Genomic DNA, 72,089 nt, shown 5'->3' with positions numbered 1-72,089 from the left:
CTAAGTGTGTTCCCTACGCCTACTTAGTTCCTGGCCGTCACGTGGGACAAAAGTCCTCTTAATTCAGGCTCAGGTTAGGCACTTGAGATATTAGACCGTCTCGTCATGTCGATCAACCGGCCTCCACCTTCCGCACCCTTAATTATTAAAACATTTTTATACTCACCCGGGTTTTTCAAAGGACGTCCAGCGACTCCGGGAAATCCTGTTCATCGCACCACAGTTAGCGCAAATGTTTTCGTAGAAGAATCACTCGACACTCGGGGTCGGTTCCAACGTCAAAACGGCCTTTATTACGCCGGCGGGGAGAGAGCCTCTAGTCCAACTCCAGGCACTCTACTCCGCCGAACAAAGAAATTCATTGATATTTATATGTTTTACAATAGTTCATTACAGTTACTCAGCTCAATTCGGCTGGACACAATCCAATCATCATGATTATAGATTACATATAGGTTTAAATGGGCAAATAGAATTAACCCCGGTACATCAGGGGGCTGCATGATCAGTTCATGACAGTTGGGGGCTGATTCATATCCGTGTGATGTTTTCCAGACCCCCTTATCTTCGTTAATCATGGGTTCCGCCGGGACCTAGCTCTTTATCTCCGTGGTTGCTAGGCACCCCATCTGGGGGGTCACTGACTTGACGACATTCCGTAGTAGGTACCGCAGTGTTCTGTATACTATCTTGCCTCAAGTTGTTGATTCAAGACATTCCTGGTACCAGGCTCTGCAGGGTCAGCGCTCAGTCAGCAGTTTTAGCTAACTTGGCTTACCGAGTCCCCATCATGCTTTGCGAAGCCCCCTGGCAGCCATTTTATATTTGGCTAACATTTTAAACATACATACATTTATATATTGAGCAGGTGCCTTTGCCTTCCTACAACTGTGTATTTCAATTTGTTTATTAACCCTTTTTGCCTGCTTGTTTCCTCTCTCTTTCAAACTCACTTTCTTTATTTTTGCTTTCTAATTCCAGCATTACTTCCTTCCCTAATGAATCTATTCTCAGGTTCCCATCCCCCTGACAAACTAGTTTAAACCCTCCCCAACAGCACGAGCAAACCAGCGCGCGAGTATATTGGTCCCGGCTCTGTTTAGGTGCAAACTGTCCGGCTTGTAAGGTCCCACCTCCCCCAGAAGTGGTCCCGATGCCTCAGGAAACTAAAGCCCTCCTGCCTGCACCATCTCTCCAGCCACGTATTCACCTGCTCCATCCTCCTATTTCTGTACTCACTCACTCGTGGCACCGAGTGTAATCCGGAGATTACTAACTTTGAGGTCCTGCTTTTTAATCTCTCTCCTAGCTCCCTAAACTCTGCCTGCAGGACCTCATCTCTCTTGCTACCCATGTCATTGGTCCTGATATGGACCACGACCTCTGGCTGTTCACCCTCTTCCCCCAGAATGGAGGTGATGGTGTTCCCATGCGCCTGCTGCACTTGTCCTTCTAGGCGGTAGAGGTCGCGGATTTGGGAGTAGCTACCGAAGAAGCCTTGGTGAGTTGCTGCAGTGCATCTTGTAGATGGTACACACTGCAGCCACGGTGCGCCGGTGGTGGAGGGAGTGAATGTTGGAGGTGGTGGATGGGGTGCCCATTAAGCGGGCTGCTTTGTCCTGGATGGTGTCGAGCTTCTCGAGTGTTGGAAACGCACTTATCCAGGCAAGTGGAGAGTATTCCATCAGACTCCTGACTTGTGCCTTGTAGATGGTGGAAAGGCTTTGGGGAGTCAGGAGATGAGACACTCACCGCAGAATACCCAACCTCTGACCTGCTCTTGTTGCCACATTATTAATGTGGCTGGTCCGGTTAAGTTTCTGGTCAATGGTGACCCCCAGGATGTTGATGGTGGGGGATTCGGCGATGATAATGCCGTTGATAGCTGGGCCTGCTTAAGTTGAATGTTCCTGTCGCTGATTGCTGCCAGGCGACTGTTGGCTCCGCCCCGTGGGTTTACCTCGAACTTCAAACCACAAAAAGCGGTTCTCCTGAATTCCAAGGTGTGTACGGAAATCAACCATCAAATGCCCTGTCATTAACCACAGGGGTTCCAGCAATTTTCTGATCACAAAGCACTTTCAGTCCTTGTCCTTGTCCAGAAAATTGCAGACGTGGAAATTCGGGAGTTTAATGAATTTGAAAGGAGAACATTGTTGTTTAATGCAGTTCCGCTCAGAAAAATGTTTGTGAAAGGAACTTTTTGCAGAGAGAGGAATTGAGCATTTCAGCTTGTTGCTGAACACTTCTCTCTGGGCACTGAGCTAAGCAGCAGCTTGTGAAGTTCAGTGGTGATCACGTTCACCTCACATGCGAAAAGTCCGCAGTTTGATCACGGACAGAAGCATTGTTGTTGAAACAAAAACATGTCTGCAATAAAATTGAACAAAAGCATTCCATGGTATATAGACTCATGAGGCAAACTACCTCAGGCCTGGGCCAAAGCTCCCTGTACACCGAGCACAGGCTGAGGAAAACCGCAGGGAAGAGGATATCCCGGTCACTGGGACTTCCAGCAACACTGAACAAGTGCCCGGTCTAAAACTATCCAGAGTAAAAACTAGTAACAAAAACATCAAACAGTCAGGATGGCCGAGCGATCTAAGGCGCTGTGTTCAGGTCACAGTCTTCTATGGCGGCATGGGTTTGAATCCCACTCCTAACGTTTATTGTGTTTAATTACACTCATTTGTTTTGACACCACTCTGAAGTGCTTTGGGACATCCATCTAACTTAATAAAATTACTCCATTTTAATTGCAAACGGTGATATCAAATTTACTTCACAAACCAGGAATCGATCCCAGTTGAAAGGAATAGTTTTGTGAAGCATTGAAAGGTGCCCTCTAAATATCTCGCACTGCTAATTTAAAAACACGGTTATAATTTGTTTTGTTGCAAAAGAAGGCAGGCTCGAAGGGCCAAATGGCAGACTCCTGCTCCTGGTTCTTGTGTTGTTATGCAGATCACAGAACAAATGATTAAATTATCAACTCTCCCTCAGTTCGCATTCCTTTTATTGTGCAAAGAAGATCATGGGTTCATCAAAGATGTTTTCCCGTGAAAGCAACATAAAGTTTAAGGAAAATAATTGGCCCAACTGGAACCCATGACCCTGAGATCATGAATCTCATGCTCTACCAACTGAGCTAGCAGGGCTTCTGAATAGCTACCCTATCAATCCCCTTCAGAATATTGTCCGTTTCAATGAGATCACCTCTCATTCTTCTAAACTCCAGACAGTATCGGCATATTCTACACAATCTCTCACATAGGACAGTCCTCTCATCCCAGGAATCAATCTGGTGAAACTCCGTTGTACCACCTCCAAGGCAAGTGTATCCTTCCTCAGATAAGGAGACCAAACTGTGCGCAGTACTCCAGGTGTGGTCTCACCAAGGCCTTGTACAATTGTAGCAAGATTTCCTTACTCTTGTACTGTGGACTATATATTAGGTACTATGGGCCGAATATCCTGTTTTTCTGCTGATTCTACGGCTGTACAAAAAGTTATTAAAATTCGGCCATCGCTCAGCAAATATATTTGTATTTCCTTCAGTGTGCAACACATGTGGGTGGATCAATGATGATTGAAACAATTATTCAGTATCACACAGACTTGAATTATTTTTGTCAACTTGCTCTCTAAAAATGCTTTCCCTGACAGGGAATCAAACCCAGGTCACAGCAGTGAGAGCACCGAATCCTAACCACTAGACTACCAGGGAACACTGCTTGCAGCCTCTGCGATAGCATTAAATATAGTCAGCTTACAATCACAGCTGAGAATTGTGCGGTGACACGGGGTGTAACTGGATTTGCTGGGAGCAGTGTGGAGGCCCGACCTGCGTGAGAACTCCAGCGGCAGGTCAGGGCCATAAAAGGAGCGGTGAGCGGTGGCCTGGGAGTAGCGTGGTGGTGTACCACGGCAAGGTACAGCGCGAGCTGGTGCAGGAGGGCGACGGCAGCGAAGAGTGATGTCATCAAAGTCCAGGTCGGTGATTGGAGCGTGGGCAGGTACATCAGGAGCAGCGAGAGACTGTGGAGGGATGTGATCGGGGCCCAGGGTCGGCGTGAATTCAGGGCCAGGGGCCCAGGGGCAGCACGGGCCAGCCCACACTGCGATATGTGTGGGCACTGGGTCCGTGCAGCAGAGCTGGTCTCCAGTCGTCTTGGATAACCCTTGCCACTGGACCAAGACCTCGCTCTGTCAAGCCCGTGTGATGGCTGGGGTGCAACGGCCACCACACGTTAAAAAAATCCACGCACAGGCATCTTCCACCCTTCAACATGCAATTCGGGACCTGGAATATTAGGCCCATCATTGAAACACCTGTGAACTCATCCTTTTTTGGCGTGGAAGCAAGTCATCCTCGCTTCGAGGGACTGCCTATGATGATGATGAACTGGATTTGCTGCAGTCCGCGGGGAGCAGGTGATGAAAGCGGGCGTGAGAGGGTGAGTGACAGGTGGGCACTGCTCCTGATGCTGTCTGACACACGGTGGGAGTGGCCGGGGATTTTAAAGCCCTTTCATTGCACCAATGCAGGGTAAATGAAACTGTGTTTCAGGAACCTTCATGTATACAAACATGGGCACTCTGCACTGTAGACCTCATGGTGCAACGGTAGTGTGTCTGACTCCAGATCAGAAGGCTGCGTGTTTATATCACATCGGGGTCACTGTACTTTTCCATATTGTTCTTCTGCAATTAAGATTTACTTTGCTGTGTCACAATTTGCTTTCCCACCCATCATCAGCAAACTTGGCTCCATTACACTCGGTCCCTATATTCCTGGGATAGGGGAGGGAAGACACACCGGAGAAGTGTGAGCTTGTGGACCGGAGAAGTTGCAGCTGCTGGAGCTGTGCGTTTTATCGGGGAGGGACGGGGGGAGAGCCCGCCGAGCGACCGGAGAAGCTGAGAAGCTGCTGTGCTTTTCATCGGGTTTGACACTGTTTAAAAATGGCCGAGTGCCAAGTTTTCTCTCCCTACTGCCCATGCGCGAAGGTGCCGGCAGTGTTTTCGGCGCAGGCATTTGGCTCCGCCCCCCACTTCACCATCGACACCACGCCAGGACTCCGGTGACTGTACACAGCGACCAGGATGGGGCGAGTTTTTACCGAGCCGTTTCCAGCGCGCAAAGTCGGTGCGCTTGAGGTCAGTGCGCCGACAAAACTGCTTGGGGAAAATCTAGCCTTTGAAGAGTAAGGAGTAAACTGAAGGAAATACAAATATGTTTGCCGAGCAACTGTCAATTTTAATAACTTTTTATACAACCGTCAAATCAGCAAAAAAACAGGGCACTCTCCCCATAGTACCTAATATATAGCCCATAGTACAAGTGTAAGGAAGTCTTGCTACAATTGTACAGGGCCCTGGTGAGACCACACCTGGAGTACTGCGCACAGTTTTGGTCTCCTTATCAGAGGAAGGCTATACTTGCCTGGGAGGTGGTGCAACAGAGGTTCACCAGATTGATTCCTGGGATGAGAGGAGTGTCTTAAGTTGAGAGATTGTGTAGAATGGGCTGATACTCTCCGGAGTTTAGAAGAATGAGAGGTGATCTCATTGAAACACACAATATTCTGAAGGGGATTGACAGGGTAGATGCTGAGAGGTTGTTTGCTCTGGGCTGGAGTGTCTAGAAACAGGGGGCACAGTCTCAGGTTAAGGGGTCGGCCATTTAAGACAGAGATGAGGTGGAATTTCTTCACTCAGAGAGTTATGAATCTTTGGAATTCTCTGCCCCACAGGCCTGTGGATGCTGAGTCTCTGAATATATTCAAGGCTGCGTTAGATAGATTTTTAGAGTCTCGGGGAATCAAGGGATCGAGAGATCACTGGAGTTTAGAAGAATGAGAGGGGATCTCAAAGAAACAGATAAAAATCTGACAAGACTGGACAGGTCCCGATGTTGGGGAAGTCCAGAACCAGGGGTCAGAGTTTAAGGGATAAGGGATAAGCCATTTAGGTCTGAGATGAGGAGAAATTCTTCACTCAGAGAGTTGTTAACCTGTGGAATTCTCTGCTGCAGAGAGTTGTTGATGCCAGTTCGTTAGATATATTCAAGAGCGAGTTAGATGTGGCCCTTCTGGCTAAATGGATCAAGGGGGATGGAGAGAAAGCAGGAAAGGGGTACTGAGCTGAATGATCAGCCATGATCTTATTGAATGGTGGTGCGGCTCGAAGGGCCGAATGGCCTATTCCTGCACCTATTTTCTATGTTTCGATGTTTCTATGTCCTGCGACTGCTTCTTTAACAATGGATTCCAACATTTTTCCAACCACAGATGTTAGGCAAACTGGTCTATAGTTTCCTGCTTTTTGTCTGTCTCCTTTTTTAAATAGGTGCATTACATTTGCAGTTTTCCAATCTGCTGGGTCCTCCCCAGAATCCAGCGAGTGCATGCCCACAGATCCCTGAAAGTAGCACGCCAGGTAGATAAGGTGGTTAAGAAGGAATATGGAATGCTTGCCTTTATTAGCCGAGGCATAGAATACAAGAGATGGGGTCGGTGGGGCAGGTTAGGTCACAGCTGGAGTACTGTGTGCAGTTCTGGTCGCCATATTACAGGAAGGACATGATTGCACTGAAGATGGTGCAGAGGAGATTTATGAGGATGTTGCCGGGAGTGCAGAATCTTATCCATGAGGACAGATTAGATAGGCTGGATTTGGTTTCCATGGAACAGAGGCTGAGGGGAAACCTCATTCAGGTGTATAAAATTATGAGGGGCCCAGATATAGTGGCAAGAAATGACCTATTTCCCTTAGCAGCGGGATCAACAACAAGGTGGCATAAATTTAAAATAATTGGTCGAAAGTTTAGAGGGGAAATTTCTTCACGCAGAGGGTTGTTGGGGTCTGGAACTCACTGCATGAATGGGTGGTAGAGGCAGAAACAGAAACTCTCACCACATTTAAAAAGTGCTTGGATGTGCACCTGAAGTGCCGCAACCTGCAGGTTTATGGATCGTGAGCTGGAAAGTGGGATTAGGCTGGATAGCCTCTTGTTGGCCGGGGCAGACACGATGTGCCGAAATGGCCTCCTTCTGCGCTGTAAACTTCGATGATTCAATGAACTCATTTGCAAAGAGTTGAGGTGATTTGGGCACATTTTTCCTCACATGACAACATTTCAAAGGTAACTCAACGGCTGTGTGGCACTTTGGGGCATCAGGAGTTTCTGACAGACGCTGCAGAAATGCAAGTCCTTCTTTGCTAAATTTCAATGCAAACTCAACTCAGATTTGAACCCAGCATTTCGCTGCAAATTTCAAGTAACAATCCCAAAGCAAGAATCATACCCCTAGACCAACAAACCGCCTGCTTTGCAAATGTGGAGATAAGGTGTAACCATTATTCAAGCATTTTTAGTGTGTGTTGCAATTCTTGATCGGAGGAGCACATGAAACGGAATCAGTGACTTTGCCTTTTCGACATGCCTTCTGAAGCGCCGCACGGTCCCACTCCTGCAGTCAATGAGCTGTTGGGACGTTAATGTATCCATCATCGTCATCATCATAGGCGGTCCCTCGAAACGAGGATGACTTGCTTCCACGCCGAAAAATGATGAGTTCACAGGTGTTTTAATGAAGGACCCGAACTACATCCCGAAGGGTGGAAGATATCTGTGCGTCGATTTTTTTAACATGTGGTGGCCGTTGCACACCAGCCACCACACGGGCTTGACAGAGCGAGGTCTTGGTCCAGTGGCAAGGGTTAACCAAGACGACAGGAGACCAGCTCTGCTGCATGGACCTAGTGCGCACACATATCGCAGTGTGGGCTGGTCCGTGCTGCCCCTGGGCCCCTGGCCCTGAACTCATGACTCATGTAGAATTTACCAATATCTCGCAAAGATTCCAGGTACCTTTCCCCTACATAGGAGAAGAATCCCTTTCTGGGCTTTTTAAATGAGTTTAAAGGGGCAGACGAAGCCTGCGGGGGATAAAAGGGGATGCATTCATGGAGACCCCCCCCCCCCGCCCAGTGTTTGGACTCATAGGAAAGGGAATTCAAAATGGACCTAAATTACAGAAGCTTGAGATCCCCTAAACATCTATGGGAAGGAGCAGATCAATTTTAAGATTCTACAACATTTTGGCTGCAAAAAAAAAAGTTACCAAATACAGGAGGTGGGGCCAAATTCATGTATTGAAGATCCCAGACGGTCTGGGGGAACTATTCACCCTCTAAGAGATAATCGAATTACCCAATCAAGCACAATGGAAATCATGGTCAAGAAACTGGACAATTCTAAAACAATGCAAAACCAGTGATAGCACATTCTCACACCCTAATCGAGTTACTGCTGACAAAGGAGACATTTGAAAATCAGTGGACAGAACAGTTCAAACTGAGCCCAAGAGATTTGATGGGAGATAACGGAGCCTTTTTTTTGGAATATATCTATCCGCCAGTTTTACAAGGCAAGACCAGCAAGGAGCAGCACGCAGACTAGCAGAACACAGAAACTAGCAGAAGACAGGAGAGAAGCAGAGCATAGACTGGATCACAGACACAGACACAAGCAGCCGGAGCTGGGGAGTGAAAAAATGGAGCAGTGAAGGAAACTACTAGAACTCATCAAGAACTGACCGAGCACGAGGCCCACGAAACGGAAGTTGTCAACAACCAAATTGAGAACCCGGGCCACCACAACCAGAGAAACGACCAACCGAAACCAACTCAGCAAAAACCGAAGAATCGACATTTATTTCCACTCTACAATCGACTTCGGAACGAACAACGGGTGAGAAATTACCAAAAGGGACTAACTAAACTATTCCTAACGAAAGAAAGTGGGTACTTAGCCCATACATCCAAAACGCAACTTACCGCATCAACGGACGCACCCCAACTGAAGACTACGCAGTCCGAAGTCCTCTCCTCCGACCGGGGTACGGCTCGCCTAGAAGGCCAAGTGCAGCGAACCCCGAAACCGCGATTCACCGGCAACTGTCAAAAGGGATTGGTGAGCATCGCCCCCGAAACCCCCAGAGCTATAACTTCGTTAGTTAGGGGAATTGGGAGGAGGGAGGCTCGGATAACTTGTCTAAATGTATCTGCATTCGCCTCTTTACCCCATTTAGAGTTTAAGCTGTATTCTTTTCCCCACAGACTGTAATTGGACAATTTAATCAATGTGTTGTACCCCTCAGTGTGTATTGGTCTGTGTGTGTTATTAAAGGTGTGCCTTTTACTTCTTTTTAAACACAATAAAGCCATACCTGCTTCCTACCTTGAAACCGATTGTCTGTCCAAGTCTGTCACAGTCCCTTCATAATTCCAGGGTCTAGAACCAAGGGTGTGGGAGCGATTCGGAACCGCTCATATAAGGTCAGAAGGGAAAGCTGACCCCCTGCAAACCACCCCTTACACTACCCTGGGCCCTGATCACATCCCTCTACAATCTCTCGCCGCTCCTTCGCCCCGATCTCGCCACTCCTGCTGTATCTGCCCCCGCGCCAATCACCGACCTGGACCTTGATGACGTCACTCTTTGCTGCCGCCGTCCTCCTGCACCGGCTCGCGCTGCTCCCTGGAGTAGTCTCCCGGGACCTCCAAGCTGCTCCCAGGGCCGCTCGCCGTTCCTTTTATGGCCCCAACCTGCCGCTGGTGTTCTCCCGTTAGTGTATCCAGGCTGTGGGTGGCCACCCCGAGCGCAGCAGAGGGGTTTCTGCATTAGTTCTGGGTTGGGACAGTATCTTTCCCCTTCTCTCTTCCTCTTGTCTATATCCCTGTGCTTTTATTTCTCTATTTATTCCCCCTGTGTCAGTTTCCAGTGTTTAAAAGGGAACAAAAGATGAAATGGGTGTCACTGTCGAACAATTTCTCTCACTCAAAGTTAGATGCACTGCTATTCGCCATGAGGTCTAGGTAGCTAGCCGTTGATATTCAGGTTCATTTATAAATATATATAAATATATCTACATGTATCATAACCGTTCCCTGCTGGTCGAGGGGTTAAGATCCAGCGCACTAACCTGGTTTCAATTGTCGATCAACTCATCGCATTAAAATAATTGAGGTCTGTGAGATGATTAATAATTGCTGTAATCACCATGAATACCAATACTTTCTGTGACAGACCGAGCTTACAGACTATCTGGCTTCTCCTGCTGTTTGCCGGGCACGTGTTTAATTTTGTAAACTGGGCGACTTCGCTGATCGCGGGGAGACGGTAGGACCCTCTGTGGCCCCACTGTGAGGATGTGGAAGTGAACACGGTGGCTGGGTGATCCGTGACATTTCTGTAAAGGGCAGCGGAGGAGAAGGATTGAGAACTTTCAGTGTGGGACAGAAGTTCTTTAAGGTGAGCCAACACATTCCCGATCAGCACAGAGGGAGCTCACTGGTCATCTCCCCTCTGTTATCCCGGCTGGAGCAGAGGTTTCTGTAGTGTCGGGTTATCACATTTGCTTTACACATGAAAGGTCCCTGGTTCGATCCCAGGCCAAAACATTATGTTTAAACTTGCTGTGGATGAAAAATCGGAGGCGAATTTGGTCTCCTGGCAAATGCTGCCTGACCTGCTGAGATTTCCAGCATTTGCTGTTTTTATTTGCTATTTATTCTCCTGGCAAAAGTGCTTCCTTATTACTTAATTGCTCTTTATTTCTCTTCAAAAAATAGATAACTTTCAGTGAGAGAAAATGGATCCGCCGGGGACCTTTCGTGTGTGAGGCCAACGTGATATCCGCTACACTGCAGCCCATCAAAGGGGAGAAACCACTGAATATAAAGGATGAGCTCACAAATATCAGGGGCAGTGCAGTCTGGTCAATGTCAAACCCTCCTTTCTTGTTCAGCAGAGGCATGAATGGGAGTCAGACGTCACAAAGTTTAATTAAAAACACAAATACAAGTAAAACTTCCAAAACTTTTCAATGTAAAATTCTTTCACTTTATTTGAAATCCTACTGTGTTGAATCTGAAAATGAGCACCATGGGATTTTATGTTCACAACTGATTCTATTTTCTGTGCACGGTAGGAATAACTGGTGCTGTTAAATTTGACAAAAGTTGCCCCAGATTCCTGGTGTCATCGACAATGAAGATTTTGAACCAGACTCCTAAAATACAGTGTGTAAAATGGGTTAATATGCAGAAGAACATAAGAACATAAGAAATAGGAGCAGGAGTCGGCCATACGCCCCTCGAGCCTGCTCCGACATTTAATACGATCATGGTCAATCTGATCATGGACTCAGGTCCACTTCCCTGCCCACTCCCCAAAGCACAGGACAAATAATTGAAGGATCGACTGTCCCTCAGTTAGCATTTCTTTCATTGTGCAAAAGAAAGTGAGGGGTTAATTAATGATGCTTTCCCATGAAAGCACCACAAAAGTTTGAGAAAAAAACATACGGTGACTGGCAGGTGAGCGTTGCTTCTGATAACTGGTGGGAATGGACAGGGATTTTAAAGCCCCTTGTATTGTGAAACCTTCATATAGACGAACATCTGAGACTTATTGTGTAGACCTTGTGACACAATGGTAGCGCGCCTGACTCCAAATCGAAAAGTTGTGTGTTCAAATCATGTTAGCGATTGCAATTATTTTCAACATTGTTCTTCCAGAAAATATTTTCTTTGCTGTTTGGCAATAACCAGACCCTTGCTCCAAGATCTGTCTCACTGTTTCCCCGGTGTCAGGCAGAGATACGCCTGCTGCCCTCATTTATTTCATGTGACAGGACGCAGAGCACTGAATACTCCGGGTGGCGGAGTGGTTTAAAGTGCTGTGTTCAGATCGCAGTCTCCTCTGGAGGTGCATGTTCGACTTTGACATTTCTTATTTTGAATCATTTAGTGAAACTCTTCGTTTGACACCACGACCAACTCCTTAAAAGTGGGATTCTGCAGTCCACCTGCTCGCTTCACATTTCTGTCTGACCTGCTGCTGAAAGTGGAGATGTTTCTGCAGTGTCGCGTTTAACACGTTCGCATCACAAGTGAAAGCTCCCTGGCCGAGAATATTTTCTGGAGCTTTTTCCTCATACATGCTCAGGGGCGCGTTCTGTCCTGAACACTCGAGCTAAAGTGCTGAGTTCATTGCCCATGTTGTTAGCAGCCTGCCAGTGAATCTGTTTAAGATGTTCAAACAGATTCCTGACAAAGCTGTCCCGGCTCGCTTCCCGGAGACACCGTGGTCACCAGCACCCCAGTTTCAGTTGGTGAGCCCCGGGAGGTTGGCCATCCGTTTGAGAATACCCAAGATCAGGGATCAGTCTACGGACAGGGATCCCCAGCCGGCAGCCTTCGGCGGTGAGGGACTTACGGGAGAGGTCGTGGTGGACCAGCCACTAACTGAGAGTCCCCAGCCTACAGCCCCCGGCTGTGCAGAACCCTCAGTTAATGAAATGAACTCAGAAGCCACACCAAAAGGGGAAGTGTGTTGTTGCCCCAGAGGGGCCATTCCCCCGATAATGTGGGACTCAGGCACACCTCCAGTCAGAACACTCTGGGTCCTGCGGTACAGACCGCCTTACCGCCGGCCACACAGGCAAACCAGAGGCTGAATAAGGGAAGGAGAAGAACAGGGATTAACTTGGCCAGTCGGAGACAGATGGCAGATGTATATAATAGCATGATATGAGTTTAAGAATGTTTAAGAGTTCTAGTTTTAAATTAAGATTTTAGAAATTTCAGGTCACCACAACCTCACGAGGATCCATGGGTCAAGAAGTAGTGAGAGGAATAAGATCGGTTATGAAGGAGTTGTGGCCGGCAGTGTAAGGGGTGGTTTGCAGGGGGTCAGCTTTCCCTTCTGACCTTATATGAGCGGTTCCGAATCGCTCCCACACCCTTGGTTCTCGACACTGGAATTATGAAGGGACTGTGACAGACTTGGACAGACAATCGGTTTCAAGGTAGGAAGCAGGCATGGCTTTATTATGTTAAAAAAGAAGTAAAAGGCACACCTTTAATAACACACACAGACCAATACACACTGAGGGGTACAACACATTGAATAAATTGTCAAATTACAGCCTGTGGGGAAAAGAATACAGCTTAAACTCTAAATGGGGTAAAGAGGAGAATTACACAATTCCCCCAACTAACTAAGTTATAGCTCTGGGGTTTCAGGGGCTATGCTCACCAATCCCTTTAGACAGTTGTCGGTGATTCGTGGTTTCGGGGTTCGCTGCACTTGGCCTTCTCGGTGAGCCGTACCCCGGACAGAGCAGAGGATTCGGACTGCGTAGTCTTCGGTTAGGGTGCGTCCGTTGATATGCTAAGTTGCGTTTTGGATGTATGGGGTAAGTACCCACTTTCTTTGGTTAGGAATAGTTTTAGTTAGTCCCTTTTGGTAATTTCTCCCCCGTTGGGTCGTTCAGAAGTAGATTGTAGAGTGATTGTCAATTTGGTTGCTGACAACCTTCCGTTTTGTGGGCCTCGTGCTCGGTCAGTTCTTGATGAATTCTGGTCGTCTCCTTCACTGTTCCATTTCTTCACTGTAGAGGAAGCAGGCTGCTTGCGTCTGTGTCTGTCTTCCAGTCTGTGTCCTTGTTCGAGTCTGTGGGAGTTCCAGTCTGTGTTCTGTTAGTTTTTCCTTGTAAAACTGGGGGATAGATATATCCCCAAAAAAAGGCTTTGTTATCTCCCATCAAATCTCTTGGGCTCTGTTTAAACTGTTCTGTCCATTGATTTTCAAATGTCTCCTTTGTCAGCAGTAACTCGATTAGAGTGTGAGAATGTGCTATCACTGGTTTTGCATTGTTTTAGGATTGTCCAGTTTCCTGACCATGATTTCCATTGTGCTTCATTGGGTAATTCGATTGTCTCTTAGGGGGTGAATAGTTCCCCCCAGACAGTCTGGGATCCTTAATACGTGAATTTGCTTCACAGAGGTTAGCCCCACCTCCTGTATTCGGTAACATCTTTTTCGCAGCCAAAATGTTGTAGAACCTTAAAATTGATCTGCTCCTTCCCATAGATGTTTAGGGGATCTATAAATTAGGTCCATTTTGAATTCCCTTTCCTATGAGTCCAAACACTGCGGGGGCGGGGGTCTCTATGAATGCACCCCCTTTTAACCCCTGCAGGTGTCGTCTGCCCCTTTAAACTCATTTTAAAAGTCCAGAAAGGGATTCTTCTCCTCTGCAGGGGAAAGGTACCAGGAATCTTTGCGAGATATTGGTAAATTCTACATTCCCCCCTGTGATACCATATCATTTATGGTATCATCTTACAGGTGAGCAAAGTTCCTGACTCCCAAGAGAGACCTTCCCCATAAATTAACTAAACTAAAACCCAAAATAGGTATTACACTTATGCAACGTCACCACAGTGACACACTTTTCCCTTTACAGGTACAAACTTTTTACGTTTACATCCTCCCAGCTTGGAGGGGGTTCAATCACTACAATTGCATTTCAGCACAGTTACATTTCATTTCAATTACATTATATTCACCAGCATGTAGGCAACGTACAACCACATTACAGAAGGAAGAACATAGATTAAAATTATAAAACATCAATTGGTCTCCTGAGGTTTGTCCATCACCCGGTAATGTCTGGATCCTGCACTTGAGAACTGTTCTCAGGCTGGCTGACACACAAGGCAAACGCAAACCAATCACCTCAACATTACTGCAACATTACACTCAATTCTAAACTGAACCTTAAAATGTAAGGTGCAGTCAGCTGCCTTAGACTAAAAATTAGAGCTATGTACAACCGCCACCCGTCTCCGGGTGGCCTGGTTAGTCCCTGTCAGGCCCATGCCTTGTGCGGCCTGATAGCCGCCTGGATGCTAGGGTTTCCCCGCAGCCGGTGAGCTGGAGACCCTTGTCTCTGGGACAGCTCGTGGCTACTGCTCCTGTGAGACCCTCACCGCTGGAGGCGGCTGGCTGGTGGTCCCGACTCTGAGCGGCCTCAGTACTTCTGACCTTCGGCCTTTCCTGTCGGGCTGCCCTTCTCCTAGGGTAGAATTGCTGAGGTTCAGCTGCCGGTGACCACGGTATCTTTGGCCGTGGTTTACGGAGGGTCCTTCTCAGGGCTTGGGTTACTGGGGATGCATCCGAATCCCAACGATGGGTGAGATTGCCCCTCCAGTACTGCAATTCACCGTCCCGAAAGGCACGGTTTCTGAGCCTGCCACATTCCCTGTGGGCCCTCCACCGTCGGGGGCGGCCAACGGAGGGTCCCTGTCCTGAGGACGGTTCACCCCTCCCAGCTGCCCTCTGTGGTTGGCTGACCCTGGGTTGTACAGCTCGCACTGGTTGATGTGGAACCACTTAGTACGGCGGGGCAGCTTTATGGCATAGACCATCGGTCTAGCCTTGTCCACAATGCTGTATGGCCCCATATATAATGCTTCAAAAACCCCGACCCGAGCATGGTTCCTCACCATGACCTGGCCTCCTATCTCCCATTCGTGGTGTTTGCTGGGTTCTAGCAGCAATCGGTTACTCTGATGCTGTCTGCCCATGTTACTAGCAGCCTGCCAGTGAATCTGTTTGAGGTGTTCAAACAGGTTCCTGACAAACCGGTCCCGGTTCGCCTCTCTGAGCTGACCTTCTGTGAGCACCGGGGCTAGGACAATGGTAGGGGTCCGCATGATCAGGCCAGTCATGAGCTCATATGGGGAATACCCCGTGCTCTTTGACTGGCTGGCTCGGATCCCCATTAGGACCAATGGTAAGACCTCTACCCACTTTTGGGTTGAGTCTCCCGTTTCCTTCCGCAGCCTTTCTTTAATGGTGCGGTTTAAACACTCCACAATACCCGATGACTGGGGATTGTGGGCAACGTGCCATTTACCCTCAATGCCGAGCACCTTAAGGGTTGCCTGCATTACCTGCCCGGTGAAATGGCTCCTCTGGTCCGAATCCACATACTGTGGGTGTCCCCACCGGGAGAACACTTCCCTCACTAGAATCTTAGCTGTCCCTAGTGCGGTGGCTGTTCGGCAGGGGAAGGCTTCAACCAATTTTGAGAACACGTCCACCAGGACTAGGCAGTATTTGTAGCCTCCCTGGGTGGTGGGTAGGGGCCTGATGTAGTCAATTTGGATTGACTGCCATGGTCCCTCTACCCTCCTGACGTGTCCTAGGGACACCTTCCTTTTCTGGGGGTCAGGGTTGTTCGCATCACACACCAGGCAGTGCACACAGAACTCGCGGACATCCTCCCTGAGTCCCGGCCACCATCCTGCCTGTTCCACCCGTTGCCAGGTGGTCTCAGGCCCGGGGTGTCCCGCTCCTGGACCGTCATGGGCCAGTTTTAGGAATTCACTCTGGTGCTGCTGTGGCACGACCCATTGTCCCTCTTTAAACAGCAGCCTTCCTTAAAGGTAATGGCTGCTGTGCCGTACGGATCTTCTACTCTCTCTCCTCTAGCTAGCGCGTTCAGGACAGCTTTCAGGACCGGGTCCTGTGCCTGAATTGTTTTGAAGTCTGGGGCCAAAGCTATCCCTGTACTCTCTGTTGCCCTGTTCTTATTCTTGACCGCTGCTATGCGGCCGGTATCATAGGGGTCCCAGAACTTTACCGTGCGGGCACCTTCTTTGGCCAGTTTGTCAGCCTGTTGGTTTCCCTCTGCACGGGGTTCGGTTTTTGAATGGTCCTTCACCTTATGTATGTAGACCTTTCCTTCTTCCCCCACCGCTGTCATGATTTTCTCCAGCAGGGGCTTGATTGCCAGGGGTCTCCCGTCAGCGGACGTGTATCCGCGACGTGACCAGATAGCCAGGTGCTCCGTACACGAATTGCACGTGAACATACTGTCTGAGCAAATCGTGTACGGGGTAGGGAATTCCTCGAGGTGGGTCACCACGTAAATTACGGCGGACAGTTCAGCATGCTGGGTGCTCATGGTGCTGGGGAGATTGATTGCCAGGGCAATACCTGCCCTTGGGTCATAGACTCCGCACCCAGTGAGTCGTTCGCCAGCAGATACCGTGCTGGACCCATCCATGTAGATGTCCCGGCCTGTCGGGTGTAACCCAGCCCGAAGGCCAATGTTCACCTCCCATACCCCTTCTATGGAGCACCTGTGGGCTTTCCCTTGGTAGATTAGGTTGGTTGCGAGCCTTGGCTCGCGGGGCCTTCTACTCTGAGGTCCATCTGGGAGAGGAGCAGGGTCCAACGTGCAATGAGGGCACTGCTCACCATCCCGTCCTTAATCCTTCCATCTAGGAGCATCTGAGTCGGTGTGTGGTGAGTTAGGAGTGTTAATGGAGATCCTCCCGTGAAGATCAATGATCTTTTCACTGCCCAATGATGGCTAGGAGGTGTCTCTCACAGTTGGTGTACACCTTCTCCACATCTGTGAGGATCCTGCAGGAGTAAAGCACATGCCTCAACTGGCCGTGCCACTCTTGAAACAGCACTGAGCTCAAACTGTCCCCGATGGCTACCACCTCCAGGAAAATCTCCTTTACTACAGCGGTCTGCAAGTCCTCCTTGAGCTGATTAAATGCTGCCTCGCAACCCTCATCCCAGTCCCACTCTACCCCCTTGTGTAGGAGCCTGAGCAGAGTGGCTGCGGTGGCTGCATAATCCTCAATGAAGTCTCTGCAGTACCCAGTGAGCCCTAGAAAGGATCTTACCCCTGTCACTGTGTTGGTGGCTGGTAACTCCTGTACTGCCTCCCTTCTAGCCTTGTCTATGGCCCTTTCCCCAGCGCGCACAGTCGGCCCCAGGAATTTGACTTCCTTCTGGCCGATCTGTGCCTTATTCGGGTTTACTTTAAACCCTTCTTCTTTTAGCAGCTCCAGCAGCTCGGTCAGCAGTGGCCCATGCTCCTCCCCCTGATCGGTGAACAGGAGCAGGTCATCCACATACTGCACCAACTGCTGGGGTCTGCTAAAGCCCTTTAAACAGTTCGCTATGCATTGGTGAAAAATGCTGGGACTGTTGTGGAAGCCTTGGGGAAGACAGTTCCACGTGTATTGTTGGCCCGTAAAGGTAAAGGCGAACTTCTACTGGTCCTCCCGTTTGAAAGGAATGGACCAGAACCCATTTGAAATGTCCAGCACCGTGAAAGTGGTCGCGGATGCTGGAATACTCCCTATGAGGTCCGCTACGGCTGCTACAGTGGGTGCACAGGCAGGGATATTCTTATTTAGTACTCGATAGTCCATGGTGGCCCTCCATGAGTTGTCCCGTTTCTTAACTGGCCACAGTGAAGAGTTCACATGGGTAGCTATCGGTCTTAACACCCCTTGCTCTACCAGTGATCCCAGCGACATTGTCAGGACTGCCTCTGCCACCCTGGGGAAGTTATATTGCTTTTATTGGTGGGTCATGGGGTCCCCTTCTATACTAACTTCCACCCCCGTTACCCTGCCACAGTCATGTTTGTCGGTGGCGAATGCTGCAAGGTGTGCCCGTACATATGCCTGGTACTCCACTGGGGTGTTACTGACCAGTAATTCCAAGTCGTAATCCTCCTTTGGCTTCATGGCACACAACGTTCCCTTGGCCCCTTTTTCTGCGATCACCGCCACCTCACCTTCCCTGTCTGTCCCTATGGCTCCCCATAGGCAGTGGTTCCTCAGATCCACTCGGATCCAGTGGCTAATGATAAAATCAGCCCCCAGGATACCTTTTCCCATTGCTCCCATTTCATCAGGACACACTTCCATTTGGTTTTAAGTGTCCCTAACTGAATGTTGAACGGGATGGGAAACGAACCAGTTTGCTCATTGCCTGTGAACCCCACTAGACTGTACGGGACCCCGTTCGATAGAGGTGAGGTAGCCGGGTTATTTGCATATACAAGCGTGCAGGAAGCACCAGTATCTAACAGGTAGGTCCCGTTCACTTTCTCCACCTCCATTGTAACACACGGTCTCTTCCAGGCATCGTAATCTAGGGAACACAGGTACACAGGCTGCGCTGGCTCTAGTCATACACATGGGTGGGTTGGAGCAGAGGGTTTTACCGTACCGGCTACTGTACCGTTTATAAGTGTCTGTAGGGTGGCGACGAGTGTCTCATATGAGTCGGGTGTTCCTGGCCCGGCCTTACGGGCTGGGGTTGGAGCGGGCTTTCCCTTAGTTTCTTTCCAAGGGTTCCTTTTGTCCTTCCTCCAGTGCCCACTTTTCCCACACCCAAAACATTCACCCCCTTTGTGGGGAGGGTTCCCACCTTTCTGATGCCACTCTCTCTTGCCTTGGCTGGGTTTAATCTCATGGACCTTCCCGTTCCGGTCAGCCAGGGTCAGCTGTCTGGCCACTGCCTCCTCGATGGTTCTGGGCTCTCTTGGATCGAACCAGACCTGGGCTTTTGCCTTCACTCCAGGTAAGCTGTTTGCCACCAGGCTGCGGAGCCAGTGAGCCAGCTCGTTAGGGGCCAGGTGGGCCCGGTCAAGAACCCCACTACAGGCTCTTTCGTAGACCGGCCACAACCTGTCGGCGAAAGCCTGTGGAGTCTCCCCATAGAGCTGTACTGTCTTCTCCACTCGGGAGAAAGGACTCCCGTCGTTCATGCTCATGGCTTCTAGAACCTCCTCCTTAACCATAGCGTACGTGTTTCGCCCCATTCTGCTGTCTGCAGAGAGGGAATGGCACAGCTTGGTGTCTAGCGAGAAGAGCAACAGCTTAGCCTGCTCCGAATTATCGCACCCGTTAATATCCCCTGTGTGTTCCACTTCCAGGAAGTGTACCGAGGGATCTCCCTGTTGGGTGAGCTTACTTAGGTGGCCGATCATAGCCCTCAGTTTTGGGGTGTCATGCGGGCTATGAAATTGCTTACTCGGAGTCCTGCTGCCCCATTTGCACCAGGTGGGCCCAAACGTCTGTTGCCGGACCGAGTGCATTGGCCCTGGTTCTAGCCCTCCTTGTATTGGCTTGCCTGCTTCCCCCTGCTACCAAACCGATTTAAAACTCGGGGCCGCCGGTGTTGGTAGTTCGCAATCGTTACCTGCCCCGCACTCTGGTTGACACCCCCGCTGCTCTGGGCTGTTCCCGGGAGCTGCAGGTGGTAACTGCGGGGTTTCTCCTTGCTCCACCAGGTGTTCCTGGGTTAAACCCGGGTTTATCAGGCACACCATGCCTTTAGCCCGGGATAGAGCAAGGTTCAAGCCTTGGATCAGCTGCTGGCAGGGGCCATGGTCACCAGCCTCAAATTCCCTGGCACTGGCTATCTTATAGGTTACCTGAATGTCTCTCACCCTCTCCCCATAATCTTTAACTTGCTTGGCGAGGCAGGAATTCTCTTCCAGGTCTTGCCTCACCAATCTCCTTTATAACTGCAACAAGACTTCTCTGCTTTTATACTCCATCCCCTTTGCAATAAAGGCCAAGATTCCATTGGCCTTCTGATCAATTGCTGTACCTGCATATTAACCTTTTGTGTTTCATGCACAAGTACCCACAGGTCCCGCTGTTGGTGCAGCACTGTGCAATTTTTCTCCATTTAAATAATAACTTGTCTTTGATTTTTTCTGCCAAAGTGCATAACCTTGCACTTTCCAACATTATACTCCATCTGCCAAATTTTTGCCCACTCACTTAGCCTGGCTATGTTGTTTTGCAGATTTGTTGTGTCCTCCTCACACATTGCTTTTCCTCCAATCTTTGGCTACGTTACACTCGGTCCCTTCTTCCAAGTCGTTAATATAGATTATAAATAGTTGGGGTCCCAGCACTGATCCCTGCAGCACCCCACTAGTTACTGTTTACCAACCAGAGAATGAACCATTTATCCCGACTCTCTGTTTTCTGTTAGTTAGCCAATCCTCTCTCCATGCTAATATATTACCCCCAACCCCGGGAACTTTTATCTTGTTCAGTAATCTTTTATGTGGCACCTTGTCAAAATGCCTTCTGGAAGTTCAAATACATCACATCCCCTGGTTCCCCTTTATCCACCTAGTTCATTACATCCTCAAAGAATTCCAGCAAATTTGTCAAACATGACTTCCCTTTCATAAGTCCATGCAGACTCTGCCTGACTGAATTATTTTTTTCCAAAAGTCGGAGGAGCAGTGACCGGAGGAGGTGTGAGCAGCGGCCTATAAAGGCCCAGCTGGAGTCCGGGGATCGGCGGCAGTCCGAGGAGCAGAGGCTGGAGGAGCAGCGAGCAGCGAGCTACAGCTGGTGCAGGGTCAAAAGTAAGAAAGAAGTCAAAAGTAATCAAAGGGTGACGTCACAGCCAAGAGGGTAAGTGATTGGCTGGTTGAGTGGTGAGTAGTTTTATGTTTCTTTGTCTTTCTTCTTGTTCTTAGCAGCAAGAAACCTTTGGCATGTTGCCAAATTAAGTATTTAATGGTTATGTCATGGCAGGAGAGCTCGGACACGTGTCATGCTCCTCCTGTGCTATGTGGGAAGTCAGGGACGCTTCCAGTGTTCCAGATGACTACATGTGCAGGAAGTGTATCCAGCTGCAGCTCCTGACAGGCCACATTGCGGCACTGGAGCTGCGCATGGATTCACTCTTGAGCATCCGCGATGCTGCGGATGTCATGAATAGCACGTTTAGTGAGTTGATCACTCCGCGGGTAAAGGTTACTCAGGCAGATAGGGAATGGGTGACCATCTGGAAGAGCAGTGGAAGGAAGCTAGTGCAGGAGTACCCTGGTGTCATCCCCCTGCAAAACAGATACACCACCTTGGGTACTGTTGGAGGAGATGACTCATCAGGGGAAGGCAGCAGCAGCCAAGTCCATGGCACCAGGGGTGGCTCTGCTGCACAGGAGGGCAGTAAAAAGAGTGGGAGAACTATAGTGATAAGGGATTCTCTTGTAAGGGGAATAGATAGATGTTTCTGCGGCTGCAATCGAGACTCCAGAATGGTATGTTGCCTTCCTGGTGCAAAAGTCAAGGATGTCTCAGAGTGGCTGCAGCGCATTCTGGAGGGGGAGGGCGAACAGCCAGCTGTCGTGGTGCATATAGGTACCAACAATATAGAAAAAAACGGGATGAGGTCCTACAAGCTGAGTTTCGGAGCTAGGAGTTAAATTAAAAGTAGGATCTCAAAGGTAGAAATCTCAGGATTGCTACCAATGCCACATGCTAGTCGGAGTAGGAATTGCAGGATAGCTGAGATAACGATGTGGCTTGATGAGTAGTGCAGGGGGGAGGGATTCAAATTCCTGGGACATGGGAACCAGTTCTGGGGGAGGTGGGACCAGTACAAACCGGACGGTCTGCACCTGGTCAGAACCAGAACCAATGTCTAGGAGAGTGTTTGCTCGTGCATTTAAGGGGGGGTTAAACTAATATGGCAGGGGGATGGGAACCTATGCAGGGAGATAGAAGGAAGTAAAATGGGTGCAGAAGCAAAAGATAGAAAGAAGAAAAATAAAAGTGGAGGGCAGAGAAACACAAGGCAAAAATCAAAAAGGGCCACATTACAGCAAAATTCTAAAGGGAGAAAGTGTGTTAAAAAGAAAAGCCTGAAGGCGCTGTGCCTCAATGCAAGGAGTATTCGTAATAAGGTGGACGAATTAACTGCATCAACAGCAATTAACAAATATGATATAATTGGGATTACAGAGACATGGCTCCAGGGTGACCAAGGCTGGGAACTCAACACCCAGAGGTATTCAACATTCAAGAAGGATAGACAGAAAGGAAAAGGAGGTCGGGTAACGTTGCTGGTTAAAAAGGAAATTAACGCAACAGTAAGGAAGGACATTAGCTTGGATGGTGTGGAATCTGTATGGATAGAGCTGCGGAATACCGCAGGGCAGAAAACGCTCGTGGGAGTTGTGCACAGACAACCAAACAGTATTAGTGAGTTTGGGGACAGCATCAAACAAGAAATTATTGATGCGTAAAGGTACAGCAGTTATCATGGGCAACTTTAATCTACATAGAGATTGGGCTAACCAAACTGGTAGAAATACAGTGGAGGAGGATTTCCTGGAGTGTATTAGGGATGGTTTTCTTGACCAATATGTCGAGGAACCAACTAGAGGGCTGGCTATCCTACACTCGGTGATGTAGAATGAGTAAGGACTAATTAGTAATCTTGTTGTGCGAGGCCCCTTGGGGAAGAGTGACCACAATATGGTACAATTCTTTATTAAGATGGAGAGTGGTCCAGTGAATTCAGAGACGAGAATCCTGAAATTGTGGAAAGTTAACTTCAATGGTATGAGATGTGAATTGGCTAGAATAGACTGGCAAATGAGACTTAAAGGGTTGATGGTGGATCGGCAATGGCAAATATTTAAAGATCATATGGATGAACTTCAACAATTGTACATCCCTGTCTGGAGAAAAAACTGAAAGGGGGAATGTGGCTCAACCGTGGCTAAGAAGGGAAATTAGGGATAGTGTTAATTCCAAGGAGAGGCATATAAATTGGCCAGAAAAAGCAGCAAACCTGAGGACTGGGAGAAATTTAGAATTCAATCGAGGAGGACAAAGGGTTTAATTCGGAGCGGAAAAATAGAGTATAAGAGGAAGCTTGCAGGGAACATAAAAACTGACTGCAAAAGCTTCTGTAGATATGTGAAGAGAAAAAGATTAGTGAAGACAAACGTAGGTCACTTGCAGTCAGAATCAGGTGAATTTATAATGGGGAACAAAGAAATGGCAGACCAATTGAACAAATACTTTAGTTCTGTTTTCACGAAGGAAGATACATATAACCTTCCGGAAATACTTGGAATCCGAGGGTCTAGCGAGAAGTAGGAACTGAAGGAAATCGTTATTAGTCAGGAAATTGTGTTAGGCAAATTGATGGGATTGAAGGCCAATAAATCCACACGGCCTGATCGTCTGCATCCCAGAGTATTTAAGGAAGAAGCCCTAGAAATAGTGGATGCATTGGTGATCATTTTCCAACAGTCTATCGACTCTGGATCAGTTCCTATGGACTGGAGGGGAACTAATGTAACAACACTTTTTTAAAAAGGAGGGAGAGAGAAAATGTATAATTATAGACTGGTTAGCCTGATATCAGTAGTGGGAAAAATGCTGGAATCAATTATTAAAGATGAAATAGCAGCGCATTTGGAAAGCAGTGACAAGATCGGTCCAAGTCAGCATGGATTTATGAAAGGGAAATCATGCTTGACAAATCTTCGAGAATTTTTTTAGGATGCAACCAATAGAGTGGACAAGGGAAAACCAGTGGATGTAATGTGTTTGAACATTCAAAAGGCTTTTGACAAGGTCCCACACAAGAGATTAGTGTGCAAAATTAAAGCATATGGTATTGGGGGTAATATATTGACATGGGTAGAGAACTGGTTGGCAGACAGGTAGCAGGGAGCAGGGATAAATGGGTCCTTCTCAGTATCGCAGGCAGTGACTAGTGGGATGCCATTGGACTCAGTGCCGGGACCCCAGCTATTTACAATATACATCAACGATTTAGATGGAATCAACGGAATTGATTGTAATATCTCCAAGTTTGCAAGTGACTCTAGGCTGGGTGGCGGTGTGAGCTGTGAGGAGGATGCTAATAGGCTGTAGGGTGACTTGAACAGGTGAGGTGAGTGGGCAAATACATGGCAGATGCAGTATAGTGTAGATAAATGTGAGGTTATCCACTTTGGTGGCAAAAACGTAAAGGCAGAATATTATCTTAATGGTGACAGATGAGGAAAAGTGGAGGTGCAACGTGACCTGGATGTCATGGCACATCAATCATTGAAAGTTGGCATGCAAGTACAGCAGGCGGTGAAGAAGACACATGGCATGTTGGCCTTCATAGCTGGGGAATTTGAGTGTTGGAGCAGCGAGGTCTTACTGCAGATTTATAGGGCCTTGGTGAGGCGTCACCTGGAATATTGTGTTCAGTTTTGGTCTCCTAATCTGAGGAAGGATGTTCTTGCTATTGAGGGAGTGCAGCGAAGGTTCACCAGACTTATTCACGGGATGACAGGACTGACATATGAGGAGAGACTGGATCGACTGGGCCTGCATTCACTAGAGTTTAGAGGAATGAGAGGGGATCTCATAGAAACATATAAAATTCTGACGGGACTGGACAGGTTAGAGGCAGGAAGAATGTTCCCGATGTTGGAGAAGTCCAGAACCAGGGGTCAGAGTCTAAGGGATAAGGGGGAAGCAAATTAGTACGATTTGTGGAGAAACTTCTTCACTCAGAGAGTTGTTAACCTGTGGAATTCTCTGCCACAGAGAGTTGTTGATGCCAGTTCGTTAGATATATTCAAGAGGGAGTTAGATGTGGCCCTTATGGCTAAAGGGATCAAGAGGTATGGATAGAAAGCAGGAAAGGGGTACTGAGGTGAATGACCAGCCATGATCCTATTGAATGGTGGTGCAGGCTCGAAGGGCCAAATGGCCTTCTCCTGCACCTATTTTCTATGTTTTGATATTTCTATGTCCTGCTACTGCTTTTTTAACAATGGACTCCAACATTTTCCCAACCACAGACGTTAGGCTAACTGGTCTATAGTTTCTTGCTTTTTGTCTTCCTCCTTTTTTAAATAGGGGCATTACATTTGCATTTTTCCAATCTGCTGGGTCCTCCCCAGAATCCAGGCAGTGCATGTCCACAGATCCCTGAAAGTAGCAGGCCAGGTAGATAAGGTGGTTAAGAAGGAATATGGAATGCTTGCTTTTATTATCCGAGGAATAGAATATAAGAGATGGGGTCGGTGGGGCAGGTTTGGCCACTGCTGGAGTACTGCGTGTAGTTCTGGTCGCCATATTACAGGAAGGACATGATTGCACTGAAGAGGGTACAGAGGAGATTTACGAGTCTGTTGCCGGGAGTGGAGAATCGTAGCCATGAGAACAGATTAGATAGGCTGGATTTGTTTTCCATGGAAAAGAGCCTGAGGGGAGACTTCATTGAGGTGTATAAAATTATGAGGGGCCTAGATATAGTGAATAGAAAGGGCCTATTTCCCTTAGCAGAGGGGCATCAAAAAGGAGGCATAAATTTAATGTAATTGGTAGAAAGTTTAGAGGGGAAATTTCTTCACGCAGAGGGTTGTGGGGGTCTGGAACTCACTGCCTGAAAGGATGGTAGAGGCAGAAACCCTCACCACATTTAAAAAGTGCTTGGATGTGCAACTGAAGTGCTGTAACCTGCAGGGTTATGGACCTAGAGCTGGAAAATGGGTTTAGGCTGGATAGCCTCCTGTTGGCCGGCACGGACACCATGGGCCGAAATGGCCTCCTTCCGTGGTGTAAACTTCTATGATTCTATGATCTCCTTCACAAAGAGTTGAGGTGCGTGTCAGGTGATTTGGGCACATCTTTCCTCACATGACAACATTTCAAAAGCAACTCAACAGCTGTAAAGCGCTTTGGGGCATCAGGAGTTCCTGACAGGCACTGCAGAAATGCAAGTCCTTCTTTGCAAAAGTTCGATGCAAATTCAAAATTCACGTTTGACAGGGATTTAAACCCAGGACCTCTCACAAATTTCAAATAACAACCCCGAAGCGAGAATCATACCTCAAGAACAACAAGCCAACTGCTTATTGTATGTGGAGATAAGGTGTAACCATTATTAAGCATTTTTAGTTTGTGTTGCTATTCTTGATCAGAGGAGCACATGAGACGGAATCAGTGACTTTGCCTTTTCGACATGTTTTCTGAAGCGCCGCACGGTCCCACTCCTGCAGTCAATGAGCTGTTGGGACGTTAATGTATCCATCATCATCATCATCATAGGCGGTCCCTCGGAACGATCATGACTTCCTTCCACGCCGAAAAAGGATGAGTTCACAGGTGTTTCAATGAAGGACCCGAACTACATCCCGAAGGGTGGAAGATGCCTGTGCGTGGATTTTTTTAACGTGTGGTGGCTGTTGCACCCCAGCCATCACACGGGCTTGACAGAGCGAGGTCTTGGTCCAGTGGCAAGGGTTATCCAAGACGACTGGAGACCAGCTCTGCTGCACGGACCTGGTGCACACACATATTGCAGTGTGGGCTGGCCCGTGCGAGGATTTCAAATAAAGTGAAAGAATTTTGCAGTGAAAAGATTTGGAAGTGTTACTTGTATTTGTATCTTTATTTAAACTTTGTGGAGTCTGACTCCCGTTCATGCCTCTGCTGAATAAGAAAGGAGGGTTTGACGTTGACCAGACTGCACTGCCCCTGATATTTGTGAGCTCATCCTTTATATTCAGTAGGCTGCAGTGTAACGGATATCACGTTGGCCTCACACGCGAAAGGTCACCGGTGGATCCATTTTCCCTCACTGAAAGTTATCTATTTATTGAAGTGAAATAGAGAGCAATTAAGGAATAAGGGAGCTCTTTTGCCAGGATACATCGCAAATAAAAACAGAAAATGCTGGAAATTTAAGCAGGTCGGGCAGCATTTGGCAGGAGACTAAACTCGCCTCTGATTGTTCTTCTGCAGCAAGTTTAAACGTAATGTTTCTGTCTGGTACCAAACCAGGGACCTCTCACATGTAAAGCAAATGTGATAACCACAACAGTACAGAAACCTCAGTCACAACAGCCCCAACAGAGGGGAGATGATCAGTGAACTCCCTCTGTGCTGATCGCGAAAGTCTGTCTCACTGTTTCCCCGGTGTCAGGCAGAGAGACGCCTGCTGCGCTCATTTATTTCAGGTGAAAGGACATAAAAGTTCAAAATCAACCTGCAGGTGGCCAGAAACAGCACTGCATAGTGTCGAGGGTGGTGTGTGGGGTCAGGTTCACCTCTGACCTTCTGAGCAGTTTGAATCGCTCCCACTCCCTGGGTTCCAGACTCTGGATTGATTTGGGGGATGTGATAAAGTGCAAGAGACAACTGGTTTGGTGCAAAAGAACCTTGATTTTATTAAAGGCAAGAAAATAAAATGTCAAACTTATAATCACTTAATTAATGAACAGGACAAACACATTCAAAGGGGTTACAGTGAATAATACACCTCCCACCTCCCAATACCTAACACTGACTAGGTTAAACTCCAGGGCAAATGGGGACTATTCTCACCGATCCTTTGCTGGTAGTTGGTGGTGGTTCACAATTCGGGGTTCTCTGGATTCTGTAGGTTCTGCTTGCCGTAGCCTGAACGTCGGAGAAAACCTCTTACTGCGTAGTCTTCAGTTGGATGGTGCCCGCTGATGCGGTCGGGCATGTTTTGGTCTTGTGGGGTAAGTACCCGTACCCATTTTCTTTCATTAGAAATAGGTTCCATGTCTCTTTCGGTAATGTTTTCACCTGTTGGTCGTCAGGCCTCGGTTGTCGAGCGGAAACTTTCAATTCTTCGGTTTCTTCCTTGTGGAGTTTTGTTTCGAAGTTGGTCGATCGCGGTGCTTTTGGTGGTACCACGTTGGCTGTGGTCGGTTGCTGCCGCAATGGTGATGTTCTTCCTTTCTTTTCCGATTGCAGGACGTCGAGGTTGGAGAAGCTAGTTAAAACTGCTACGGTGGTCTCTCTCTCTTCTTGATGCTCTATGATAGAAACATAGAAACATAGAAAAAAGGTGCAGGAGTAGGCCATTTGGCCCTTCTAGCCTGCACCGCCATTCAATGAGTTCATGGCTGAACATGAAACTTCAGTACCCCATTCCTGCTTTCTCACCATACCCCTTGATTCCCCTAGTAGTAAGGACTTCATCTAACTCCTTTTTGAATATATTTCGTGAATTGGCCTCAACAACTTTCTGTGGTAGAGAATTCCACAGGTTCACCACTCTCTGGGTGAAGAAATTCCTCCTCATCTCGGTCCTAAATGGCTTCCCCCTTATCCTTAGACTGTGTCCCCTGGTTCTGGGCTTCCCCAACATTGGGAACATTCTTCCTGCATCTAACCTGTCTAACCCCGTCAGAATTTTAAACGTTTCTAAGAGGTCCCCTCTCATTCTTCTGAACTCCAGTGAATACAAGCCCAGTTGATCCAGTCTTTCTTGATAGGTCAGTCCCGCCATCCCGGGAATCAGTCTGGTGAACCTTCGCTGCACTCCCTCAATAGCAAGAATGTCCTTCCTCAGGTTAGGAGACCAAAACTGTACACAATACTCCAGGTGTGGCCTCACCAAGGCCCTGTACAATTGTAAGCAACACCTCAATGCCCTTGTACTCAAATCCCCTCGCTATGAAGGCCAACATGCCATTTGCTTTCTTAACCGCCTGCTGCACCTGCATGCCAACCTTCAATGACTGATGTACCATGACACCCAGGTCTCTTTGCACCTCCCCTTTTCCTAATCTGTCACCATTCAGATAATAGTCTGTCTCTGTTTTTAACACCAAAGTGGATAACCTCACATTTATCCACATTATACTTCATCTGCCATGCATTTGCCCACTCACCTAACCTATCCAAGTCGCTCTGCAGCCTCATAGAATCCTCCTTGCACCTCACACTGCCACCCAACTTAGTTTCATCCGCAAATCTGGAGATACTACATTTAATCCCCTCGTCTAAATCATTAATGTACAGTGTAAACAGCTGGGGCCCCAGCACAGAACCTTGCGGTACCCCACTAGTCACTGCCTGCCATTCTGAAAAGTCCCCATTTACTCCTACTCTTTGCTTCCTGTCTGACAACCAGTTTTCAATCCATGTAAGCACACTACCCCCAATCCCATGTGCTTTAACTTTGCACATCAATCTCTTGTGTGCGACCTTGTCGAAAGCCTTCTGAAAGTCCAAATATACCACATCAACTGGTTCTCCCTTGTCCACTCTACTGGAAACATCCTCAAAAAATTCCAGAAGATTTGTCAAGCATGATTTCCCTTTCACAAATCCATGCTGACTTGGACCTATCATATTACCTCTTTCCAAATGCACTGTGATGACATCCTTAATAATTGATTCCATCATTTTACCCACTACCGATGTCAGGCTGACCGGTCTGTAATTCCCTGTTTTCTCTCTCCCTCCTTTTTTAAAAAGTGGGGTTACATTGGCTACCCTCCACTCCATAGGAACTGATCCAGAGTCAATGAAATGTTGGAAAATCACTGTCAATGCATCCACTATTTCCAAGGCCACCTCCTTAAGTACACTGGGATGCAGTCCATCATGCCATGGGGATTTATCGGCCTTCAATCCCATCAATTTCCCCAACACAATTTCCCGACTAATAAGGATTTCCCTCAGTTCCTCCTCCTTACTAGACCCTCCGACCCCTTTTATATCCGGAAGGTTGTTTGTGTCCTCCTCAGTGAATACCGAACCAAAGTACTTGTTCAATTGGTCCGCCATTTCTTTGTTCCCAGTTATGACTTCCCCTGATTCTGACTGCAGGGGACCTACGTTTGTCTTTACTAACCTTTTTCTCTTTATATATCTATAGAAACTTTTGCAATCCGTCTTAATGTTCCCTGCAAGCTTCTTCTCGTACTCCATTTTCCCTGTCCTAATCAAACCCTTTGTCCTCCTCTGCTGAGTTCTAAATTTCTCCCAGTCCCCGGGTTCTCTGCTATTTCTGGCCAATTTGTATGCCACTTCCTTGGCTTTAATGCTATCCCTGATTTCCCTTGATAGCCACGGTTGAGCCACCTTCCCTTTTTTATTTTTACGACAGACAGGAATGTACAATTGTTGTAGTTCATCCATGCGGTCTCTAAATGTCTGCCATTGCCCATCCACAGTCAACCCCTTCAGTATCATTCGCCAATCTATCCTAGCCAATTCACGCCTCATACCTTCAAAGTTACCCTTCTTTAAGTTCTGGACCATGGTCTCTGAATTAACTGTTTCATTCTCCATCCTAATGCAGAATTCCACTATATTATGGTCACTCTTCCCCAAGGGGCCTCGCACAAAGAGATTGCTAATTAATCCTCTCTCATTGCACAACACCCAGTCTAAGATGGCCTCCCCCCTAGTTGTTTCCTCGACATATTGGTCTAAAAAACCATCCCTTATGCACTCCAGGAAATCCTCCTCTACCGTATTGCTTCCACTTTGGTTAACCCAATCTATGTGCATATTAAAGTCACCCATTATAACTGCTGCACCTTTATTGCACTCACCCCTAATTTCCTGTTTGATGCCCTCCCCAACATCACTACTACTGTTTGGAGGTCTGTACACAACTCCCACTAACGTTTTTTGTCCTTTGGTATTCTGCAGCTCTACCCATATAGATTCCACATCATCCAAGCTAATGTCCTTCCGAACTATTGCCTTAATTTGCTCCTTAACCAGCAATGCTACCCCCCCTCTTTTTCCTTTTATTCTATCTTTCCTGAATGTTGAATACCCCTGGATGTTGAGTTCTCAGCCCTGATCATCCTGGAGCCACGTCTCCGTAATCCCAATCACATCATATATGTTAACATCTATTTGCACAGTTAATTCATCCACTTTATTGCAGATACTCCTTGCATTAAGACACAAAGCCTTCAGGCTTGTTATTTTAACACCGTTTGTCCTTTTAGAATTTTTCTGTACAGTGGCCCTTTTTGTTCTTGGCCTTGGGTTTCTCTGCCCTCCACTTTTCCTCATCTCCTTTCTGTCTTTTGCTTTTGCCTTCTTTTTGTTTCCCTCTGTCTCCCTGCATTGGTTCCCATGCCCCTGCCATATCAGTTTAAATCCTCCCCAACAGCACTAGCAAACACTCCCCCGAGGACATTGGTTCCGGTCCTGCCCAGGTGCAGACCGTCCGGTTTGTACTGGTCCCACCTCCCCCAGAACCGGTTCCAATGCCCCAGGAATTTGAATCCCTCCCTTTTGCACCACTGCTCAAGCCACGTATTCATCTGCGCTATCCTACGATTCCTACTCTGACTATCACATGGCACTGGTAGCAATCCCGAGATTACTACTTTTGAGGTCCTACTTTTTAATTTAGCTCCTAGCTCCTTAAATTCGTTTCGTCGGACCTCATCCCTTTTTTTACCTATGTCGTTGGTACCAATGTGCATCACGACAACTGGCTGTTCTCCCTCCCTTTTTAGAATCTCCTGCACCCGCTCCGAGACATCCTTGACCCTTGCACCAGGGAGGCAACATACCATCCTGGAGTCTCGGTTGCGGCCGCAGAAACGCCTATCTATTCCCCTCACCATTGAATCCCCAATCACTATTGCTCTCCCACTCTTTTTCCTGCCCTCCTGTGCAGCAGAGCCAGCCACGGTGCCATGAACTTGGCTGCTGCTGCCCTCCCCTGATGAGTCATCCCCCTCAACAGTACCCAATGCAGTGTATCTGTTTTGCAGGGGGTTGACCACAGGGGACTCCTGCACTACCTTCCTTGCACTGCTCTTCCTGTTGGTCTTCCATTTCCTATCTGGCTGTGGACCCTTTCCCTGTGGTACGACCAACTCGCTACACGTGATACTCACGTCATTCTCAGCATCGTGGATGCTCCAGAGTGAATCCACCCTCAGCTCCAATTCCGCAACGCGGACCGTCAGGAGCTTGAGGCGGATACACTTCCCGCACACGTAATCGTCAGGGACACCGGAAGTGTCCCTGAGTTCCCACATGGTACAGGAGAAGCAGAAGACCCGACCGAGCTCTCCTGCCATGACTTAACCCTTATATACACTTAAATTGGCAACAATGTTAAAAGTTACTCACTGATATAGAAGAGAAAAAAGAAAAACTACTCACCAATCACCAGCCAATCACTTACACTCATGGCTGTGACGTCACCTTTTGATTTCTTTCTACTTCTTTTTTGCCTTCTCCCTGTAGCTGAACAAACTCGCCGTTTATAGGCCTCACCACGCACCTCCTCGACGCTGCTCCCGACTGCCGCCGATGCTGGGCCCCGGACTCCCTGCTGTGTCTTTTATAGGCCTCACCACGCACCTCCTCGACGCTGCTCCCGACTGCCGCCGACGCTGGGCCCCGGACTCCCTGCTGTGCCTTTTATAGGCCTCACCAACGGACTTCCTCGACGCTGCTCCCGACTGCCGCCGACGCTGGGCCCCGGACTCCCTGCTGTGCCTTTTATAGGCCTCACCACGCACCTCCTCGACGCTGCTCCCGACTGCCGCCGACGCTGGGCCCCGGACTCCCTGCTGTGCCTTTTATAGGCCGCTCCACGCACCTTCTCGACGCTGCTCCCGACTGCCGCCGATTCTCTGCTGCTGTGTACATACCTTCTGCTAAGCGTCCCTCGCAGTGTCTTCTGATGCAGTAGCATACGCGTTGTTAAAGCCCAGTTGTACCTTTGGAGCTGTTCTAATCTTCGCGCCAAATCAGCCGGGATTCTTTGTTTAATTTTGGCAGGCTTGATATTTCATTGTCATATTTTGGCGGGCTCATTAAATGTTAACCTGTCTCAGATGTGTCGATCTTCTAAATCTGTTTCTTGATGGAAATATTAGCTTTGCTATTTGCAGTGTCTGTCTGTGCTTGGGGTTAAATGCAGGCTGGATGGGCCATTGTTATTATGTATGTGCTGGAATGGTCTTCCAGATCAGGATGATAGTTAGCTATCTCTGGGTTAATTGTTGCTATGTTAATGTCCCCTGGGGAGAATGGTTTTCGAGTTTACACAATTCTCCAGACAATTTGCTTTAGTTTCAATACCCAAGACAGCTTCAAAGCTCAAACTGGTTTCTTTGAAGGGTAGTACCTTTAGTCCTGAGCCCTGCCCAAACAGATTCAAACTGCTTTGTAAAATCCCAAATTCGATTAAAGTTCTTAATTTCTTCCATGTGCAGTTTAGGATTTCAAACTTTCTGGTGGATAGTTCCAAATTAAATTTACTTTCCAATGAGTCCAAACACTGTTGGGGGCGGGAGGCGGGGAGTGGAGCAGGGTGTGTATTCCCATGAATTTTGCAATCCTACAGTCCCCGCTGTGATACTCTACATGCTCGAGTGTCATGCTAGGTGAGCAAAATTCCTCATCTCCTGAGACTCAATCTTCCCTGTATTTACCTAACTAAAACTTTAACATGCATCCCCCTTTGAAATGCAATGTAGTTTACAGGCAAATACAGTCATTCAAATTCTGTTACAGCATAGAGGGGGTCCAACACCCGTCCGTTGCTCCGTTTTACAGAAAATAAAGGTACATAGTCAAACACATTTTTAAGTAACATTCTTACAACACTCGATTTCTGCGTTTTTACAGCTGGTAAAAGTAAAACAAATTAAACATGGTAGTATGGTGTTACCCCTCCCTGTGCGATCCCCAAGTTTGGCCAGGGAGCGTACAGCACCTTTGGTGCCTGACCTGACAGCCTCTGCATTTCACTCAACAAGTGAGACACCACAAGTAAAGAATAATCGCGAGTTGACAGACAACCAAAAAGTGGGAAGCTATTCTGATCCCGGCAGGAACTTTGATATTCCTGAAAATGTCCCACCAAGGTGGAATTCTGATCTCCAGAATCTTTCTCCCTATCTCAATTGTTTTCTGTTCCAGAGAATCAAAATGTTTTTGTGAGATTACTACAGCTGCGAGCAGAGCAATAAGTTGTTCGGGTAGTGGGGGAATTTCATCGCCAAAATGTACAACATTATCTTGCAGGTTTGTGATGTATTCTCTCACACTGAGGTGAACAGTGGAGGGTTCTGGAATGGCGACAATCCGTTCCTGGGTCACTGGAACTTCTGCCTAGGGTTCAAAGCAAAAACTGCTGTCACTGACCGGACACCAGAAGTGTCCATGTTGGTAGTGGGGCGCACTGGTGGTGACACAATATGTCCCACCCCCGATGTATGCTACCTGTGGAGGAACATGGTTTTGTGCCATTACCTCCATGGTACAGTTGATAGGCTGTGTGCCAGCAGCTTTAAACCCACACTGTGGTTTAGAATAGGTGCTCAAATTCTGGGTACACAGTATTACGTGTGCACCCCGGCTCCGGCACCCGGAGAGGTCAGTACCCGTCACAGCGTGCTCCTACTTTATGACATAGGGTGGGACTGCTGTGAAATGAACATGTGCACCTCCTTGAATGACTCCAATGTTCTCCACCCTGTATACAGTGTGGGAAGGGCTGTCCCACCCATGACCGACATCCTTAGTACTATCCCCATGATGGTGTGATTAGAACATTGCGATCGACTGGGACAGGGTAAGTTTCAGAAGCTAGGCTGAGCTGGCACAGGCTTAGTGAGTTACTGTACGGGTGGAGGGCTGCGAGGTGCTTTTTACTGATCCAGGAGGGGACTAAACCTTGTTTTAAATCCTCCAGGTTGTTGCGGCCCTCGCCCAACAACCATGCCCCATAGAGCACACACACCTCGTTCTGTGCAACCTGGTCATAAGCATTCCTATCCTCCCGTATGAGTGCATTCCCTGTCTGTGAATGTTTTTCCAGCTCACCACGATTTCCTTTCAATGGATCATCATAGCCTGGTCCTCGTGTAGCTCTGAGCCTTCTCCTGTGTTTTCTTGTTTCACGATGTTTCTCAGTTGGTTCTTTAGACCATTTATCTGCATGTGTAGTTCTATATCGTCCAGGCTATTTATCACAGAGGATCCTGCATGATATGCAGTTACAATGTCGTTCAAGGTGCCCCTTCTAGGTCTTCCCGTGCCCATGGTGTCCCTCGCGTATAGGGTGTATATATCTGTTTTGTCGACATTCTCAAATTCTAACTCATAAAAGTTCTTGAACATTTCTCTGAGTAGGGCCTGGTATAGCTGCTCTGTTTCCTTCGGGCACCAGTCAGGTATTTGCACCTCGGTAAAGTTTAAAATAACTGAAGCTACTGCATAATGTAGCCCCTGGTATAAAACCTTTTCGGTTGGTACCAATACTAATCTGTTCCCTGGTCACTTGGTGGTGGTCGGACACCTTTCTATTATTGTTCTCACTGGCGGGGTCGTGGGCAGGGGTTTCTTAATGTGTGCTATAAGTTCGGTGGTGTTAATTGGGAGTGGGGAGTGTGGGACCACACAACCGTGTAGGCTGGAATCCCACCCCATCCCTTCCCGTCATCTTGCCATTGCCTGGCGAAGGCGATTGATATGCCTGCAGGACAGATCTCCTCTGACCACCACATGCAGATGTAAATTCCCTGTTCTGACTCCCACCACTTGTTCTAACACACCTTCACTCCTCCCCGTGTCCCCGTGATGGTACGGTACGTGTCATTCCTGAGTCCTTCCCAGTCAGAGTGCTGATCCCCCACATCCTTGCTCAGCTTCCTGAGCCAGCACCATCTACCCAGGGGAATCTTTCCTTTACAAGTCAAACATACACGTTTTCCCTCCGTGACACTGACCCACGCAGCAACGACCCGTATCCTGGGGCATGGAACGGAGGCCTCCCCAGAGGTAAACCCTTCCTGGCTTGAGTAGTGGGTGGAATGAGACCCCATCCACCCTGGCCACCTTCCCTCGTGGGCGTACACGGTGAGCTCTTCCACACCCGGGGTGTCACCCCCTGCAGTCACGATCGGTGCTCTCTCTCCTGAGACCATAAATGGAGTATTCTTCCACGTCTCCTCAGCTGTCACTGCTCATCCTCATCAGGGTGAGCAGGAACAGGACCCTGTTCATGTTGTTATCGATCTTGTAGTGCCTCTTTTACTGCCGACAAGGTGGGGTCTTTTCCTTTCCCCAATACATATGTCACTATTTAGTCACCGGCTGCCGGCTGAAACTCTTAACTTCTATATTCATATAAACATCCTTATCCTATTCTACTCGTTTCACACCTTCCATACGTGTGGTTTCTTTTCGGTTGTGGTGCCCTGAAATCATTACATGCATAATCTACACTACGCTAGATTCTTACTAACCATACCTTGACACATATCGTATTATTTATGTACATCTGCCACCCATCTCCGGGTGGCCAGGTTAATTCCTGCCCTTCTCTTTTCTTCCCTGGCCTCTGTGTTTCCAGCGGGGCTGGTAGAAGGTCGGACTGTACCGCAGGACCTGGAGTGTCCTGACCGGAGGTGGGTCTGAGTCCCACACTATTGGGGGAATGTCCCCTCCGGTGATACAGCACACCGCTCCTTTGGGGGTGGCTGCCTGGTTCATTTTGTCCCCTGGGGGTTCTGCCTGGTTGAGGGCCGTGGGCTGGGGACCCCCAATTAGTGGCTGGTCCACCACTATATCTTCTGGGGCTCCCTCGTCGCCCGAGGCTACCGGCTGGGTGTCCCTGCTCGCAGGCTGGTCCCTGATCTTAGGTCCCCTTTCACGGCAGGTCCCTCTCCCGGGGCTGAACCACTTAAATTGGAGCGCTGGTGACCACGGTGCCTTAGGCCATGGCGTGCGGAGAGTCCTTCTCAGGGTTTTGACCCCTGGGGGTGCGTCCAAGTCCCAGCTCCTCCAGTAACTCAGTCCACCGCCCCTCTGTGTACAGTCTATGGGTCTGCCACGTCCCCTGTGGGATTTCCACAGTCGGAGGCTGCTGGCTGAGGGTCCCTGCCTTTAGCACAGTTCCCTGTTCCTGGCTGTCCCTTACGTTTAGCTTCTGTCCCGGGGTTGAAAAGTTTGCACTGGTTTATGTGGAACCACATTGTACGGCGAGGCATTTTCACGGCACAGATCATGGGGCTTGCCTTGTCGACAATGTGGTACGGCCCCATGTACAGTGCCTCAAAAACCCCTACTCGAGCGTAGTTGCTGACCATAACCTGGTCCCCTATCTCCCATTCGTGGTGTTTGAGGGGCTCTAACAGCAGTCAGTTGCTCCGATGCTGTTTTCCCATATTGTCAGCAGCCTGCCAGTGAATCTGTTTAATGTGTTCAATCAGGTTCCTGACAAAGCTGTCCCAGCTCGCTTCCCTAAGCTGACCTTCCGTGAGTACCTGGGCTAACACATGGGTGGGGGTTCGCCTGGCTCTGCCGGTCATGAGCCCATTCAGGGAGTACCCCGTGATCTTTGACAGGCTGGCCCGGATCCCTATGAGGAACAGTGATAGGACCTCGATCCACCTCTTGGGTGAGTCCCCTTTCTCTTTTCGCAGCCTTTCTTTGATGTTGCGGTTTAAACGCTCCACAACCCGGATGACTGCGGGTTGTGGGCGACATGCCATTTCCCTTTAATGCTGAGCAACTTAAGGATCTCCTGCATCATCTGCCCGGTGAAGTGGCTCCCCTAGTCGGACTTCACGTACTGGGGTAGTCCCAATCGGGAGAACACCTCCCTGACCAGGATCCTGGCTGTTCCCAGGGCAGTGGCTGTTCGGCATGGGAAGGCTTCCACCCATTTGGTGAATACATCCACCAACACGAGACAGTAATTGTAACCTCCCTGGGCAGTGGGTAGGGGCCCAATGTAATCGAACTGGATCGACTGCCAGGATCCCTCTACCCTCCTGATATGTCCCATAGACACCTTCCTTTTCTGGGGGTCGGGGTTGTTGGCAGCGCACACCAGACAGCTGGCACAGAACTCGCGGACGTCTTCCCTGAGTCCTGGCCACCACCCTGCCTGTACCACCCATTGCCAAGTGGTCTCAGGTCCAGGATGTCCTGCTCCTGGACCCTCGTGGGCCAGCTGGAGGAATTCCATCTGCTGTTGTTGGGGTACTACCCTTTGCTCCCCCCTGAACAGCATGCCTTCTGTACGGGCCGTCTACCCTTTCCCCTTTTTCTAGCATGTTCAGGACAGTTTTAGGGACGGGGTCTTGGATCTGAACCGTTTTTAGGTCCGGGGACAATGCTACCCCTACCCTCCCTGTCATCCCAATCCTGCCACTGACTGCTGCGATGGGGCCTGGGTTGTACGGATCCTAGAGCTTGCCCGTGCGCGCACTTTGCTTGGCCAACATGTCAGCCTGCTGGTTTCCCTCGCTACGGGGTTCAGTGGTGGAATGTGCCTTCACTTTATGTATATAGATCTTCCCTTCCTCCCCCACGGCTGTCATGATCTTTTCCAGTCGGGGCATAATTGCCAGGGGTCTCCCGTCTGCAGATGTGTATCCGCGACGAGACCAGATCGCCAAGTACACCAGACACGAATTGCATGTGAACATACTGTCCGAGAAAATCGTGTGTCGGGTGGGGAATTCTTCGGGGTGTGTGACTACATACACCACCGCAGACAGTTCAGCGTGCTGGGCACTCATCGTACTGGGGAGGTTAATCACCAGGGCAATGCCTGTCTCTGGGTCATGAACTCCACAGCCTGTGAGTCGTTCACCTGCAAATCCGTGCTTGAACCGTCCACAAGGATCTATCGGCCTCTGCGGTGTAACCCAGCCCGAAAACCTATGCAAATTTCCCATACCCCTTCTATGGAACACCGGTGGGCGGTCCATGGATAGATCATGTTGGCTGCGAGTCTTGGCTCGCAGAGACTCTTTACCCTCTGGTCCATCTGGGAGAGGAGTAGGGTCCAGCGAGCAATGCGGGCACTGCTCTCTGTCCCGTCCTTGATCCTCCCGTCCAGGAGCATTTGGATGGGCGTATGGTAGGTAAGGAGTGTGATAGGGGATCCCCTGTGAAGATCAGTGATCTTTTCACAGCCCAGTGAGTGGCTAGGAGGTGCCTCTCAAAGTTGGAGTATCCCTTCTCCACATCCGTGAGTATCCTGGAGGAGTAGACCACTGGCCTCAGCCGGCCGTGCCGCTCTTGGAGCAGTACTGCACTCAGGCTGTCCCCACTGGCTGCTACCTCCATGGAAACTCTTTACCCCCAACAATAGCCCCGAGAGCTGGCACGGTCTGCAGGTATTTATTGAGTTGGATAAATGCTGCCTCGCAACCTTCGTCCCATTCCCACTCCACTCCCTTGTGTCGGAGTCGGAGCAGAGGGGCTGCTGTGGCTGCATAATCCTCAATGAGATATCTGCTGTACCCGGATAGCCCGAGAAAAGATCTTACTCCTGTCACTGTGTCGGGAGCTGGTAACTTCTGCACTGCATCCCTTCTAGCTTTGTCAATGGCCCTTTCCCCAGCGCGCACAGCCAGTCCAAGTAATTTTACTTCCTTCAGGCCGATCTGTGCCTTTGTGGGATTCATTTTAAACCCTTCTTATTTCAGCAGCTCCAGCAGTTCATCCAGCAGTGGACCATGCTCCTTCCCTTCATCGGTGAACAGGAGCAGGTCGTCCACATACTGTACCAGCTGCTGGGGTCTGCTGAAACTCTTTAAACAGTTGGCCATACATTGATGGAAAATACTGGGGCTGTTGTGGAAGCCCTGAGGGAGACAGTTCCAAGTGTATTGCTGTCCTTTAAAGGTAAAAGCAAACTTGTACTGATCGTTCCTTCTTAAAGGTATGGACCAGACCCGTTGGAAATATCCAGCAACGTGAAGGTGGTCGCGGAGGCTGGGATACTTCCAATGAGGTCATCCAACGGCAGCAACCGTGGGTGCACAGCCAGGGATGTTACGGTTGAGTACTCGATAGTCCACCGTGGCTCTCCAGGTGTTGTCCCGTTTCTTAACCGGCCACAACGGAGAGTTCACATGGGTAGCTATTGGTCTCAATACCCCTGTTTCACTAAAGAACCCAAGGCTGTTTCCATGTCTGCCTCCGCCTCCCTGGGGAAGTTATACTGTTTCTACGGTCGGGTCATAGGGTCACCATCTATGCTAACCTCGACCCCGTTTATCCTCCCACAGTCATGTTTGTGAGTGGCAAAAGCTGCAAGGTTTGCCCTCACATACTCTTGGTACTCCATTGGAGTGTTACTGACCAGTGATTCAAGGTTGTAACACTCCTTGGCTTCATGGTACACACCGTCCCTTTTCCCCATTTTTCTGGGATAACCATCACATCACTCTCCTGTCCCATACATACTGACCCCGAAAGACAATGGTTTCTTAAATCCACGAGGATCCCATGGCCTCGAATGAAGTCCATTTGGTGTGGAGTGTTCCGAAACGAATAGAGAACGGAACGGAGAAAGAGCCAACCTTCTCGGGGCCTGTGAAACCCACCAAGCTCTAGGGGACCCCGCTAGACAGAGGTGATGCGGCGGGGTTATTTACATAGACAAGGGTGCTTGATGCACCGGTATCCAGCAGGTCAGTCCCTTTCACCTTTTCCACCTCCATCTGAACGGTCGGTCTCCCCCACGCATCGTACTCGAGGGAACACAGGTGGACAGGCTGTGTCTGTTCTAGTCACTGTTTTGGCTGGGAATGTGCAGATGGGATTTCGGTACCGGTGGCAGTGGCTACCCTCCCAGAGCCATCCAGCATTGTTCGCAGCGCAGTCAGAAATGTATCAAACGGGTGGGGAGGGGCTGGCTTCTCAGTCTCGGTCTTTTGGGCAGGGGCAGGAGAACTCTTCCCTGCGCTACTCTTCCATGGGTCTGGAGAAGGGACTCCCATCATTACAGCCCATGGCTTCTCGAATATCTTCCTGGACAGCAGCACATGTCCTCTGCCCCCTTTTGCTCTCGGCAGATAGGAACCTGTACAGCTTGCTGTCCAGTGAGAGGAGGTGCATCTTTGCTATCTCGGCATCATCACACGCGTTAATATCCCCTGCCTGTTCCACTTCCATAAAGTGGACCGAGGTGTCCCCCTTTGAGGTGAGCTTTCCCAGGTGACTTATCATAGCCCTAAGCTGTTGGGTCGTGTGGGGAACCACAAACTGACTTTCCAGGGGCCCCAGACCCCCAGCACCGGTGGGCGGGCCAAACATTTGTTGCCGGACCGGGCACATTGGCCCTGGTTCTGGCCCTTCCTGTTCTGGCTCGCCTGCCCCTCCTCCCTGCTGCCAAGCCAAGCTGAAACTCGGTGCCACAGGTGGTGGTGGTCCGCTATCCCTGTCCGCCCCACAACTCGTTCACCCTCCTGCTGCCGAACCGGTATAGTCACCGGCACCACAGGTGGTGGTTGAACAGTTTCCTCCTTCTCTTCCAGGTGTACCTGGGCCGTACCTGGGTTTATTAGGAATACCTTGCCTTTTGCCTTGGACAGAGCAAGGGTTAAGCTTTTGATTTGTTGCTGGCAGGGACCGTGGTCTCCTGACTCAATAGTGCTGGCTACTTTATAAGCTGCTGTACGTCTCTTAACTTCTCCTCCAACTCTTTTACTTGAAGGGTGAGGCGAGTGTTTTCCTCCCACAGTATCTTTTCATTATTCTTAGCCTCGGTAACCTGACACTGTAAATAGTTCTGGCTGTTTTTGAACCATTCCAAACGCTGTGTCTTTCCATGTTTTAGCTTCCGGAGTTCTCTCCACACATTTCTTCTGCCATAGCCCTGTCATGTGATGTTTCTGCACATTCACATCGTTCTGCCTGCAGTGACTCGATGTTCTTATCTAGGAGTTGGACCTGTCGCTGCAGGCAGGCCAACCAAATTGATTTTTCTACTGATTCCTTATGGTCCTTGCTGGGTGTCCAGGGCCGCAGCGTATCCTGGATGCTCAGCGCGCAACAGACCAAGCACTCATTAAATAAGAACATAAGAATTAGGAACAGGAGTAGGCCATCCAACCCCTCGAGCCTGCTCTGCCATTCAACAAGATCATGGCTGATCTGGCCGTGGACTCAGCTCCACTTATCCGTCCGCTCCCCATAACCCTTAATTCCCTTATTGGTTAAAAATCTATCTATCTGTGACTTGAATACATTCAATGAGCTAGCCTCAACTGCTTCCTTGCGCAGAGAATTCCATAGAATTCACAAGCCTCTGGGAGAAGAAATTCCTTCTCAACTCGCTTTTAAATTGGCTCCCCCATCTTTTGAGGCTGTGCCCCCTAGTTCTAGTCTCCCAGACCAGTGGAAACAATCTCTCTGCCTCTATCATGTCTATCCCTTTCATGATTTTAAATGTTTCTATAAGATCACCCCTCATCCTTCTGAACTCCAACGAGAAAAGACCCAGTCTACTCAATCTATCATCATAAGGTAACCCCCTCATCTCCGGAATCAGCCTAGTGAATCGTCTCTGTACCCCCTCCAAAGTAGTATATCCTTCCTGTAGTAAGGTGACCAAAACTGCGCACAGTACTCCAAGTGCAGCCTCACCAATACCCTTTACAGTTGCAGCAGGACCTCCCTGCTTTTGTACTCCATCCCTCTCACAATGAAGGCCAACATTCCATTCGCCTTCCTGATTACCTGCTGCACCTGCAAACGAACTTTTTGGGATTCATGAACAAGGACCCCCAGGTCCCTCTACACCACAACATGTTGTAATTTCTGCCCATTCAAATAATATTCCCTTTGACTGTTTTTTTTCCCAAGGTAGATGACCTCACATTTTCCGACATTGTATTCCATCTGCCAAACCTTAGCCCATTCGATTAACCTATCTAAATCTCTTTGCAGCCTCTCTGTGTCCTCTACACAACCCGCTTTCTTCCCAGTAATCTTTGTGCCATCTGCAAATTTTGTTCCACTACACTCTGTCCCCTCCTCCAGGTCATCTATGTATATTGTGCACAGTTGTGGTCCCAGCACCGATCGCTGTGGCACATCACTAACCACCGATTTCCAACCCGAAAAGGACCCATTTATTCCGACTCTCTCCTTTCTTTTAGCCAGCCAATTCTCTATCCATGCTAATACATTTCCTCTGACTCCACGTGCCTTTATCTTCTGCAGTAACCTTTGTGTGGCACCTTATCGAATGCCTTTTGGAAATCTAAATACACCACATCCATCGGTACACCTCTATCCACCATGCTCATTATATCCTCAAAGGATTCCAGTAAATTAGTTAAACATGATTTCCCCTTCATGAATCCATGCTGCGTCTGCTTGATTGCACTCTTCCTATCTAGATGTCCCGCTATTTCTTTCTTAATGATAGTTTCAAGCATTGATGAGTGACATTCACTTTCTTATACACATCGGAGGAAATCCTTTCTGTCATCTTGGTTCTTTCCTCCAAAACAGCAATCTCTGCATCACATCCTTTACACCAAAGTCCTGCCGCGGTCGCCATTCTCTTGGGGGTGGTGTGTGGGATCAGGTTCATCTCTGACCTTCTGAGCAGATTGAATCGCTCGCACTTCCTGGGTTCTAGACTTTCGATTTATTTGGCGATGTGACAAAGAACAAGAGACAACTAGTTTTGGTGCAAAGAACCTCAATTTTAACAAGGGTAAGAATGTACAATGTCAAGCTTGTAATTACTAGAATAAAAAAACACTTTACCAAACATTCATGGGGTTACAGAATAATAATACACCTCCCACATCCCAATGCCTAACTCTGACTAGGTCAAACTCTCGGGCAAACAGGGATTATGCTCACCAATCCTCTTATTGTCAGGTGGCGGTGGTTCGCAATTTTGGGATTCACTGGACTCTGTAAGTTCTGCTTGCCATACCCTGAATGTTGTGAAAGACTTCTTGCTGCGTAGTCTTCAGTTGGGTGGTGTCCGCTGATGCGGTAGGGCGCGTATTGGATTTATGAGTAAGTACCCACTTTCTTCCGTCAGCAATTGGTTTTAAAGTTCTTTTGGGTAATGTTTTACCTGTTGGTATCGAGGAACAGATTGTAGAGGGGAAACTTTCGAATCTTTGGTTTCTTCTTGAGGACTGTTTATCTTAGAATTTGTCGGTCGCGGTGTTTTCGATGTTACCACGTTGGCTGTGGTCAGTTGCTGCTGCGATGATGATGTCGGAAGTTACTGGGAACTGCTTTCTCTGCTGTGATGATGTTCTTTCTTCTCCTTCGGTAGCAGGACAGTGTGGTCCAGGAGTGTCGTCGAGGCTGAAGATGTTGGAGCTCAGAAGACCTGCATAGGAGGCTGTGTAGCAAGCTCTCTGGAAGGCTTATTACAAACTGCTGCAGTGGTCTCTCTTCTTTTTCCCTCGTTCCCCTTCTCCTTCTTTCGTTAAAAAACAGGACCCCAGTTATACTTTGGGAGCCGTTCTAATCTGCGCGCCAAATGAGCCCCGATTTTTTGATTTTAATTTTGGCGGGCTTGATATCTCTTTGTTATATTTTGGCGGGCCCATTAATGGTAACCTGTCTCGGATGTGTCGATCTTTTGAATTTGTTTCTTGATCGGGAAAATTAGATTTTTGGTATTTGCAATGTCAGCCTCGGCCTGGATTTTCCATGCGGGCTGGATGGGCCATTGTCATTATGTATACGCTGGATGGGTTTCCTGCTCTGAGTGATGGCTGGCTATCTCTGGGTTGATTGTTGCTATGTTAATGTCTCCCGGGGAGATGGGTTTTCGAGTTTACACAATTCCCCAGACAATTTGTTCAGCTTCAATATCCCAGACAGCTTCAATACCCAAACTGGTTTCTTTGAATGATCCTTTAGTTCTCAGCCCTTTCCACACGGACCCAATCTGCCTTGTAAAATCCCAAATTCGAATAAAACTCGTAGTTTCTTCCAGTTAGGATCCCAAACTTTCTGGTTGATAGTTCTAAATTAAATTTCCTTTCCATGAGTCCAAACACAGGGGAGGTTGTCCCACGAATTTTTGCCATCCTACTCCTGCACCTATTTTCTATGTTTCTATGTTTCGATGTTTCTATGTTCCAAATACTTTGGCATGATTGGTTCCATGGTGTAATGGGGAGCATTCTGGACTCAGTAAACCAGTGATCTGAGTTCAAATTGTGGTGGAACCTCAATTCTTGCTGTCCCAGCTGCTGAAAATTTGGGACAAACAAGTGAAAGACACCTGGTGCTGGTGGACAGTTTTGTTGCCTTTGTCAGTGTTGCTTGGTCTCGTTGTGAAATCATGTGTTCAACCATCAGTTACCTGTTACAAATCAGCGGAGGAGAAACCAGTTTTTTATCTAATGCTGCCTTTACCTGCACGATGTGTGCTGAGATTATCTGTGCAATATGCATTCAGCAGGATCAATAAAAGCAACGCTTTTGAAATGCAGGCACTGCATGTTTTGTACTCGAAAAAATTAGCATTTTCTTTTCATGCCAAGCATTTTACATTAATACATTGCAATGCCAATGCACCTTTTACCTGGCAAGACTGAAGTACAAGCTGTGATGAACAGTGTGAAACAGAAACAGCTACTTGAGAACCCATAGCCTCGACGGTATCTGTGTGAATTGCTCTGCATCGATAATTAGCAGAGCGTAAAGAGGGGCAACTGACTGTGTGGATGAGAAAAGGCCGAGCCAAAGTGTAATGTTGGAGATGGTTTTGTTGTTTTTGAGAAATGTTTCAAAGATTTTGTCATGGTTGTTGCCATGGTGTAATGGTGAGCACTCTGGACTCTAAATTTAATGATCTGAGTTCAAATCTCAGTCGAACCTGAATGCTTGTTGTCCCAGCTGCTGAAAATTTGGGACAAACAAGTGAAAGACACCTGGTGCTGGTGGGCAGTTTTGTTGCCTTTGTCATTGATGCTTGATCTACAAGTCTAGTTGTCAAATCGTGTGTTCACCCGTCAGTTATCAGCTCCAAATCAGCGGAGGACAAATCATTTGTTGTCTAATGCTGCCTTTGTCTGCACAATGTGTGCTGAGATTATCTGTGCAATATGCATTCCGCAGGATCAATAATAGCAATGCTGTTTGAAATGCAGGCACTGCATAGAAACAAAGAAACACAGAAAATACTTGCAGGGGTAGGCCATTCGACCCTTCGAGCCTGCACAATCACTCAATAAGATCATGGCTGATCATTCACCTCAGTACCCATTTCCTGCTTTGTCTCCATACCCCTTGATCCCTTTAGCCGCAAGGGTCACATCTAACTCCCTCTTGAATATATCCAACGAACTGTCATCAAAAACTCTCTGCAGTAGTGAATTGCACAGGTTAACAACTCTCTGAGTGAAGAAGGTTCTCCTCATCTTGGTCCTAAATGGCTTTAACTGTGTTCCATGGTTCTGGACTTCCCCAACATTGGGAACATTCTTCCTGCATCTAACCTGTCCAGTCCCATCAGAATTTTATATGTTTCTATGTGATCCCATCTCATCTTTCTAAACACCAGTGAATAAAGGCACAGTCGATCCAGTCTCTCCTCATCTGTCGGTCCTGCCATCCCGGGAATCAGTCTATTGAACCTTCGCACTCGTCAAAACGTTTTCTTTTCATGCCAAGCATTTTACATTAATGCATTGCAATGCAAACGCACTTTTTACCTGGCAAGACTGAAGTACAAGCTGTGATGAACAGTAAGAAACAGAAACAGCTACTTGAGAAACCATAGCCTCGACGGCATCTGTGTGAATTGCTCTGCATCGATAATTAGCAGAGCGGAAAGAGGGGAAACTGATGCGAGACATGAGAAAAGGCCATGCCAAAGTGTAATGGTGGCGATGATTTTGTTGTTTTTGAGAATTTTTTCAAAGATTTTTGTGTGGTTGGTTCCATGGTGTAATGGTGAGCACTCTGGACTTTGAATCCAGCAATCTGAGTTCAAATCTCAGTGGGACCTCAATTCTTGTTGTCCCAGCTGCTGAAAATTTGGGACAAACAAGTAAAAGATACCTGGTGCTGGTGGGCAATTTTTTTGCCTTTATCTTTGATGCTTGATCGACAAGTCTCGTTGTCAAATCCTGTGCTCTGTGGGAGCACAGTCCCGCATTGCTGAACTATTTGCTTCAGCACGCAGTCTGAAGTTTGGATTAAAAAACAGGAAGATTGAAGTTTGGATGGAAAAGAGACTGTTAGACAATGTGGTGCCTTCAGCCAGTGAGATGAGTAACTGGTCATTGTCTGGATGATATATATATTTGAGTACCTTGTTACGGTGGGAATAATGGAAATTCAGGACTAAACGATTTGACGATGTCTGTATGTTCTGTATTTGAGTTTAAACTTGTTACTATATAATGAGATCTGTAGGTTAAACAAGCAATATTAAGTCTGTCTGTTAAACGATTCAGAAAGCAGTTCGTCTGGATTGTCTAAATGCAAAGAATAAGAGTTCAAGGGCTTTTTCAGTATAAAGATGACTGCAGTATGGACTGCAGAGACACTAGACATTTGGAAGGTGTGTGTCTCAAGCAGCCAAGGAAATCGAAGCAAGCTGCCTTTGTGAAGTGTTCTCAGTAACTTTCATATTTGGTTTGCTGAGTATGAATGTTTAACTAAAATACCCGATCCTGCCTTTCCTACAACGGAGTGTGTGCGGGTAATTCGACGTTAAAAGCAACGAAGTGAAAAGAGCAAGACAGCTGTTTACAACATTTTGGTGACCCCGACGTGATTTTCAAAAGTTCGTTAGCTCATTCGAAGCCCACGACATGAAGCAGAAAGTTGGCTGAGTTGTTGGAAGAAGTGTTTCCCACACATCAGTTCGAGGGGTGAGCATTCTCTTAGTTGTCGTGATTAAAGGGATCTTCAATTAGTAATGGGAGGCTCAGGGGATATTCCAGTTGAAGTCAGGTCATTTCTTAATGAGTGGATTGAGTTGAAAGGGGGAACTTATGGGATAAGACAGGAAACAATGACAGGAGGATGGAGAGAGACACGGCAGTCGTTAGTGGAGAGTGTCCAGTTAAAAAAGATTAAAGTGTTTGGCTTCCACACATCCACAATGAATGTCCCACCCTTTATTTGGGAAAAGTACAACTGAGAGTGGACAAGTTCCATGCCGGTCAGAGCAATCTGAAGCTTTAACTGACTGACACCCTGGTTTGGAATGTCTTGCAGTGTGCAATTGCGTCAGTCTCTGTGGCGCAATGGGTTAGCGCGTTCGGCTGTTAACCGAAAGTTTGGTAGTTCGAGCCCACCCAGGGACGAAGCATTTAACTGTTTTTCCCCGTGGATTCGGTGCTGCACGATTCCAGGTTGTCATTGTGCGTTTTGGCTGCGCGAATATATTCCACAAACATTGCCAGCTGTGCTGTTATCCAGTGAGTTCCCACTCCAATACTTTTATGAGCATTCAGTTTGAGTGTATACAGAACTGAACAGAGATATCAGAAAATTTAACAAGGTTGTGGGACATTGTTTTTTGTTAATAAGGCTACAGGGAAAGGGCGCGGGAGTCGGACTCGCTGAGAGTCGGCACATGCTCGACGGGCCGAACGGCCTTCCGTGCTGTAACCATTCCATGATTCTATAAGTTAGTGGCACATTTCATAGTGTGGGTGGAAGCAGAACATTGCAAAGGGACATGGATTGAGTCGGCAAAACTAGAGGCATCTGATTCAGGAGATTCGGGGGGCACGGAAATTCGGAAGTTTAATGACTTTGAAAGGAACATTTTTGTTTTGTGCAGTTACGGTCAGAGAAATGTTTGTGAAAGGAATTTTTTGAACAGAGGAATGCAGCATTTAATCTTCTGCCTTAACACTTCTTCCTGGGTGTCGGGGTCACATTTCCTTTCGAGGTTATTCTTCTCAAAAATGAGTTAGATGTAGTCCTTCAGACTAGGGGGATCAAGGGCTATGGCGAGAAAGCAGGAATGGGGTATTGAAGTTGCATGTTCAGCCATGAACTCATTGAATGGCGGTGCAGGCTCAAAGGGCCGAATGGCCTACCCCTGCAACTATTTTCTATGTTTTCTATGTTTCTTGAATTTATATTTCCTTTGGTGTTTCACAATAACCAGACCTTTGCTCTAAAGTCTTTCTCACTGTTTGCCCAGTCTCCTGTTGATGTTACCAGCAATGAACATTTTGAACCAGACACTGAAAACACACTGTGCAAATTGGGCCATGCTTTAACAGTTAACGTGGGGCTCTAACCCCCAAATTCGAGATTAAGATTCTCATGCTCGACCGATTGATCTCGCGGGGCTTCTACCAAATAGACGTTTTTGTCGTTGATTGCAGCCAGGCGCCTGTTGGCTCCGCCCCAGATGTTTAAACTTGCTGTCAAGGAACTGACAGGACCTTCTTGAATGGTGGACCAGGCTCGAGGGGCCGAATGTCCTACTCCGGCCCCTAATCCTTACATGTTTATGACCTTATGACCTTTCACAGGAGAACAAACTCGCCCCTGAGCATGTATGAGGAGATAGCTCCAGAAAATATTCCCACCCGGTGAGCTTTCGCGTGTGAGGCGAACGTGTTAACCGCGACACTGCGGAAACATCGGCACTTTCAGCACCCGGTCAGACGGAAATGTTAAGCGAGCAGGTGAACTGCTGAATCCCACTTTGAAGGAGTTGATCGTGGTGTCAAACAATGAGTTTCACTTAATGATTAAAAATAAGAAATGTCAGATTTAAACACAGACCTCGAGAGAAGACTGCAACCTGAACACAGCACCTGAGACCGCTCGGCCATCCTGACTATTTAATGCTGTATGTGGCCATCTGCAGGTTGATTTTGAACTTTTGTATCCTGTCACATGAAATAAATGAGGGCAGCAGGCGTATCTCTGTCTGACACCGGGGAAACAATGAGACAAACCTTGGAGCAAGGGTCTGGTTATTGCCAAACAGCAAAGAATATATTCATTCTGGAAGAACAATATCTAAAAGTACAGTAACCCTGATGTGATTTAAACACGCTACCTTCGGAACTGAAATCAGTCAAGCTACCATTGCGCCACGAGGTCTACGTCAGAAGACTCAGATGTTCGTCTATATGAAGGTGTCACAATACAAGGAGCTTTAAAATCTCCGCCCATTCCCACCTGGTGTCAGAAGCAGCGCTCACCTCCCAGTCACTGTATGTTTTTTTCTTAAACTTTTGTGTTGCTTTCACGGGAAAGCATCATTAATTAACCCCTCCCCTTCTTTTGCACAATAAAGAAATGCTAACTGAGGGACAGTCGATACGTCAATCATTTGTCCTGTGCTTTGGGGAGCGGGCAGGGAAGTGGACCTGAGTCCATGATCACATCGACCATGATCGTATTAAATGTCGGAGCAGGCTCGAGGGGCGTATGGCCGACTCCTGCTCCTATTTCTTATGTTCTTATGTTCTTCTGCATGTTGACCCATTTTACTCACTGTATTCTAAGATCTGGTTCAAAACCTTCATTGCCGATGACATCAGGAATCTGGGGCAACTTTTGTCAAATTTAACAGCACTGGTTATTCCGACCATGCACAGAAAATAGAATCAGCAGTGAAGATAAAAGCCCACGGTGCTCATTTTCAGATTCAACGCAGTAGGATTTCAAATAAATTTTAAGAATTTTACAATGAAAAGATTTGGAAGTGTTATTGCATTTGTGTCTGTAATTAAACTTTGTGGCGTCAGACTCCTGTTCATGCCTCTGCTGAATAGGAAAGGAGGGTTTGACGTTGACCAGACTGCACTGCCCCTGATATTTGTGAGCTCATCCTTTATATTCAGTGGTTTCTCGCCCTTTGATGGGCTGCAGTGTAGCGGATATCACGTTGGCCTCACACGCAAAAGGTCCCCGGTGGATCCGTTTTCTCTCACTGAAAGTTATCTATTTATTGAAGTGAAATAAAGAGCACTTAAGGAATAAGGGATCACTTTTGCCAGGAGAATAAATAGCAAATAAAAACAGCAAATGCTGGAAATCTCAGCAGTTCAGGCAGCATTTGCCAGGAGACGAAACTCGCCTCTGATTGTTCCTCGATAGCAAGTTTAAATACAATGCTCCTTCCCGGGATCGAACCTCATACCTTTCATGTGTAATGCAAACGTGATAAGCACACGTGATAACCACTACACTACAGAAACCTCTGGCACAGCTGGCACAACAGAGGGGAGCTGACCAGTGAGCTCCCGCTGCTGATCGGGAATGTGTTGTCTCAACTGAAACAACTTCTGTCCCACACTGAAAGTTCTCAATCCTTCTCCTCCACTGCCCTTTACAGAAATGTCACGGATCACCCAGCCACCGTGTTCACTTCCACATCCTCACAGTGGGGCCACAGAGGCTCCTACCGTCTCCCCGCGATCAGCGAACTCGCCCAGTTTACAAAATTAAACCCGGAACACGTGCCCGGCAAAGGGCAGGAGAAGCCAGATAGTCTGTGAGCTCGGTCTATGACAGAAAGTATTGGTATTCATGGTGATTACAGCAATTATTAATCGTCTCACAGAACTCAATTATTTTTACGCAATGAATTGATCGACAATTGAAACCAGGTTAGTGCACCGGATCTTAACCCCTCGACCACCAGGGAACAGTTATGATACATATCGATATATTTATATATATTTATATATGAACCGGAATATCAACGGCTAGCTACCTAGACCTCATGGTGCAACGGTAGTGCGTCTAACTTTGAGTGAGAGAAATTGTTCCACAGTGACACCCATTTCATCTTTTGTTCCCTTTTAAACACTAGAAACTGAGACAGGGGGAATAAATAGAGAAATAAAAGCACAGGGATAAAGACAAGAGGAAGAGAGAAGGGGAAAGATACTGTCCCCACCCAGAACTAATGCAGAAACCCCTCTGCTGCGCTCGGGGTGGCCACCCACAGCCTGGATACACAAACGGGAGAACACCAGCGGCAGGTCGGGGCCATAAAAGGAACGGCGAGCGGCCCTGGGAGCAGCTAGGAGGTCCCGGGAGACTGCTCCAGGGAGCAGCGCGAGCTGGTGCAGGAGGGCGGCGGCAGCGAAGAGTGATGTCATCAAGGTCCATGTCAGTGATTGGAGCGTGGGCAGGTACAGCAGGAGCGGCGAGATCGGGGCGAAGGAGCGGTGAGAGTCTGTAGAGGGACGTGATCAGGGCCCAGGGGAGGCATGAGTTCGGGGCCAGTGGCCCAGGGTTAGCACGGGCCAGCCCACACTGCGATATGTGTGTGCACTGGGTCCGTGCAGCAGAACTGGTCTCCAGTCGACCTGCTTAACCCTTGCCACTGGAACAAGACCAAGCTCTGTCAAGCCCGTTTAATGGCTGGGGTGCAACGGCCATCACAACTAAAAAAAATCCACGCATAGGCATCTTCCACCCTTCGGGATGTAGTTCGGGTCCTTCATTAAAACACCTGTGAACTCATCCTTTTTCGGCGTGGAAGCAAGTCATCCTCGTTTCGAGGGTCCGCCTATGATGATGATGATGATGGATACATTAACGTCCCAACAGCACATTGACTGCAGGAGTGGGACCATGCGGCGCTTCAGAAAACATGTCGAAAAGGCAAAGTCACTGATTCCGTCTCATTTGCTCCTCCGATCAAGAATAACAACACACACTAAAAATGCTTCAATGATGGTTACACTTTATCTCCGTGCAGCCTCTACAGTCTAAAGACACTACAACGGTAGTGTGAATACATTCTTCCCATCAAAGTTCTATTTATGCTACTTTGTTGTGGCAACTCCTGATTGCAGTCACCAAGATATCCCTTGAGATAGAGGGTAAAACTCATTCTTTTCCTTTGGCAATGCTTTTAAGAATCTGAGAAGATTTGACTGGAGGTTTATTAACAGATAGCACTTCGTAAGGCCTTTATCTCCATATTTGCTAAGCAGTTGGCTCGTTGGTCTAGTTGTATGATTCTCACTTTGGGGTTGTTACTTGAAATTTGCGAGAGATACCGGGCGAGCCCTTTTTTTGCCGTGAATTTTGAATTTGCATCGAACTTTTGCAAAGAAGCACTTGCATTTCTGCAGCGTCTGTCAGGAACTCATAACGCCCCAAAGCGCTTTACAGCCGTTGAGTTACCTTTGAAATGTTGTCACTTGAGTAAAGATGTGCCCAAATCACCCCACACGCATCTCAACTCTTTGTGTAGGAGTTCATAGAATCATAGAAGTTTACAGCGCGGATGGAGGCCAATTCGGCCCATCGTGTCCACGCCGGCCAACAAGAGGCTATCCAGCCTAATCCCACTTTCCAGCTCTAGGTCCATAACCCTTCAGGTTACAACACTTCAGGTCACATCCAAGCACTTGTTAAATGTGGTGACTGTTTCTGCCTCTACCACCCTTTCAGGCAGTGAGTTCCAGACCCCCACAACACTCTGCGTGCAGAAATAAATCGGTGCAGGCGAAGGCCATTCGGCCCTTCGAGCCGCACCACCACGGAGAATGAAACAGTTAATTCAGAGACCATGGTCCAGAACTTAAAGAAGGGTAACTTTGAAGGTATGAGGCGTGAATTGGCTAGGATAGATTGGCGAATGATACTTAAGGGAATTGACAATGGATGGGCAATAGCAGACATTTACAGACCGCATGGATGAACTGCAACAATTGTACATCCCTGTCTGGTGTAAAAATAAAAAAGGGAAGGTTGCTCAACCGTGGCTATCAACGGAAATCATGGATAGTATTAAAGCCAAGGAAGTGGCATACAAATTGGCCAGAAATAGCAGCGAACCCGGGGACTGGGAGACATTTGGAACTTAGCAAAGGAGGACAAAGGGTTTGATTAAGGCACGGAAAATAGAGTACGAGAGGAAGCTTGCAGGGAACATTAAAATGGACTGCAAAAGCATCTATAGATATGTAAAGAAAAAAAGGTTAGTAAAGACAAACGTAGGTCCCCTGAAGTCAGAATCAGGGGAAGTCATAACTGGGAACAAAGAAATGGCAGACCAATTGAACAAGTACTTTGGTTCGGTATTCACGAAGGAAGACACAAACAATCTTCCGGATATAAAAGGGGTCAGAGGTTCTAGTAAGAAGGAGGAACTGAGGGAAATCCTTATTAGTCGGGAAATTGTGTTGGGGAAACTGATGGGATTGAAGGCCGATATATCCCCAGGCCTGATGGTCTGCATCCCAGAGCACTTAAGGAGGTGGCCTTGGAAATAGCGGATGCATTGACAGTCATTTTCCAACACCCCATAGATTCTGGATCAGTTCCTATGGAGTGGAGGATAGCCAATGTAACCCCACTTTTTAAAAAAGGAGGGAGAGAGAAAGCAGGGAATTATAGACCGGTCAGCCTGACATCAGTAGTGGTGAAATTGATGGAATCAATTATTAAGGATGTCATAGCAGCGCATTTGGAAAGAGGTGACATGATCGGTCCAAGTCAGCATGGATTTGTGAAAGGGAAATCATGCTTGACAAATCTTCTGGAATTTGTTGAGGATGTTTCCAGTAGAGTGGACAAGGGAGAACCAGTTGATGTGGTGCATTTGGACTTTCAGAAGGCTTTCGACAAGGTCCCACACAAGAGGTTAGTGTGCAAAGTTAATGCACACGGGATTGGGGGTAGTGTGCTGACGTGGATTGAAAATTAGTTGGCAGACAGGGAGCAAAGAGTAGGAGTAAATGGGTACTTTTCAGAATGGCAGGCAGTGACTAGTGGGGTACCGCAAGGGCCCTAGCTGTTTACATTGTACATTAATGATTTAGACGAGGGGACTAAATGTAGTGTCTCCAAATTTGCAGATGACACTAAGTTGGGTGGCAGTGTGAGCTGCGAAGAGTATGTTATGAGGCTGCAGAGTGACTTGGATAGGTTAGGTGAGTGGGCAAATGCATGGCAGATGAAGTATAATGTGGATAAAGGTGAGGTTATCCACTTCGGTTGAAAAACAGAGAGACAGACTATTATCTGAATGGTGACAGATTAGGAAAAGGGGAGGTGCAACGAGACCTGGGTGCCATGGTACATCAGTCATTGAAGGTTGGCATGCAGGTACAGCAGGCGGTTAAGAAAGCAAATGGCATGTTGGCCATTATAGCGAGGGGATTTGAGTATAGGGGCAGGGAGGTGTTACTACAGTTGTAAAGGGCCTTGGTGAGGCCACACCTGGAGTATTGTGTACAGTTTTGGTCTCCTAACTTGAGGAAGGACGTTCTTGCTATTGAGGGAGTGCAGCGAAGGTTCAACAGACTGATTCCCAGGATGGCGGGGCTGACATATCAAGAAAGACTGGATTCACTGGAGTTCAGAAAAATGAGAGGGGATCTCATAGAAACGTTTAGAATTCTGGCGGGTTTAGACAGGTTAGATGCAGGAAGAATGTTCCCAATGTTGGGGCAGTCCAGAACCAGGGCTCACAGTCTTAGGATAAGGGGTAAGCCATTTAGGACCGTGATGAGGAGAAACTTCTTCACCCAGAGAGTGGTGAACCTGTGGAATTCTTTACCACAGGAAGTTGTTGAGACCAATTCACTAAATATATTCAAAAAGGAATTAGACGTAGCCCTTACTACTCGGGGGATCAAGGGGTATGGCGAGAAAGCAGGAATGGGGTACTGAAGTTGCATGTTCAACCATAAACTCATTGAATGGTGGTGCAGGCTAGAAGGGCCGAATGGCCTACTCCTGCACCTATTTTCTATGTTTCTACATTCCAATAAGATCATGGCTGATCATTCACCTCACTACCCCTTTCCTACTTTTTCTTCATACCCCTTGAGCCCTTTTGCCATAAAGGTCACAGCTAATTCCCTCTGGAATATATCAAATGAACTGGCATCAACAATTCTCTGCGGCAGAGAATTCCACAGGTTAACAACTCTCTGAGTGAAGAAGTTTCTCCTCATCTCGGTCCTAAATGGCTTACCCCTTATCCCTGAGACTCTGTCCCCTGGTTCTGGACTTCCCCAATATCGGGCACATTCTTCCTGCCTCTAACCTGTCCAGTCCCGTCAGAATTTTATATGTTTCTTTGAGATCCCCTCTCATTCTTCTAAACTCCGGTGAATACAGGCCCAGTCAATCCAGTCTCTCCTCATATGTCAGTCCTGCCATCCAGGGAATCAGTCTAGTGAACCTTCGCTGCACTCTCTCAGCAGCAAGAACATCCTTCCTCAGATTAGGAGACCAAAACTGAACACAATATTCCAGGTGAGGCCTCACCAAGGCCCTGTACAACTGCAGTAAGACCTTCCTGCTCCAATACTCAAATCTCCCAGCTATGAAGGCCAACATGCCATTTGCCTTCTTCACCGCCTGCTGTACCTGCATGCCAACTTTCAATGACTGATGTACCATGACACCCAGGTCTCGTTGCACCTCCCCTTTTCCTAATCTGCCACAATTTAGATAATAATCTGCCTTCACGTTTTTGCCACCAAAGTGGATAACATCACATTTATCCACATTATAGTGCATCTGCCATGTATTTGCACACTCACCTAACCTTTCCAATTCACTCTTCAGCCTCTTAGCATCCTCCTCACAGCTCACACCGTCACGCAGCTTAGAGTCACCTGCAAACTTATATATAACTAGATATAACACTCAATTTCTTCATCGAAATCATTGATGTATATTGTAAATAGCTGAGGTCCCAGCACTGAGCCCTGCAGCACCCCACTAGTCACTTCCTGTCATTCTGAGAAGGACCCATTTATCCCGACTCTCTGCTACCTGTCTGCCAACCAGTTCTCTATCCATGTCAATACATTACCCCCAATAATATGTGCTTTAATTTTGCACACTAATCTCTTGTGTGGGACCTTGTCAAAGGCCTTTTGAAAGTCCAAATACATTACATCCACTGGTTTTCCCTTGTCCACTATCCTTGTTCCATCCTCAAGAAATTCTAGATGATTTGCCAAGCATGATTTCCCTTTCCTAAATCCATGCTCACTTGGACCGATTTTGTCACTGCTTTCCAAATGCTATGCTGTTTCATCCATAATAATTGATTCCAGCATTTTCCCCACTACTGATGTCAGGCTAACCGGTCGATAATTACCCGTTTTCTCTCTTCCTTCTTTTTAAAAAAGTGGTGTTATATTAGCTGCCCTCCAGTCCACAGGAACTGATCCAGAGTTGATCGACTGTTAGAAAATGATCACCAATGCATCCACTATTTCGAGGGTTACTTCCTTAACTACTCTGGGATGCAGACTATCTGGCCCTGGGATTTATCAGCCTTCAATCCCAACAATTTCCTGAACACAATTTCCTGACTAATAAAGATTTCCTTCAGTTCCTCCTTCTCGCTGGACCCTCGGTCCCTGAGTACATTAGGAAGGTTATTTGTGTCTTCCTTCGTGAAATCAGAACCAAAGTATCTGTTTAACTGGTCCGCCATTTCTTTGTTCTCCATTATAAATTCACCTGATTCTGACTGTAAGTGACCTACGTTTGTCTTCACTAATCTTTTTCTCTTCACATATCTATAGAAGCTTTCGCAGTCAGTTTTTATGTTCCCAGCATACTTCCTCTCATACTCTATTTTCCCACTCCTTATTAAACCATTTGTCCTCCTCTACTGAATTCTAAATTTCTTCCAGTCCTCAGGTTTGCTGCTTTTCCTGGCAAATTTATAGGCCTCTTCCTTGCATTTAACACGATCCCTAATTTCCCTTATTAGCCACGGTTGAGCCACCTTCCCCATTTTATTTTTTCTCTAGACAGGGATGTACAATTGTTCAAGTTCATCCATGTGATCTTTAAATGTTTGCCATTGCCTCTCCAGCGTCAACCTTTTAAGTCTCATTTGCCAGTCTATTCTAGCCAATTCACATCTCATGCAATCGAAGTTACCTTTCCTTAAATTCAGTTCCCTGGTCTCTGAATTAAATGTTTCAATCTCCATCTGAATAAAGAATTCTACCATATTATGGTCACTCTTCTCCAAGGGGCCTCGCACAACAAGATTGCTAATTAGTCCTTTTTCATTACACATCACCGAGTCTAGGATAGCCAGCCCTCAAGTTGGTTCCTCGACATATTGGTCGAGAAAACCATCCCAAATACACTCCAGGAAATCCTCCTCCACCGTATTTCTACCAGTTTGGTTAGCCCAATCTATATGTAGATTAAAGTTGCCCATGATAACTGCTGTATCTTTATTGCACGCATCTATAATTTCTTGGTTGATACTGTCCCCAAACTCACTACTACTGTTTGGTCGTCTGTGCACAACTCCCACTCGTGTTTTCTGCCCTTTGGTATTCCGCAGCTCTTTACATCCAGAGTCCACACCATCCAAGCTAATGTCCTTCCTTAGTATTGCGTTAATTTCCTCTTTAACCAGCATTGTTCCCCGACCTCCTTTTCCTTTCTGTCTATCCTTCTTGAATGTTGAATACCTCAGGATATTGAGTTCCCAGCCTTGGTCACCCTGGAGCCATGTCTCTGGAATCCCAATTATAACATATTCGTGAATTTCTGCATCTGAGTGAATTCATCCACCTTATTACGAATAATCCTCGCATTGAGGCACAGAGACTTTAGGCTTGTCTTTTTAATACACTTTGTCCCTTTAGAATGTTGCTGTAATGTGGCCCTTTTTGATTTTTGCCTTGTGTTTCTCTGCCCTCCACTTTTACTTTTGTTCTTTCTATCTTTTGCTTCTGCCCCCATTTTACTTCTTTCTATCTCCCTGCATAGGTTCCCATCCCCCTGCCATATTAGTTTAACCCCTCCCCAACAGCACGAGCAAACATTCCCCGAGACATTGGTTCCGGTCCTGACCAGGTGCAGACCGCCCGATTTGTACTTGTCCTATCTCCCACAGAACCGGTTCCAATGTCCCAGGAATTTGAATCCCACCCTCCTGCACTACTCATCAAACCATATATTCATCTGAGCTATCCTGCATTTCCTATTCTGACTAGCTCGTGGCACTGGTAGCAATTCTGAGATTACTACCTTTTAATTTAATTCCTAGCTCACTAAACTCAGCTTGTAGGACCTCATCCCATTTTTCCCTATATCATTGGTGCCTATATACACCACGACAGCTGGCTATTCACCCACCCCCTCCAGAATGCGCTGCAGCCACTCCGAGACATTCTTGACCTTTGCACCAGGGAGGCAACATACCATTCTGGAGTCTCGATTGCAGCCGCAGAAACATCTATCTATTTCCCTTACAATAGAATCCCCTATCACTATAGCTCTCCCACTCTTTTTCCTGCCCTCCTGTGCAGCAGAGCCACCCATGGTGCCATGGACTTGGCTGCTGCTGCCTTCCCCTGATAAGTCATCTCCCCCAACAGTACCCAAGGTGGTGTATCTGTTTTGCAGGGGGATGACCGCAGGGGACTCCTGCACTGTCTTCCTTCCACTGCTCTTCCTGATGTTTACCCATTCCCTCTCTGCCTGATTAACCTTTACCTACGGTGTGTTCAATTCACGACATCCTCAGCATTGCGGATGAATCCGTGCGCAGCTCCAGTGCCGCAATGTGGCCTGTCAGGAGCTGCAGATGGATACACTTGCTGCACATGTAGTCATCAGGGACACTGGAAGCGTCCTTGACTTCCCACACAGCACAGGAGGAGCATGACATGTGTCTGAGCTCTCCTGCTATGACTTAACCATTAGATTTACTTAATTTGGCAACAATTCCAAAGTTTCTTTGCTGCTAAGAACAAGAAGAAATCAAAGAAACAGAAAACTACTCACCACTCAACCAGCCAATCACTTACCCTCTTGTCAGTGACGTCACCCTTTGATTACTTGTGACTTCTTTCTTACTTTTGACGCTGCACCAGCTGCAGCTCGCTGCTCGCTGCTCCTCCAGCCGCTGCTCCTCCGACTGCCGCCGATCCCCGGACTCCCGCTGGGCCTTTATAGGCCGCTGCTCACACCTCCTCCGGTCACTGCTCCTCCGACTTTTGGAAAAAAATAATTCAGTCAGGCAGAGTCTGCATAGATTTATGAAAGGGAAGTCATGTTTGACAAATTTGCTGGAATTCTTTGAGGGTGTAATGAACAGGGTGGATAAAGGCGAACCAGTGGATGTGGTGTACTTGGACTTCCAGAAGGCATTTTGACAAGGTACCACATAAAAAATTACTGCACAAGATAAAAGTTCTCGGGGTTGGGGGTAATATATTAGCATGGAGAGAAGATTGCCTAACGAACAGAAAACAGAGAGTCGGAATAAATGGTTCATTCTCTGGTTGGCAATCAGTAACTAGTGGGGTGCTGCAGGGATCAGTGCTTGGACCCCAATCTTTACAATCTATATTAACGACTTGGATGAAGGGACCGAGTGTAACGTAGCCAAGTTTGCTGATGATACACAGATGGAAGGAAAAGCAATGTGTGAGGAGGACACAAAAAATCTGCAAAAAGACATTGCCAGGTTAAGTGAGTGGGGAAAAATTTGGCAGATGGTGTATAATGTTGGAAAGTGCAATATTATGCATTTTGGCAGAAAAAAATCAAAGAACAAGTTATTAGTTAAAAGGAGAAAAATTGCACCGTGCTGCAGTACAACGGGAGCTGCGCGTACTTGTGCATGAAACACAAAAGGTTAGTATGCAGGTACAGCAAGTGATCAGGAAGGCCAATGGAATCTTGGCCTTTATTGCAAAGGGGATGGAGTATAAAACAAAGAAGTCTTGCTGCAGTTATACAGGGTATTGGTGAGGCCAGACCTGGAACATTGCGTGCAGTTTTGGTTTCCATATTTAAGAAAGGATATAGATGCTTTGGAGGCAGTTCAGAGAAGGTTCACTAGGTTGATTCCAGAGATGAGGGGGCTAACTTATGAGAAAAGGTTGAGTAGGTTGTGCCTCTACTCATTGGAATTCAGAAGATTGAGAGGTGATCTTATGGAAACGTGTAAGATTATGAGGGGGCTTGACAAGGTCGATGCAGAGAGGATGTTTCTGCATACTAACCTTTTGTGTTTCATGTACAAGGACCCCCAGGCCCCTCTGCACCGCAGCATTTCGTAATCTCTCCCCATTTAAATAATTATTTGCTTTTTTATTATTGCTACCACCGTGGATAACCTCATATTTCCCACATTATACTCCATCTGACAAATTTCTGCCCACCCACTGAGCCTATCAATATCGCTTTGCAGATTGTTTGCGTCCTCCTCACAACTTGCTTTCCCACCTATCTTTGTATCATCAGCAAACTTGGCGACATTACAAACATGCAGAGCACAGAACAAATTATTGACGTATTGACTCTCCCTCAGTTAGTATTTCTTTCATTGTGCAAAAGAAGATTATCAAATCATTAATTATGTTATCCCATGAAAGCAAAATAAAAGTTTAACGAAAATAATTGGCACATTTGAAAGGAACATTTTTGTTTTGTGCCGTTTCGGTCAGAGAAATGTTTGTGAAAGGAATTTTTTCAGAAAAAGGGATTCAGCATTTCAGCTTGTCGCTGAACACTTCTCTCTGGGCAATGCACAAGGCAGCAGTTTCCGTAGTGTAGCGGTGATCATGTTTGCCTCACACGTGAAAGGTCCCCGGTTCAAGCCTGAGCGGAAACATTATTTTTGAAACAAAAACTGGTTTTAAATGTTCATTGCTCATGTGCTGTAAACTTCTCTGATTCCATGAAGAACATTTAAAACCAATCTCCTAAAATACAGAGTGTGTAAAATCAGAGAGGGAATAAAACTTCCTCAATGATTAAAGTTTCACAAATTATTAAAATTAAGTTGTTGAAGTTTCGACTGACCCTCAGTGATCATGTTAGCATTTCTTTCATTCTGCTCAACAATGCTATCGGTTAATACGAGCAGATCTAAGCCGCATTTCAAACCCGGAAACAACTCATTCATTATTCACCCTTCCCAGTTCCAGTGCACAGAGGGTTATTTATACTCCATCCCAGAAACTCAAGTCCAACTTCTGACATTCCTTATTTCTAATTACTAACTCATTTATTTTGATACCACTCTGAAGTGCTTTGGGTCATCTATGTAATTTAGTTAAATTACTTCACTTTAATTAAAACGGTGGTCGCAAAATGATTTCCCTAACTGGGAATCGAACCAGGGAAGCTGAAGGGATTGGAATGGTTTTGTGAAGCATTTGAAGATGCTCTCTAAAAATCTCACACTGCTTATTTAAAAACACAGTTACGATTTGTTCCAGTGTGAAAGAAAGGGATTGCAATGACAACAAAAACACCAGGCAGTGACTGCATTAAGACCAATTCAAACTTTTCAGAATGTTGGCGTCACGAAGTAACAGCTGAGCTAAAGTTGGCACTGACCAATGGGTAAAAACATCTCATTATAACCGATGAGCTCACAAATATCAGGAGCAGTGCAGTCTGGTCAATGTTAAACCCCTCCTTCCTTATTCAACAGAGACATGAATGGCAGACAGACGTCACAAAGTTTAATTAAAGACCGAAGTACAAGTCACATTTAATTTCCAAATCCTTTCACCATAAAATTCCTTCACTTTATTTCAAATCTTACTGCGTTGATTCTGAAAATGAGCATCATGTGATTTTACCTTCAATACTGATGCTATTATCTGTGCACGGTAGGAATTACCGCTCCAGTTTTGAGCCCAATTTGACAAAAGTTGCCCCAGATTCCTGGTGTCGTCAGCAATGAATATTTTGAACCAGACTCCTAAAATAGTGTTTTTTTATATGAGTTCACAGGATCTGGGTGTCACTGGCAAGGCCAGAATTTATTGCCCCACCTTAATTGCCCTTGAGAAGCTGGTGGTTGTTGTGTATCTGTAAAGCATGCACTCCCATGTTCCACCACTAGGGAGCTCATCCCTTGAATTCCCAAGGGATCTCAGCATCCCTTTGGAGCACTGTATATAAGCCGGCCCCCAAGGCCTATTCCTCACTCTGGAGTGTCTTATTAAAGACTGAGGTCACTGTTATTTTAACCTCCCTGTGTGCAGCCTCATCTGTGTTCGGAACACAATAACTGACGACGAGAATACGAATCCAACGCAAAGATGCAGCAAACTGTGGGCATCCTGGAGAAGTTCTCGGAGGTAGCAAGCTCGGAGGAATCTTATGTCGAACGGCTAGACCAGTACTTTGCAGCCAACGAGCTGGATGGAGAAGGAAGCGCTGCAAAAAGCAGAGCGGTCCTCCTCACAGTCTGTGGGGCACCGACCTACAGCCTCATGAAGAATTTTCTGGCTCCGGTGGAACCCACAGATAAGTCATATGAGGAGCTGTGTACAGTGGTTCGGGAGCATTTTAACCCGAGGGAGAGCGTGCTGATGGAGAGGTATCGGTTCTACACGTGCCAGCGATCTGACGGTCAGGAAGTGGCGAGCTACGTCACCGAGCTCATGCAACTTGCAGGACAATGTGAGTTTGATGGCTGCCCGGAGCAAATGCTCAAAGACTTTTTTGCACTGGGCATTGGCCAAGAGACCATCCTGCGAAAAATTTTGACTGTAGAGACACCGACCCTCAATAAGGCCATTGTAACAGTACAGGCGTTTATTTCCACCAGTGATAACACCCAACATATCTCTCAGCACACAAGTGCTAGCAATGTTCATAAATTAACTGGAACTGTGTTTGCGAGCAGAAATGTACAGGGCAGAAGCCACGAGTTTGTAACTTCCAGCAGGGCTCAGGTGATCCAGATGACTCAGAGTCCCCAACAAAGAATAAATGCAAGGCAATTCACAGCTTGTTGGCGTTGTGGAGGCATCCATTCAGCCTTTTCATGACGCTTCAAAGGGTATGTTTGCAAGTGCTGTAGAACAATGGAGTACCTCCAATTAGCTTGCAAACGAGCTACAAGCTCTGCAAAACCTGCTAACCACCACGTGGCGGAGGAAGATTGGTCCATGGTGGATCAAAGCAATTTAGAGCCTTCGAGAGAGGAGGCAGATGCTGAAGTACACGGGGTGCACACATTTTCGACGAAATGTCCACCTATTATGCTGCACGTAAAATTGAATGGCTTAGCCGTAGCCATGGAACTGGACACTGGCGTCAGCCAATCCATCATGAGTAAAAAGATGTTTGAGAGACTGTGATGCAACAAGCCATTCAGCTCAGCCCTGAGCCACATCCACACGAAACTGAGAACATACACCAAAGAGCTTATCACTGTCCTGGGCAGCGCCATGGTCAAGGTCACCGACGAGGGCATGGTGCATGAACTGGCACTCTGGATTGTCCCGGGCGATGACCCCACAGTGCTTGGAAGGAGCTGGCAGGGCAAAATCCGCTGGAACTGGGATGACATCCGAGCGCTATCACATGTCGATGAGGCCTCATGTATCCAGGTTCTTAAAACATTTCCTTCCCTTTTTGAGCCAGGATTTGGAAACTTTTCCGGGGCGAAGTTGCGGATCCACTTGGTCCCAGAGGCTCGACCCATTCACCACAAGGCGCGAGCAGTACCTCACATGATGAGGAAGAGAGTGGAAATGGAGCTGGACAGGCTGCAACTCGAGGGCATCATCTCCCCAGTGGAATTCAGCGAGTGGGCCAGCCCGATTGTTCCAGTACTCAAAAGTGATGGCACAGTCAGGATTTGCGGCGATTATAAAGTAACTCTTAATCGTTTCTCGCTACAGAACCAATACTCGCTACCGAAGGCAGACGACCTAATTGCGACGCTGGCAGGAGGCAAGACGTTCACCAAGCTCGACCTGACTTCGGTTTACATGACGCAGGAAGGCCAGGCTCACCCAGCAGCCCTGCAGGGCTAACAACACGCCAGCCCAGCGAGGGCACAGCCAGCACACCAGTACAGACATTTGTACCGAGGCAGTCCACCAGGGAAAGAAAGGCTCCCGACCGCCTCACCTTGTAAATACTTTTCACTTTGACTTTGCAGGGAGTGATGTTGTGTATCTGTAAAGCATGCACTCCCATGTTCCGCCACCAGGGAGCTCATCCCCTGAAGTCCCAAGGGATCCCTTGGGAGCACTATATATAAGCCGGCCCCTGAGGCCTGTTCCTCACACTGGAATGTCTTAATAAAGACTGAGGTCACTGTTACTTTAATCTCTCTGTGTGCAGCCTCATCTGTGTGAGGAACACAATAGTGGTGAGCACCATCTTGAACCGCTGCAGTCCGTGTGGTGAAGATGCTCCCACAGAGCTGTTAGGGAGGGAGTTCTAGGCTTTTAACCCAGTGACGATGAAGGAACGACCGATATATTTCCAAGTCAGGATGGTGTGTGACTAAATCTAACAATGGCTGGTGTCACATGCACCAAATATTTTAAAGCAAGGTCTTAAAATGCTGTATGTAAAATGGGAAGGGATAATAATTCATGACATGCAAAGCCTGTTTAAAATGGAACTGTATAAAATAAATGTGAATATTTTTCTGCCTGACAGAGTTTTGGAAGCAGATTTAATATTAACTTTCCAAAGGGAAACATCGTTGAAAAAGAAACATTTGCAGGGTGCTGAGGAATGGGACTAATTGGAAATTTCTTTCACAGAGCCAGCACAGGTAACAACATAAGAAATCAGAGTAGTAGTAGGCCATACGGCCCCTCAAGCCTGCTCCACCATTCAATAAGATCATGACTGATCGTTGATCTCAACTCCACGTTCCCCGCTCGATCTCCCGATCCCTTGATGCCCCGAGACTCCAAAAATCTATCTTACGCAGCCTTGAATATATTCAGAGACTCAGCATCCACAGGCCTGTGGGGCAGAGAATTCCACAGATTCATAACTCTCTGAGTGAAGAAATTCCTTCTCATCTCTGTCTAAAATGGTCGACCCCTTAACCTGAGACTGTGCCCCCTGGTTCGAGCCCGGGGGAAACAACCTCCCAGCATCTACCCTGTCAATCCCATTCAGAATATTGTGTGTTTCAATGAGATCACCTCTCATTCTTCTCAACTCCGGAGAGTAACGGCCCATTCTGCACAATCTCTCAACTTCAGACAGTCCTCTCACCCTAGGAATCAATCTATTGAACCTCTGTTGTACCACCTCCCAGGCAAATATTTCCTTCCTTAAATAAGGAGACCAAAACCGTGCGCAGTACTCCAGGTGTGGACTCACCAGGGCCCTGTACAATTGTAGCAAGACTTCCTTACTCTTGTACTGTGGGCTATATATTAGGTACTATGGGCCGAGTGCCCTGTTTTTTTGCTGATTCGACGGTTGTATAAAAAGTTATTAAAATTTGACAATTGCTCGGGAAACATATTTGTATTTCCTTCAGTGTCTCCTTACTCTTCAAGGGCTAGATTTTCCCCAAGCAGTTTTGTCGGCGCACTGACCTCAAGCACACCGACTTTGCTCGCTGGAAACGGTGCGGGGAAAAACTCGCCCCATCCTGGCCGCTGTGTACAGTCCCCGGAGTCCTGGTGTGGTGTCGATGGTGAAGTGGGGGGCGGAGCCAAATGCCTGCGCCGAAAACACTGCCGACACCTTCGCGCACGGGCAGTCGGGAGAGAAAACTTGGCACTCTGCCATTTTTAAACAGTGTCAAACCCGATGAAAAGCACCGCAGCTTCTCAGCTTCTCCGGTCGCTCGGCGGGCTCTTCCCCCGTCCCTCCCCGATAAAACGCACAGCTCCAGCAGCTGCAACTTCTCCGGTCCACAAGCTCACACTTCTCCGGTGTGTCATCCCTCCCCTATCCCAGGGATATTGGGACCCAGTGTAATGGAGCCAAGTTTGCTGATGATACAAAGATGGGTGGGAAAGTAAATTGTGATACAGCAAAGTAAATCTCAATTCCGGAAGAACAATATGGAAAAGTACATTGACCCCGACGTGAGAAAACACGCAGCCTTCTGATCTGGAGTCAGACACACTACCGTTACACCACGAGGTCTACAGTGCAGTGTGCCCATGTTTGTATACATGAAGGTTCCTGAAACACAGTTTCATTTACCCTGCATTGGTGCAATGAAAGGGCTTTAAAATCCCCGGCCACTCCCTCCGTGGGTCAGACAGCATCAGAAGCAGTGCCCACCTGTCACTCACCCTCTCACGCCCGCTTTCATCACCTGCTGCCCGCGGACTGCAGCAAATCCAGTTCATCATCATCATAGGCAGTCCCTTGAACGAGGATGACTTGCTTCCACGCCAAAAAAGGATGAGTTCACAGGTGTTTCAATGATGGACCTAATATTCCAGGTCCCAAACTGCATGTTGAAGGGTGCAAGATGCCTGTGCGTGGATCTTTTTAACGTGTGATGGCCGTTGCACCCCAGCCATCACACGGGCTTGACAGAGCGAGTTCTTGGTCCAGTGGCAAGGGTTATCCAAGACAACTGGAGACCAGCTCTGCTGCACGGACTCAGTGCCCACACATATCGCAGTGTGGGCTGTCCCGTGCTGCCCCTGGGCCACTGGCCCTGAATTCACACCGCCCCTGGGCCCCGATCACATCCCTCCACAGTCTCTCGCTGCTCCTGCTGTACCTGCCCACGCTCCATTCACCGACCTGGACTTTGATGAAATCACTCTTCGCTGCCGTCGCCCTCCTGCAACAGCTCGCGCTGTACCTTGCCGTGGTACACCACCACGCTGCTCCCAGGCCGCCGCTCACCGCTCCTTTTATGGCCCCGACCTGCCGCTGGTGTTCTCACGCAGGTCGGGGCCTCCACGCTGCTCCCAGCAAATCCAGTTACACCCCGTGTCACCGCACAATTCTCAGCAGTGATTGTAAGCTGACTTTCTTTAAAGCTATCACAGAGGCTGCAAGCAGTGTTCCCTGGTCGTCGAGTGGTTAGTATTTGGTGCTCTCACTGCCGTGACCTGGGTTTGTTTCCTGGTCAGAGAAAACATTTTTACAGAGCAAATTGACAAAAATAATTCAAGTTTGCGAAATAATGAATAATTGTTTCAATCATCATTAATCGACCCACATGTGTTGCACACTGAAGAAAATACAAATATGTTTGCTGAGCGACTGTCGAATTTTAATAACTTTTCACACAACCGCAGAATCAGAGGAAAAACAGGTTATTCGGCCCATAGTACCAAATATATAGCCCATAGTACAAGAGTAAGGAAGTCTTGCTACAATTGTACAGGGCCCTGGTAAGACCACACCTGGTGTACTATGCACAGTTTTGGTCTACTTATCTGAGGAAGGATATACTTGCCTGGGAGGTGGTACAACGGAGGTTCACCAGATTGAGATGAGAGGACTGTCCTATGGTGAGAGATTGTGTAGAATATGCCGATACTCTCTGGAGTTTAGAAGAATGAGAGGTGATCTCATTGAACCGGACAATATTCTGAAAGGTCTTGACAAGGTAAATGTTACGAAGCCTGGCTAATCCACTCGGTAGAACATGAGACTCTTACTTGCAGGGTGGTGGGATCGAGCCCCAACATTGGGCGATTACTTTTCCTGAATCTTTTACGTTGCTTTCAGAGGAAAACATCATTAATGAACCCATGATCTTCTTTTGCACAATGAAAGGAATGCGAACTGTGGTAGAGTTGATAATTTAATCAAATAATGAAAGCAGCGCCTGAGATAACTCGGCCATCCTTCCTGCTCGATGCTGAAGTTGCAAGTTATTACTCTGGAACGTTTCAGACCGGGCACTTATTCACTGTTGCTGGAAGGCCCAGTGACCGGGATACTCTCTTCCCCCGGAGTTTTCCTGAGCCTGTGCTCGTTGCACGGGGAGCTTTTGCCTGGGTCCGAGGTAGCTTGCATCCCAGGGATGGACAATAACCCTCTGAGCTCTGGAACTGGGGAAGAGCGAATAATTAATGAGTTGTTTGCAGGTTTCAAATACAGCTTAGAGCTGCTGGTATAAACCGATCGTGCTGTTTCACAGAATGAAATAAATGTGAATAGATAGCTGAAACTTCAACAACTGAACTTCAATATTTCATGAAACTTTAATCCTTGAAGAAGTTTTATCCCCGATCTGATTTTATACAATCTGTATTTGAGGAGACTGGTTTTAAATGTTCATTGCTCATGCAACAATGTGTCCAAAACAACTTTTATTCAATTTTATTGCAGACACGTTTTTGCTTGAGAAATAATGTTTCTGCCCAGGCTTGAACCAGGAACTTTTCACGTGTGAGGGAAATGTGATAACCACGACACGACAGAAACTGCTGCTTAGCTCAGCGCCCAGAGAGGAATGCTCAGCAACAAGCTGAAATGCTCAAACTATCTCTCTGCAAAAAGTTCCTTTCACAAACATTTCGCTGACCTGAAACATAGAAACATAGAAAATAGGTGCAGGAGCAGGCCATTCAGCCCTTCTAGCCTGCACCGCCATTCAACGAGTTCATGGCTGAACATGAAACTTCAGTACCCACTTCCTGCTTTCACGCCATACCCCTTGATCCCCCGAGTAGTAAGGACTTCATCTAACTCCCTTTTGAATATATTTAGTGTATTGGCCTCAACTACTTCCTGTGGTAGAGAATTCCACAGGTTCACCACTCTCTGGGTGAAGAAGTTTCTCCTTATCTCGGTCCTAAATGGCTTACCCCTTATCCTTAGACTGTGACCCCTGGTTCTGGACTTCCCCAACATTGGGAACATTCTTCCTGCATCCAACCTGTGCAAACCCTTCAGAATTTTAAACGTTTCTATGAGGTCCCCTCTCACTCTTCTGAACTCCAGTGAATACAAGCCCAGTTGATTCAGTCTTTCTTGATAGGTCAGTCCCACCATCCCGGGAATCAGTCTGGTGAATCTTCGCTGCACTCCCTCAACAGCAAGTATGTCCTTCCTCAAGTTAGGAGACCAAAACTGTACACAATACTCCAGGTGTGGCCTCACCAAGGCCCTGTACAACTGTAGCAACACCTCCCTGCCCCTGTACTCAAATCCCCTCGCTATGAAGGCCAACATGCCATTTGCTTTCTTAACCGCCTGCTGTACCTGCATGCCAACCTTCAATGACTGATGTACCATCACACCCAGGTCTCGTTGCACCTTCCTTTTCCTAATCTGTCACCATTCAGATAATAGTCTGTCTCTCTGTTTTTACCACCAAAGTGGATAACCTCACATTTATCCACATTATACTTCATCTGCCACGCATTTGCCCACTCACCTAATCTATCCAAGTCACTCTGTAGCCTCATAGCATCCTCCTCGCAGCTCACACTGCCACCCAACTTAGTGTCATCCGCAAATTTGGAGATACTACATTTAATCCCCTCGTCTAAATCATTAATGTACAATGTAAACAGCTGGGGCCCCAGCACAGAACCCTGCGGTACCCCACTAGTCACTGCCTGCCATTCCGAAAAGTACCCATTTACTCCTACTCTTTGCTTCCTGTCTGACAACCAGTTCTCAATCCACGTCAGCACACTACCCCCAATACCATGTGCTTTAACTTTGCACATTAATCTCCTGTGTGGGACCTTGTCGAAAGCCTTCTGAAAGTCCAAATATACCACATCAACTGGTACTCCTTTGTCCACTTTATTGGAAACATCCTCAAAAAATTCCAGAAGATTTGTCAAGCATGATCTCCCTTTTACAAATCCATGCTGACTTGGACCTATCATGTCACCATTTTCCAAATGCGCTGCTATGACATCCTTAATAATTGATTCCATCATTTTACCCACGACTGAGGTCAGGCTGACCGGTCTATAATTCCCTGCTTTCTCTCTCCCTCCTTTTTTAAAAAGTGGGGTTACATTGGCTAACCTCCACTCGATAGGAACTGATCCAGATTCAATGGAATGTTGGAAAATGACTGTCAATGCATCCGCTATTTCCAAGGCCACCTCCTTAATTACTCTGGGATGCAGTCCATCAGGCCCTGGGGATTTATCGGCCTTCAATCCCATCAATTTCCCCAACACAATTTCCCGACTAATAAAGATTTCCCTCAGTTCCTCCTCCTTAATAGACCCTCTGACCACTTTTATATCCGGAAGGTTGTTTGTGTCCTCCTTAGTGAATACTGAACCAAAGTACTTGTTCAATTGGTCTGCCATTTCTTTGTTCCCCGTTATGACTTCCCCTGATTCTGACTGCAGGAGACCTACGTTTGTCTTTACTAACCTCTTTCTCTTTACATACCTATAGAAACTTTTGCAATCCGCCTTAATGTTCCCTGCAAGCTTCTTCTCGTACTCCATTTTCCCTACCCTAATCAAACCCTTTGTCCTCCTCTGCTGAGTTCTAAATTTCTCCCAGTCCCCACGTTCGCTGCTATTTCTGGCCAATTTGTATGCCACTTCCTTGCCTTTAATACTATCCCTGATTTCCCGAGATAGCCACGGTTGAGCCACCTTCCCTTTTTTATTTTTACGCCAGATAGGAATGTACAATTGTTGTATTTCATCCATGCGTTCTCTAAATGTCTGCCATTGCCCATCCACAGTCAACCCCTTAAGTATCATTAGCCAATCTATCTTAGCCAATTCATGCCTCATACCTTCAAAGTTACCCTTCTTTAAGTTCTGGACCATGGTCTCTGAATTAACTGTTTCATTCTCCATCCTAATGCAGAATTCCACCATATTATGGTCACTCTTCCCCAAGGGGCCTCGCACAATGAGATTGCTAATTAATCCTCTCTCATTACACAACACCCAGTCTAAGATGGCCTCCCCCCTAGTTGGTTCCTCGACATATTGAACTGCACCAAACAACAATGTTCTCCTTTCAAAGTCATTAAACTCCCCAATTTCCACGTCTGCAATTTTAAGGACAAGGACTGAAAGCGCTTTGCGATCAGAAAATTGCAGGAAACCCTTGTGGTTAATAACAGGGCTTTTGATGGTTGATTTCCATACACACCTTGTGTTATGTATTTAACCCTTGGCCACCTGTATCACACCACCACCAGAGGGCCTACCTGTTGGAGTCCCAAGGGATCCCATGAGGTACCTGCACTCTGGAGTCTTACTACAAGAGCTAAGATCACAATTACTCATTGTTCACAGTACTCAGTTTCATCCTTTATTATGAGCGTATCAATTGGCGACGAGACAATGAACAACCACGTGAAAATGCAAGGAATAGTTGGTATCCTGGAGAAGTTCTCAGAAGTGGACAATTGCGAAGCCTTCGTGGAGAGACTCGACCAATACTTC

General features: G+C 47.4%; 2 non-coding genes across 2 annotated transcripts; both read left to right on the top strand.

The window, feature by feature from the left end:
- Positions 1-46,960: 46,960 nt before the first annotated feature.
- Positions 46,961-47,032, top strand: trnaq-uug (transfer RNA glutamine (anticodon UUG)). Its single transcript has one exon. It is a non-coding gene; the product is annotated as a tRNA-Gln (tRNA).
- A 1,235-nt stretch (positions 47,033-48,267) lies between these two features.
- On the top strand, positions 48,268-48,341 carry trnan-guu (transfer RNA asparagine (anticodon GUU)). Its single transcript has one exon. It is a non-coding gene; the product is annotated as a tRNA-Asn (tRNA).
- Positions 48,342-72,089: the final 23,748 nt, after the last annotated feature.

The sequence above is a fragment of the Pristiophorus japonicus genome, unplaced genomic scaffold (genome assembly GCF_044704955.1).
Source record: "Pristiophorus japonicus isolate sPriJap1 unplaced genomic scaffold, sPriJap1.hap1 HAP1_SCAFFOLD_130, whole genome shotgun sequence".
In the NCBI taxonomy this organism is placed as follows: domain Eukaryota; kingdom Metazoa; phylum Chordata; class Chondrichthyes; family Pristiophoridae; genus Pristiophorus; species Pristiophorus japonicus.
This window is presented reverse-complemented; position numbering and strand designations above follow the sequence as displayed.